Below are 72,089 nucleotides of genomic sequence, written 5' to 3'. Positions count from 1 at the left end.
TAGTGTGAAAAATCATTTTGCTGCCAAATACATAGATTGGTAATTATTTTACTTTTGTACTAAAAATGTATAAATAATTGCAGGGGCGGATCCACAATATTTTGGTGTTTGAGTTTTTTCAAAAAATTGATTTCCCCCACGTTTGGACAGCTGATTTCTAATTTTCAGGGTATTTTTGTTCCCAGGCTCTTTGCAACGCAACTTTTTGCAAAACGTCCTTAAATGACATAAGTATGAACATTCAAAGGTTTGGAGTATAGTACTTATCTGGAAGTTATTTAACTCAAACACCAATAAATCGTGGATTCGCCCCTGAATTAAACGTGTAGTTTTTGTTTCTTTTCCTAAGAGTGATTCCATGTCAAAACAACCAAGCCATGCAACCCTAAATTCTCAAATTTTTTTTCAATTTTCACCATAGTACTTTAGGAAAAATTATAATTCCTATCTAAATCTTTGTTGTTGTTAAGTTATGAAAGTTTTTTAATATGTTTTTTCATTTCCTTGTTTCTTTCTCTTTTCCAATTATCAAAGTTTAATTGCTGAATTCAGACATATTCATCTAATTTAAATGTTGCAACTAATTCTACATAAATAATGTAATTAATACTTGTGCATTTTTAAATTTGCAAGTATAACATTTTTTGATTCATTATCAAAATGATTTCATATGATATTGGTAAAGTTTTGAAGTCAGAATGCCATAAAACCTCATATTCTAGAAATAAAGAGATTTTTTTACTACATGACCTAGACACTGATTCTCGTCAAAACATTTTATGGAGATCTAAGTTGCATGCGAGATCTGAGTTGCATGCTTGTGAAGAACTATTCAGCATTTGTAATCACCATTTTCACTACTTTAGAAAAAGATTTGAAAAGAAAAATGGTAATTGTTGTAATGTTTATAAAGTGCAAAAAAAATAGATAAAATTTGATTTCAAATATATAAATACTATCTGTAAAAGTATACAACACGTATCTTAAATATCCTTTTTTTTTTAGGTAAATTTACAATATCTTTAATGATGGCCAGACACTTTCAGTCATTAGGGTTAAGAGTTTTACCTGGGTGGAAATTATGCACTTGCTGTAAGTCAAAAGCAATTTTATTAGTAGAACACCCTAGTGAAAATGAAGTGGATGAAGTATTGACAAAAGAAGATGAACCATTTACTCATATTAATTTATCTCTTTAAATTTTAGAATCTCCTATTAATTTACATTGTGTAGCTTTACATCAACGTATTGCCTCTGCAATGAAAAAATATAAAAAAATCAATAAAAAAGATTCTTGAAGATTTAGCAGCCCATTATGAAATAAGTAATTCACATTTTATAGATAATACTATTGCGTCTTATTCAAAAACAATGAAAAATAAAGCATCTGATCTGGATAAATTGACACTATTGATGAAAGAAAAGATAAATTCTTCTGACTACAAAAATAAATTAAAAGTTCTTACTTTAACTCGTGAATCTTAGTCTAGAGACTATGCTTCTAACTACTTTGAAGTTAGTGTAAATGCTATTCGAACAGCACGTCGTATGAAACAGGAGAGTAGCATACTTTCACTCCCATTGAACGAAATTGAAAAAAGTGTTCCACTTAATGTTGTCCCGATTGTTCGAAGTTTTTATGAAGATAATGAATACTCTCGAACAATGTCAAGTAAAAAAGATTATGTAAGTGTTGGGTGTTGGAAAAGGAAAAATAACAGAATAATGTACAAAAAAGATTGCTATTCTGTAACCTGAAAGAATTGTACAGTCAATTTAAAGTTGTATATTCAGGGATAAATCTTGGAGTTTCTAAGTTTTGCAGTCTGCGTCCTAAGTGGTGTGTAAAAGTTGGAGCCTCAGGTGCTCACTCAGTGTGTGTATGTGTTTATCATCAAAATGCAGTTCTTCTTTTATATGCAATGAAATGGGATATGACTTTTTATTCAATGAAATGGGATATAACTTATAAATATTTAATAGAAAAGGTTTGTTTTTAGTTACAAGTGTGTTTAGTGTATGTTTTAAGTTAGGAAATCTAAAAAAAGATATCAGTTTATACGGAAATTAAATTTGATATTACTATTACTTTTAATTATTATTATAATGATTTTAATTATTATTATAATTATTTAATGATTATAATAGAAAATTAAATAGTAAATTATAATAAATAAACTTGTTTTTCAGGTGGTTTGTGACATTTCAAAAAATGACTGTATGGTTCATAGATTTTTGAGTTGCCTAGATTTACCAAAATTTAAATTTAATAAATTTTGAGCTAATGCAAAAGTACGAATATTACGCATGTACATATGACTCGTTTTGGTGGATTGCAGTAGTCAAAGAAAAAGATGAAGAATATAATGACATAAAAATGAAGTTTAAGCATTATAAGGAGAAAGGTAAATTTAAAAATGGCGAAAAATGACCAAAACAATAATAGTAGCCAAAATTAAAACAACCATTACTCACGAACCGTTGGGAGTTAAGTTTAGTTGGGATTTTACTTTGTTTAAATACATTTTATTTTCAGTTTATGACTAATAAATTATTTAAAAGGACTTAAAAGTATGTAAAAGTTATTATAAGAAATTATAATAATTTCTTTTTTTCTTCAATACTTGTTTTGTTATGAAAAGCATAAAATAATGAAATTTTATGCTTTACCTAGTTGTTAAAAAATTATGTATTTAATCAAAAGTATATTTTTATGAGATTTTAGTCTTAACACAATATATAAAGTTTTTGTGCTAAATACAAGAATTATTTATTCACAGTGTTCTTTTAAAAACAAGACACTCATTTTGGACATCTGTGGTTTTTCCGTTGTAATATATCAACTCATAAACCACGTTAGCTTATAACCTTTTAAAGCATCTATTTTTTTAAAGGTAGATGGTAATTGTACACATTGTACACATTGTAATATACAATTGTACACATTGTAATATACAATCACAACGTACTTAGTGTGTGAAGGGATAATAAAGTCGTCCCTCCCCCCTCTTTCTTTTCATAAAAAAAAATTCAAATAAAAAATTGAAAAAATCTGATAGCTTTTTTCAACTTTATGCAAAATTGGATTGCAGCCTTATCTCTTTCCCAACCTCATCTATTTACCATAAATGATTCCATGATGTCTGTGTTTCATCACTTTATATTAAGTTTGTATAAACCATACAAAAACTAACTGTGAACAACACGTTAATAAAAATGTGTTTTTTTAGTTTTGAAGAAAAATAAAATAAATTTTTCAAAAAATAAGATAAAAAAATATCAAATGATGTCTTATTTTGTTTACTTAAAAAATGTTTAGCTTCAATAAGTCTTTAAATTTTTAACAAAAAAGAGGCAACGAGGCTATGTATGCTTCTTTCAGTTCTAAACATATGGGATGTAACACACATAAATTAAATGTTTCCAATTTCCCATATAATTAAATTTTAACTACTCTTTAATATTTTAATTTCTTTAAGTGAACATGTCTTAAATGAACAAACAACTAAGAAGTTTAGCTTTGAAACTCTTCAGATTTCAGAAATGTTTCTTGTATCATGTTTATATATAATATTGAATTGTTATGGTTTTTTGTGAGATCGTCTAGTGTTTCTGTCAGAAACTTTTGATTTGCAATGGCCATGTTTCTGTCACATTCTATAGAGGTGTCATGTCTATACAGAATTTGACAGTGTTCTAATTGGTAATGAAACAGTAATGCTGTCAAGTTTTTCAGTTTTATGAACTAAATATTTAAATCAATCTAAAACTTTTCATTTTATATTTTGCCTAACACATAAGTTGCAAATCGATTTAATGACATTTACATTTGAGATAATTGATAATTTAAAATCATGCGACATACATTGTCAGACCATCTGTGTCCAACAGTTTCATCATAGCAATAAAAATATAATTTTTGAGTTGAAAGTATATTAGTGTTTAAAAAATAAAAAAGAAGTTGTTTGGATTTGTATACATATTGGTTTCAAACGTTTAGGCATTTTTTTTTTGGGAAGTCCAAGCAAATTACTTCACAACTAAAAGCGTGATGAGTTGGAAGACTTGTAGCTCTTTCCCTCTAATAAAACATTTAAGCTTTTGATGGAGCTATACACCTTATGACCCTGGTTTACTATCTTACAGACAACTCATAAGTCTTATAGGTTTGTAATATTCTTATACTATCTTATAGGATACCTTACAGGATTCGTAAGATTTTATTTGTCTTGCAAATCCTATAGGATCATAAGAACTCCCGTGATTAGCTTTCATAAATGTAATACACGGCTGTTTTACGTAATGTAAAATTGGGGATTACGTCATGAGTTTGGCAAAGAAAAATTCCGCAAAAAAAGTTTAAAAGTTCACAAACTTAAAAATAATAGCATTTTTATTCTTTAAAAGGTTTTGTTTTCAAATAAAAAATGTAAAAAAAGATCAATCTTGTTAAATAAATATTTACAATAAGCAGAAAAAAATACTGTTAAAACATTTTTAATGACTTGGGATTACTTTTATATTTTTTACGTATTTTACGGAAAACCTGACTTGGGCCAACTAATATTTGTACGTACTGGTTAATCTTAGTGATGAACCAGGTAATCCAGCAGTGTAGGCTGATGCAGGGAATCACTTTCGTTGTTGTTGCTTTACGTAGCTGGTCGGGGTTCTGTTTGCAGGATGGGGACTGATGGAATAATTTTAAACATGATAATTTGTTATCTCTGGTTGATCAACTCAACTTCTACTTTATTAGTTTAAAGAAAAACTTATTTAATAACGCAGCTGATTGTCTTTAGCATTTAGCGCTCTCTGTCATTAGGATTAATTTTTAAGTATTTGCATTAAGAATACCTTTTGCGCATTACAATCTACCAACTTTCTTGAGAATATATCAGTGTGTATCTATTTAAATGGGACAAAGTTAGGGTATTTGGCTCAGCAATAATATGTCCTCTCAAATGTTGCAATATAAGAAGGCTTTGACGGCGTAGAGGTGGGCTTATTTGCTTGTTTTGAGGAAGGTACCCCGACAGAGGTTACTAAGAATCAGCGTTAAAACATTCGAAACGTCATATACCAGGTTATTGAATCCTTATAAGAGTCAATACTGTATCCATTTCCTTACGAGAAATTGGTGTTTTACTACATAATTTTTAATTTTATTTAACGCTGATGTTTTTTTATACTCTTTCTTTAAGTAATTATGCGCGCACTCTCCCTATTATAATATATGTTTCTTTTTGTAATACTTCTGCTTCATTGCTATGCTTTATGTCTAACAAATTAAATTATTTTGTTATGTTGCGTTAATTGGTTCATCACATTGTGATTACCACAACGATGGGAACAACTAATAATTATTTTGGTTTTTGTAAAAAATTTTTTGAACATTTGTGCTATGAGTTTTTATAGTTTTAATTGGATGCTTCTTATTTTTTGTCTGAGGCTGACAGGTTCGTGTTGACAGGTTTGTGTTGCATCGGGTACACAGATTTATTTTGTTTATCGCTATTTGAGAATATGAACTAAATGTAAAACAAATACTTTCACTAAAACGGTGCATATTTTTATAAAACAAATTACTCAACTTAACAATAAAAAAAACGGAATAATAATGAACGGTATAAAACAAATAGTTCCATGTTAACGGGATTAATTCTGGTTTAATGTAAAACATGCTACGCATCCTAAGATTAATGCTAATTTTGCCCTAGTTTCATAAGTAATATCATATATTCTTACACTTCTTACCGGCTTTGTTGTCTTTTTAATACATAAGTTTTTACATACATTTTTCTGCTTTTTTTTTTCAGTTACAGCTATCAATAACCAAACAAAGGTGTTGCAGGAATCTAATAGTATGTAATTTTTATGATTTTATCGCATAATTGCTGATCATGATGGTAGTTTATAGTTATGTTATTTATAGGTATGTTTTTTTTTTTAAATTTATATTGTATAAGTGAGCTCATTAGAATCGGAAAAGATACCAATCGTCTTTTGCGGTCGATTGAACAGCTTCAGCGGGAGACTGTCAATCTGCTCAATAACGAAGGCTCACCCAATAAAGTGACTGAGAGTGATGTAAGTAGGTCAACAATTAAAAAAAACATAATTTCAGACAAACATGATTTTGACAATCATGTTTGTCTGAAATTATATTTTGTTCTCTTTTTTGCGACTTCGCCAAAATTGTTTTCTAATTATTTTTAAATATTTATAAGCTACAATTGTTGCAGATGGGTAAAGCTACAGTTGATGCAGATGGGTTAAGCAGACGCTTTATATAGGTCGAATGCAAATTCATTTGCAATTGATTATGTCAAATGCAAATTTAATCTAGACTTGATGACAAGCCATATCTTTGAGCCCCATGGAAAGGCTAAGCGGTAAGTTTTTTTAATTAAGACATGCTTTTTGAAGTTTATTTGTTAATTGGGGAAAATATGGGAACTCTAGCTTGCGTATACTATAAAGGGTAATCATAAGCTACGAGTACCCTATGAAGGATACTCGTAGAGTAGGGTACAAACAGGCTATAGTTTGTACGAGTACCCTTCATAGATTTATTTATTGCTGTTGTTTTGTTTTTATTTATGGCATTTTGATGTCTAAATAAATGCTTAACTATTAATAAAACAACTTCTTATCATGAGATGATTCAGTTTCACTATAATAATTTAGTGCTTTTATAGCTCATATAGACACTAAATTAGCATAGTGGAGTTAGCATAGAATTAGCATAGTGGAGATTAGCATAGAATTAGCATAGTGGAGATTAGCATAGAATTAGCATAGTGGAGATTAGCATAGAATTAGCATAGTGGAGCTAAACTATAGACCTATTTACACAATCTATAAAGTACAGAGACAATCGACATTCTAATATATATCTTTGTTTTTATTATAGAACCACAGTTCCTGATGAAGCAATGCAAAATCTCAAGGACAATCAAGTTTTCACCAATTACTCGTGGGCGTGTCTCAGACGAACTCTAAATCAGAGAGGGCGAGATTTGGAGAAAAAACGAAAGTCATCAGTCGTGCAATTTTGTATTTCAAAAGACTAAAATAAATATCTGCTATACTATTTATTTTGTTTTTAATATGTGAAAATTTTTTTCTGTACAGGACGAAATTTTGATTTACTAAAAAAAATGTTAATTGAAACTTTAACTATAAGTTATTATCAGTAATTCAAAAGACGAATAAAAGACGAAAAAAAGATAAATAGACATATTTTCCTTCCATTCAAAATAAAGATATATATATTCAAGATAAAGAGTTCTGGGTCTTATGAGCTTGGTTATTAGATTTTTGTTGTTAATTATAATAATACTAAATACTTTGCTTCCTATACGGACAGGGTCGCCGAGAGGTGGGGGAAGGGGGGCGAAAGGTACAGTTTTGTCCCGAGCGGCAGATATTTAAGGGGCGCCAAGTAAAAAGAAGGTACCTAAAAAAAAAGGTTCTTCATCAATATTATAGAAAAATTTTAATAAATAAGGGTGCCAATCAGGGTTGCTGTCCCAGGCGGCGTGACAGCTCTCGGCGGCCCTGTATACGAATCAAAAATTTGCTTACAGCATCCGAAAAGATTCCTATGTTATTCCTGCAAGATCTTTTAAAAATTTCTTGTAGATCTTACCTTATAATATAAGAATTACTTAAAATCCTACAAGATCTTTCAATAAGATTCTTGTAGGTTCAGCAGGAACTTATGCAACTCATCCTAAAGGATTCTTGTAGGACCTGTAAAATCAGTAATCTAGTGGTATTAAAACAAAAATTGGAGCTCCTGATGGAGCTGGAGCAATACATCAAAAACATTCTTTTTTTGCAATATATTATTAGCAGTATCAAAATCAGAACATTATTTTTTTATTAATTATTTTAAAATGTTTTTCCTTGAACGTAATGTTGTTTACTTCATCCGACGTATTTTATCTTATCAATGGTTTAAATATAAATAACTTGGACAACCATGTTTTCTACCGGGTAAACATTAGGCAACAGCTGTTGTTTCAAAGTTGCCCTTTTTTTTTAAAATGGCTATAGAACATTAAAACATAGTTTTTTTGTTATGAATTTTTAAATTAAAATAGCTTAGTACTAAAATATCATAAAAGTATATAAAACTTGAAATTTTCAAAAACTGGACATGTGGTTTTAAGCGTGTGTTCATATATTCTTCAACGAAAAATCTTACGTAAACAGTTTGGACATAAAATTTTAATTTACATTTAAAACGACACCAGGATGGCCGAGTGGTTAAGGCGTTGGACTTAAGATCCAATGGACGAATGTCCGCGTGGGTTCGAACCCCACTTCTGGTATTCAAATAAACAATCTTAGTTTTTTTTGAAGTTGAAGTCTTATCTTCTTGGATGCAGTTTTGCAAACAGTTTAACGGCCACTTCTAAATCAAACTTATAACCATTGTAGATACGCATTAAAGCTAACTCTGAAAATCGTTACTGCCCTTTGTGTACGGGAGAGTCACACTTCCCGTTTTTTCACATTTTGCACTAACTGGAATAACATAAAATAAAGAAAGAACAATGTTAATATTCGGAAATTTATCTGCCTTATATTTAGTAGAAGCATTTTAGGATTGATTTATTTACACATAATTTTTTCTTAACGATCTAAATTTAATGTTTTGGCGAGAATTGATGCATGCTTATATATTCGTTCGGCAAATATATTTATTGGGATTTTGGCTGAAAATAATTTTACAAAGTTTTGTTTCTCCTGTGTTCACAAATGATGAATTTTTGTGGCCTGATTATTTATAAATTATTGTTGGAGCTAGTTCTAAAAAAAAAGTTCCCGCACCACAGACACCCGACGACATGGTGTACGTCAAATTTTACCAAAAATATTCTTTTTCCTAAAGTTTATCATGTTGTAATTCAAAAGAAGTGAAACTTTATAAAAATTTTATAAACAACAATCTTTTTTTAATGTAACCTTTATAAAAAATGTATTGATGAAAAAAGTCATGAAATGTGTCTTTATTTAAAAATTGATTTTTAATAGAAAACTTTAAATTATTTAAGTTTTCTCTACGCTTATTTTTAGAAATTACGCTTCTTTTGAGACCCAACTTGATTTACTTTTGGAGAGAATTATTTTAGTAATATATAGCACCCACCATGTTGTCAGGTTTCTTGGTGCGAGAACTTTTTATGAATTAAACAAAATAAATGTAGTTTTTTTAATCAGTATTAAAATGTTCATTTATTTCTATTACAAGCCAAAAAATTATTTTTTGTCATAAACCTAATATGTATGTCTATTCTCAAGATTTCTATTTCTGAATTGACAGTTCTTTTAGTACGCCATCAAAAATATTTTTTGAAAGTTGAAAGGAAATGTGAGTTTTTGATATTTAGCTCATCTGAAAGAAAATTTATTGGAGATTATTTATATAAAAAGTTTTTTCTCAACCATTTTGTTTAATTTTTTGATAAATTAACTAACTTAAAAAAAATTTATATAGGAATGACATCAATATTAATTCTTCTTTGGCTCTTTTGCGTTTTTCTCCGTTTTCGAATTTTGTGAAACATTGTCTAATTGTAAACATGATATCTTGGGAATCAGATGTGCAAATCACTTTAAACGTTCTGGAAATCTTTATTATTCTATTTTCTTGGGGGTGAAATTTTAAAATTTTCAAAATCTGCTCCATTCTTTTTTTTTTTAATTTTATGTCTGAAAAAGTTTTTTTTTTTATTACTTGATATAAAAAGTTTGATTTAATTTTTAATGTAGGTACATAACTTTGAAGCTTCATTATTCAGTATCCTGAAGACCAATAATAAAAGTTTTGATATGGATACATTCCTTGTTACATCTAAAACAATAATTACCCTGGGAGTTTTTATTTTTTTTATAAGTTGATCTTATTGTAAAAAAAGCACAAGTATGCCATCATAGGCAACCACTGCTCCTATGATGGCATAGGGGAGGATGGGGCTAGTTAGGATCGAGGATAACTTAATGATTTCATTTAACCTTAGAGTCTTCCCTCAGAAAAGCTAGAAATTACTCGAAACCATCCTAATTTACCATTTCATGCTACACACCAGCATTGTAAAATTTTGCGCATGCGCATAGGATATATTACGTTTTACGTATTTTTTGGACAAAAAAATAATTTTGGAGCATCGCTATCTTTTAACTTTACTTAAAAATAAGTTTTTCTTATAAAAAAAAAAGTTTTCCGAACTCGTCAATATTTCAACATTCCCAACTCGTCAGTATGCCATCATGGGTAAAAGTCATTATTTTCATTAAAACAAGCTGTGTCTGCTTTGTTCAAAAGATAAAATTAAAGTAACTATTCCACTAAATGCACAAAACTTGAATATAAAATGCATGAAAATTTTATTTCTGCACAGTTAATAGTAAAATCACAATCTTAAATATATGAAGGAAATAAAACTACAACAGCACATCCCAAAATCGATTTTTGTTGATTATAAAAACAATACTTGTGCACAAGGGACGTTTTTTCACTAAAACTAATGTAAAGTCAGTATAGTCATGAAGGTCTAATCATTTTTTTACCAAAACCAATATTAATGGAAATATGACCGGTATGCCATCATAGGCGCTATGTCATCATAGGCGCCTTTCCCCTACTTTAAAAATCTTAAAATCCAAATGTCATTACCTTACCTTGCTTGTCCAGAACATATGCAAAAAATGTCATGGATTTTGTGTTAATATATTTTAAGTTATCGTGTTTTGAATTGATTAATTCAAAATCCATTAAAATGAATGTTTTTCGATAAATTCGAGGTATAGTTTTCGAGGCAAAATAAAGTAAAGTATAAAACAACATTCTAAATTGCGGACTTTCACAGAGTGCGGTATCAGTGTCTGACTTTTTCATTGGGGATAAATGAACAAAAAGAAAACTTTGTTTAGGTTGCTTTTAAAGCTTTTTTTGTTGTTTTGAATTTTGCAAATGACTTCGCTTGTCTAATATTGGATAATTCTTATTGAATAAATAATATTAAAAAGGAATCAACATCATGAAGTGGTTTTGTTTTTCATCTTTATGTTACAATAATGTTAAAACAAAAAAAGAAGATAGAACTAAAATAAAGTATTATTCTCTACCAAAAAATGTCTTCAAACACAATATCAAAAGATCTTAAAAACTAAAGGTATGAATTGGAAGAAAGGACACATTTGTTGTGAACACTGGAGTTCAGTTTCAACAAATTTTAATATTGCTTCAACCAGAATTCATGTTGAACAATTTATAGGGCGTGTTAGAGATTGATCAATTCTTAATACAGTTTGACCTATGCAAAGACTAGACTTACTTTCATCAACTTGGAAAACTTTGTGTCATATTGTTAATTTAACTGTGGATCCTATTCTGTGGACCAAATAATTCTGTGGACCAAATAATTCTGTGGACCAAATAATCCTGGGGACCAAATTCTAAAAAATAGTATTTAAAAGTATTAATGTAAAAAATGTTTCTTTGAAAGTAGTTTAGTAGTTTTTTGTTATTGTTATTTATTACAAGATACTAAAATTGACCATAGGATGTTTACGTATTAATTTATTAACAAGGGTACGTAATGGTTTGATACTTTTGAAGCTCGGAATTCGACTAAGGTTTTCTTTTTCTAGAGTTGCAAATAACTTGTATTCTTTATGTGGCCAATCTGATATTGGTGTGTTTGAAAAGATACTGTTCATTTAACATTTTACTACATCCCACAAAATGTTGTTTTTCTGGATGAGGAAGTACTTAGCAGATTTTGATTCAGGATGATAGGACATAAGAAAACAGTAGTTTGATTGTGTACATACCATTTGAAGTTGTGTTTAAATAAAATAGGCAGGCAATTTAAATAAGTTTGACAATTGGTTTTTTGAATTTTCACCTCTGATTTTTATTTCAAGTAATAAGTTTGGAGCTACCAAAGCATTAGGACTTGAACCATATATTTCATCTTCTGTTAAAGTAAAGAAACCACATGGTGTAGCTTTAGATAAAACTGGTTCCGAAAAAATTACAGTGCTTCTTTTTATACTAGTAACCACGACGGAAATTTCTAAGTAGTTATTAAATGAATCACTTTCACTAAGTCCTTATTTTACAATTTTCCAATAGGATTCAAACTTTTTTTTACCATATACACCTAACAACGCAGGAAGTCAACTTCCATTTATTTTGTTTTTTATTATGTTTACCCATGCACCGGTGTTTTGCGCCGGTGTTTTGCTAAATATTTTAATAATTTGCATATTCACTAGGATCATTAGGGTATATGTTCTGAATGTTAACATTTATTTCTGTTACATTTTCTTGTATGTGTTGCTGAATACAATTGCTAATATGTTACGAAGCTAGAAAATTGTTTTCTTTGCTTATTAAAATATTTTTATTATTTATAATTATTTTAGAAGTATTATTTTCTTTAATAGATTTTGTATTAGTAGAATTTCCAAAAGTACATGCTATATTATTTTTCGGAATAGTAGAAATTGTTCTCTCTGTTACATAATAATTATTTTATTTATTGTGGCTTACTTTATAGTGTCTGGAAAAGTAAGGTTAGCATTACAGGTTTGATTTTCTTTGACATAATCATGATCCATCAAGTAACAAGCAGCCGTTTTCGTGAAGTGATAGTTAAGTTGGTCAAAAAGTGATGCAGACTTTACACTTGACTTTGTAAAAAAAAAAAATTTGTAACAACGCGATTCAAAAGGAGTTTGTGTATCTTTTATTTTAGATTTTGTATTAAGTTTGATTTTTAGAATATCTCTTTTGAATTTTGAATTGTCTGCAACAATAATTTTTTCCTCATTTACGTATTTTTTTTTTTTTTTGAAGCAAACCGTGCTGAGGTAAGTTTAATTTGACGAAGTGGAGCCATAGGTATTGAACCTTTTTTACTCTGACAATGCCATTTTTGAAGTTGTTTGGTACAAGTAAAATATAATATTTTTTCTTTTGTTTCATAAAAGTGCTTTAAAAATAATAACAATGCAAGAACATGGCAACATAGCTCACTGACACCAACTGGACATTCACAAAAAGATTTCTGTGGAAAGTTGTCTTTAAATAAAATTACATCAGGACTTGTTCTCCGTAAGATTTTTTTATAAGTCCTCTAACAAACAACGTATCAGGTAAACTAAAATCTGTTAAAGTTTTAACAGTCATAATTTTTTCTGCTTGTTAAAATAATACATCCTTTAAGTTGCTGTCCCAAACTGCCTTCTCTTTTATTTGAAGCATAATTTTTAAACATAGATGAAGTTATAAAAGGATACAACAAATCTTCACTAGTCTAAGTAGCAGTTAAAAGCGGGATATTTGTTGGATCCAAGAAAGTTTTAAATACAAGAATTCTTTCAGCCTTTCTTTTTAGTTTTTCAGTTAGGGATGGATACAGTTTAAATTTATTTATTCTGATATGTAACTCATCTAAAATCCCACTAGTTGATAAGCCATGGTCTGTTAGCCATTTTATAGAATCTTTTTTTTAAGTAAAGCATCATCCATTGTATTTTATTTTCAGAAAACAGATATTAAATTTTTTTAATGTTCTAATTACGGATTCACTTATCTCCTAAGAAGATTTCACAGAAATCTCATACGCCAAAACCACCCCTTATGAAAGTCCCTAATTAATGTAATTTTTATTGATATAAATTTTTTTTTTTTTTTTTTAGTTTGAACATGTATGTATGTATGTATGTATGTATGTATGTATGTATGTATGTATGTATGTATGTATGTATGTATGTATGTATGTATGTATGTATGTATGTATGTATGTATGTATGTATGTATGTATGTATGTATGTATGTATGTATGTATGTATGTATGTATGTATGTATGTATGTATGTATGTATGTATGTATGTATGTATGTATGTATGTATGTATGTATGTATGTATGTATGTATGTATGTATGTATGTATGTATGTATGTATGTATGTATGTATGTATGTATGTATGTATGTATGTATGTATGTATGTATGTATGTATGCATGTATGTTTGTTTGTAAGTTTGTATATATTTAGTTTTTTTATGCATTAGGCCGGTAAACGGTGCTATTAAATAAAAAGTAAAAAAAAAAGATGATAACCGTCGTTTAGTACATAAAAACTGTTTTTAAAAGCATTAGTACATAAAAAATACTTAAGAATTTTAGTTAGGCTATACGCATTTTTTTTTACTTTTACAACTATAACTTAAAAGTATTCAATGGGAAAATTTTGAGTTATTGTTATAAAAATAAATATATTTAATTATGGAAAAATATTAATGTTGGTATAAATGGTAAGGTATATGTTTTTTATTAATAATGTAGGTTTTCAATATAAAAGTTTCAATTATCTTAACATAAAACAATATGGAATTTTCATTAATGAAAAAAAACTATTTTATAAAGTAGTTATTTTCTTTTATGACTATAAATAATATAAAAAAGTTATTTTCTTTTTTGACACATAAATAATGAAAATAGTGTTACATATTTTCATAAACCTTAAATAAAACAAGCTTATTAGACTGTTGCCGTTATCCAATCATTCCTTTATGCAATTTATTTCTGGTGTACAGCTGACCGTATAAATAAAGACGCAATTTTAAATACTTTTCTATAACTTTTTTTTTAAAAGCTGTCAAGAATGCATGTCTTCAGTCAAGATCTCATTCTAATTCGTGTATATTTAACTTAGGAAACACTGCATCATTTGCAAGTTGTTGATTTCATCAACATTTTAAGATTGTTTCTTGAAGATATTTCCAGATTGTATGAATCTGTCCCACTCATCAAAACTTTAAAAACGTGCTCTCATTTAAAAAAAAAACGTTTTAAAAAAACGTTTTTCAACAATCTTAAAAACACTATAGGACGGAAATATTAAACCACCATGATTTTTAAAAGTTATAAAACTTTTGCAAGTTGAATTGCAAAATATAGAGTCTTGATGATCTATGGACAAAGCCTGTTGAGAAATCAAAGTATTTGCACATGCCAGACATGTAATTTCACTATAAAGTTTTTTAACAACAAACCCTACTATATACCCAAGTATAGCCTGTTTATAAACAGAAGATAAGACTGACGAGAGGCAACCAGCATGATCTCTAATATAGTTTGAATCCTCTCTATATATTTTATTTTGGTCAATAAGTGAAGATCTCCTTTTACTCCACTTTAATAAAAAGATTGACCCAGAAGATCTTTGGTCGAAAGTAAGACAGTTGCTAAATTTTGATCCTATGATAGAGTTTCTTATCAATATTCTTTTTAAAGCAGATTTCAATTGATGTGCATATGGATTATTATTGAAACCATTTTTTCTACAAATACAAGCAAATAACAACTTAATGTGATCTTGTGAGATTTTATATGTCAAAATAAACTTAAAAGGATTCTCATGTCTAAAAAAATTATAAAAGATAAAAAATTAAGTGATAAATTTCTAACACTCGTAGGTGCTACAATAAAACCTAGCAAAAAAGTCTTTCTCCTGTTTTTAATTAAAGGAGTTCCAGATATATTTGATAAATTAATTAAGTAGTTTACAGATTTCTCTATGGTCTCAACCCAATTAGGGGCTTCATTTAGAAACAGAGGTTTCTTCGATCCTTTTTCAAAAAAGTTTTTAGAGTTAAGCAAATCAAAAAATTTATCAAAAGTTTTAATGAAATTGTTTTGAGTGCTTTGAGTGCTTTGAGCATCTAGAAAAATTAGGTGACCGGAAACCATCAAAAATTCAATAGCATCAGCTACTGAAGCACTTAGTGTCTGAGTTGCGTTTTTAATATTCGTTTTGTGGCTATGAAAGTCAATATGATAATTGCCTTTTATTCCAAATATCAATCCTTCTTCTTCTTGTAGTTTGTGTAATGCTTTAACGTGGTCCTACTTTATATATCAATTTTGTTTATCAACAAAGATGTCAACGCTACACAGAGAGTTTCGAGCTAATTTTAGCATATGACAAGGATCTGGGATGTAATATATTGGATGATTTTATGTAGGATGGATAAAACTACCATATATCTCTTTGATTTTACTACCAAATAAACCATAAACCAATACTACCAAATATACTCTTCTTGGCACTAAAATTTGAAATAAGTCCATCACATGTTACACTCCAAACATTCAGATTATGAGAGGCTAATAACTTTATAGCATTTGTAATAAGACAATTTATATCTGTTGGTGAAATTTTGTCACATAGTATGTAGTCTATAGGATATTTCCGATGACTTTTTATAACTACTACCATAAAAACAAGTGCTTCTGTTGCTACCTTATCTGGGTCATATGCTAGAATATCATTTCCAAAATTCGCAAAGCCTTTATATGATCCAGTAATATTATCATATCGCAGTGCAGCCCTAATATGCATAGAATCGAAGATTAATGCACAATCTTTGTATGATGAATCTTCTAAGGTTTTGTTTTGTAAAAATTTACAAACATCTTCAAAAAACCCAGGTGAACAATTTACAGAGGAAGTCCAATTTGAAAGAGAGCTAACTGCAGGTAATGAGAAAGTAGATTAAACAAAATTATAAGCCTTTGGTTAATAATAATGCAGCGTTAAAGCCAATTTTTTAATTTCTTCAGAGTATCTATAACCCTTTTATTCCTTGCATCTATTCTTTAACTCTGATTTCAAAAATTTCAAGGTTAATCCTGAAAAATTGTGTTCTAGTATTTTAGCAACGTCGTTGGAAATGTTTTTTTTTTAGATTTTTAAAATAACTCCGTTTAGTGAATCAATGTTTTCTTTTTTTCGTCCAAGCTTTTGTTTCAAAGTTTAAATCTTTTTTTAAGAAAAATTATTCGCCGAGAATTTTGTTTAGGTAATTTGTTTAGGAATATTTGGTTTACTGCATTAATAGTTGTAATCTCTGTTAACTCTTTATTTAAGATAGAACACATTGTTTTTTTAGTGTTTGTTAAATCATCATTGCATAGTTGATTCTATTTTTTAGGTCTCTTACTTTTCATCAACTCAACAAATTCAAAAATTGAAGGCACAACACCTTTTTTCAACACCTGTTTCTGTTCTTTTGGTAATCAAAATCTTCCAACTTAAAATGTTTACTGCAAATGCGACTATTCTTACTAGGTGTAAATTGTACACGTTTAGTGGCCATTATTCATTTTTCACAAAGATCTTGATCATTTTAAGGGAATCTGTGAAAAAAAAATTAAAATTGCTCTTTTCAAATCTATTTTTACAGCAATAGGCTGAGTATGAAATAACCATATTTATTGTTTGTTGTTCTAAATATTAAAAGACAACATTTTTAGAAATAAATATCAATATTATAACAATTTAGTTATAAATTTTAGAAATTTTCTTAAATTTAAACTGAAAGTAACAATGATATATATTTATGTATGTACGTATGTACTTACATACATATGTATGTATGCATGTATGTATGTATGTATGTATGTATGTATGTATGTATGTATGTATGTATGTATGTATGTATGTATGTATGTATGTATGTATGTATGTATGTATGTATGTATGTATGTATGTATGTATGTATGTATGTATGTATGTATGTATGTATGTATGTATGTATGTATGTATGTATGTATGTATGTATGTATGTATGTATGTATGTATGTATGTATGTATGTATGTATGTATGTATGTATGTATGTATGTATGTATGTATGTATGTATGTATGTATGTATGTATGTATGTATGTATGTATGTATGTATGTATGTATGTATGTATGTATGTATGTATGTATGTATGTATGTATGTATGTATGTATGTATGTATGTATGTATGTATGTATGTATGTATGTATGTATGTATGTATGTATGTATGTATGTATGTATGTATGTATGTATGTATGTACTTTCATATAATTTTTTATTTGTGTTTTTTTTATGAAAAGAAAGAGGGGTAGGTGAGGTAGATTGGGGAAGGGGGGACGGCTTTATTATCCCTTCCACACTAAGTACGTTGTGGTTGTATATTACAATGTGTTACCATCTACCTTTAAAATAATAAGTGCTCCAAAAGGTTATAAGCTAATGAGGTGTATGAGTTGATATATTTACAATGGAAAAACAGATGTCCAAAATGAGTGTCTTGTTTTTAAAAGAAAACTGTGAATAAATAATTCTTGTATTTAACACAAAAACTTTATATATTTTGTTAAGACTAAAATGTCATAAAAATATACTTTTGATTAAATACATTATTAATACATTATAATAACATTATTAACAAACAGATATCTGATGTCACTAACACTAAATTTCAATTTTTCTCAAAATGAGAAAAGTGTGACATCTGTGGTTTTACCCGTGTGGTCTACATATATCATTGATAGAAACATTTAGTTTTGACTTTATTTAACGATACCATTTTTGTGTAATATGAGCATGCTCAAATTACCCAATGTTTTTCATTGAAATTACTTAGTTTAAAATTGTAAAATTGTAGTGGCTTTAATTTCTCTTTGAATAAAAACAAAATATATAAAATTTATTTAATATTTTTACAATACTAGATATCTTTCTGTAATTTAAGTTCACAAAATTTGTAGTTTTATCGTTTGAAGGGTTGAATTAATGAATTTGAAAAAATGATTATATAGGGGAACATGGGGCAAGATGACGAACGTTTCGAAAAACGCCTGTATCTTAGTCAATATCTGTCCCAAAAATTAAAACTTGATTTAAAAGTGATAAAAAATCATTCCGCGTCACTGATGTATCAAAAAACCACTCTAAAAGTAGAAATTAGCTAAGGAAAAACTCATTAAACGATGTTAACTCAAATCGTCATCTTGCCCCGTATGCGGGGCAAGATGACGATTTGAGTTAACAAGGTTTAAAACTTTAAGAAAAGAAAACTCTATGAAGCTATAAAGGCCTCAAAAATCATCATCACAAATTCTTTTTTATTAAAAAAGTAATACAAATAAAGGTGTAACTTTTAAAACTAATAAATTATACATTTATATCGGTCAATGCAAAAAATAACAGTAACAACCTAGTAATCAGTTTGTAGCAAACTCCAACGCAACAAAATAAAACTATTGTCAAACAAATATTGTATTTCGTAATAAAATAATTACTGAACAATACAAGAATAGCAAACAGTACAAGTAAACTTCCGTTTAATATAGATTACGGACAAGCCATCTTGCCCCGGTCATCTTGCCCCAGGTTAATACAATCTTTAAAATGAATCAGAATCAGTACATAATCAAATTATCATAGCCAAATACTTCTTGCATAGCTTACAGTTTCATCAAATTAAATAAAAATTTCTCGCTTACCTTTAGCTGGTGATGTAGCGATGTAATAAATCAAGTAAAACGAGGATAAAAAGTGTTTTTCTCAATGTCGGAAAAACTTTTTAATACTTAACTTTCGTCACAAAAATAATATTTAAAAAGAAACCATTGATAAATCAAGTAAAACTAATCTACTTCCTTTTCAGCTAAAGTCAACTGTTATATTTAGTTTTGCTTAAGAGATAACTGTAGGTTGTCATCTTGCCCCATTCGTCATCTTACCCCATGTTCCCCTACATATTTTTTATTGCTTTAAACAAAATATTGTTTCTATAAAAAGTGGTAAAAAATTTGATCTTTTAATAAAAAGTTTTGTTAATAACGAATCATTATATTAAATAAATTAGTTCTAATTGTCAGGATGATATTTTTTATATTATTGTTTTTTTTTTTAAGCTAATTTAAAGTACTCATATTACCAAGTCGACTGGGTAATATGACCGCTTTTGCTGTGATCCCTAAAAATAGTTTATTCGCGAAAATTTTAGATCCAACATAAATATTTTTGAAATCAATTTTTGCTTTAGGTGCTCATAATACCATAATCTACTCTAACTATAATCTCCCGAAAAACCCGCATAGTTCGCTGTAGTGTTACAAGTTTGATAATGTAATCATAAATAATTGTTGAATTCAGACTTTATTGATGCTACTTTTTATATAAAAAAGCAATTAGAATTATTTCAAATTTGGGTCTATTTGACTATCACGTATGGTTGTTGTTGCTGATGCATTTTTGCGACACTTGAAAACAAAAGCTTTAAAAATTTCAAAACTAATTTGTTTTCACCGAAGTCATACAAAAGGTATGTATATGACAGTCATATGAGATTTGGTTCATTAAAAAAACACAACCAATTCTTGGGATTGTTAAATCAACAAGATCCCATAATTCAATCCATATCGAATAGAGAAAACAAGAGGATCCATCTAAAAACTGCAATTACGATTATACAAATAAAACCAAATTCAAACAATAATCCTGCAATAACTTATGGAGACTTTATAGGTTATAAATTAAGAGCCACAAAATATTTGTTCTCCAAAATATTGAATAGAGAAAACAAGAGGATCCATCTAAAATCTGAAATTATGATTATACAAATAAAACCAAATTCAAATAATAATCCTGCAATAACTTATGGAGTCTCTAAAGGTTATATATTATGATTATACAAATAAAACCAAATTCAAACAATAATCCTGCAATAACTTATGGAGTCTTTATAGGTTATATATTAGGAACCACAAAATATTTGTTCTCCAAAAAAAAGATGAAATCTAAATTATAATAAGTATGTTTGTCAAAAGTGGCCTTAAAAAAGTTAAAGCTTGTAACAAAAAATCTCAAAATTAAAAACAATCCTGTTGATGTAGTCGCAGATAGAACAGAAAATGGTTGTACAACACTAAAATGCCCATGGATTCCAAACCTAGGATCAAAGTAAAGAAAAGAACTCAAAAAAAATACAATGTTAAAGTTATATTTAGAACACCGCTAACTTTAAAAACAATTTATGTAATAATAAATCCAAGTTAATACCAAAGAGCGATTCGGGTGTATATAAGCTAATGTATTCATGCGGTGGGGTTTATATCGGAGAAACAAAAAAGAAAGTTGAATGCATCCCAAAACAGTCACACCTAATTCATACTACCAAGTAAGAAAAATATGAGAATCCCTTGAGATCAAATATGCACAAACGAATCATGAGACAAAGTGCTTTCTAACGCAATTTGAACAAGGACAACGGTGTTAGAACCGCATCAAATAGACCTCTTTTTTTAAAAAAAAAATCATTCATACATCAAAATAGTTTTTGCCTTACGTCAGTTCATCTTTACAATGCCTTCCTTAAGGGTTTTTAGATACGCTTTATAGTGATACTTTGATTGCATTTTATCTTCCGTCTGACGACGGTCTGAGCTAATCACACTGAAATACTGATATTTTTAATTAATATCAGTATTTCAGTGTGATTAGTTAATAGCCCCCCACTCCCCCATTTCCTAAACAGTTTTAAAAAAACTTTTATGATAGCAACAACAAAATTATAATTTTCCAGTCTGCAATGACTCAATCACAATTAAATAACACCATGGAAAAGTTTACCCATGAAACTGTTTAAGATACCATTGCATACTAGTTATTTTTTAAATGAATGTGGGCTGGCAAAAGATGACTGATCGCGTTAAAAAGATGATTAATCATGTTGCGTGTGATAAATAATTGAATAAATAGATCATTTTTATCTATTTTGCTGTATCATACGAAATTTAGGATTTTTTTATTCTTAACATATGTTTTTAGCTCCCCCAACTTTCGTGACCTTCCTACGCCACTGCACATGTACTTACATGTATTTTCAACGAATATACAGTAACTTATTGGTTTAAATTTAATTGCTATTAATTATTATTTATTAAAATAAATTTTTTTGAAGCTACTCTTATAAAAGCATTTTCAACTGAAAAATAGAATTGCATCATATTTACATTTCTATATATATAATTGTATATATCAGGGCCGAGGACACGAGTTTCGAAGTGGGGGTGAGGGGTTAGAGCACAATCGTCAATTCTTAAAAAAAGTCTTCCATATCAAGAATTTTCTTAAAAAAAAAAAGGTCCTTAAGAAAAAGTTGGGATGCCTCCCGGCCCTTGATGGTAATAAATAGATGTGGTAATAAAATTTAGTTAAGACTAACTAATAAATTCAAAATCAAAATCAAAATGAATTTTTCGAATCTGTTATTTTGAATAAGTTTTTTTCAGATACCTCAAGGCACTTTTGAATAAAAAAACCCATCAATATGTATTAGTTCATCATAATTGTAGAAGAAAATTTGTTGACTACTGGCAAAGTAATATATCTATCCCACCTCCTAAAAGGTTACGATCACCAAATGATGCATGTTTCAATTGGAAATATTACTGTTTTCTTTGTAACAAGAAAGCTGAAAAGAAATACTCTACTGTTGCTAAAGTCAGTACATTACCGTTAAAAGATAATTTAATCGTCGATATCTTCAACGGAATGATATATGGGAAGAAAAAATTAAAGGAAGATTAGAAGTCTGCAACGATCTTGCTGCCTAACCCCAAATGACCCCAACTAAACTACCTCACGAAACTTGGATTAATTGTGCAAATCAACTTAGATATATTTAGAAACAAGATGGGAATCTTGGAGGACATAACTATTACAAGAGCTCTTCCTGTCGGGAAAATAAAGGACGATAAATCTCCAAGAACAATAATTGTTAAACTATTAGACTTTCAAAATTAAAATAAAGTTTTAGCAATAGCGAAAAAAGTCAAGGGTACAAAGGATCATCATCAACGAAGATTATGCGAATGAAAGGCTGGAAATAAGGAAAAAGCTATGGGAAGATGTTAAAAGAATTCGCAAGGAAGGTAAATACGCTATTATTAAATATGATAAAATATTCGGTAAAGTATTTCGTAAATAAAGAAATCAGCGAGCCATAAAGCCGCAATCTTTGTAATTAGAATGTTATTAAACTGACGTAATGGCTTTCGAATCAATTGACTTAAAAACTCATTACTCTGATAATTTTAAAACCACAAATAATATATTACCTCATAACTTTTATCAAGCAACCAGACAATCTCTAATGGCCTTATTATAAAAGGACAAAAATAGACTTCGACAAAGCACTAATTGCAACAATTTTAATTACAACTATCAAAAATGAATTGTCTATAAAAAATGTTTGTCTTTCTAGACAATCATTTTAAAAACGGACACTAAATGAACAATCTCGATTTTTTAATGAGGTATAGAAGATCTATTTAATATATAATTTGGACTTATAACGAGTAATTAAATTTTCACTGCAGCATCGTTTCAAAAACTGAAAACGAGCACAAAATTAAAAATACAATTTTTCTAACAAAAGTTCATTTTTTAATTTTTTGTCCAGCGTGTGCTGTTGATTAAAAAGTTAATGTCTATTTAAAAACCTCAAAATGGACTATTTTGTGCTCAATTGAAGTTCATTAATTACTCAGTTCAGTTGTTTTTCAATTCTCAGTCAATGTGCGTGAAAATTTATTTTTAAAATGCCCTCTCCAGTTTAGGATTACTTCAAAAAAGTTGAAGGTAAGTTTATCATTTACAAAATTTTCCTTAGTCACTAAAATCTTTATCACCTTCAATAAAATTATTTTAAAAATATGTGATCAAGGAGTTGTCCTTTATAAAATGTGGATTAGTAAGTAGAAGATTCCAATATGGTGTTAAAATTTATTTAGGTTTGTGAATAAAACAAAAGTGATAAAGAAAAATGTTTTTTACTTTCATTTTATTGATGAATCTGACTATGATTGGATCTAAATTTTGGAAAATCAACTATTTGTGTAAACATTATTGCCATATTCCGTTTTTTTTATTTTTAAATTTGTCACCATAAAAGTCATTTTTACCATGAAATAAAATTCAAATATAATGTATCGTATATTTTCTTTTTTGTTTCTAAGGGATTTTTTGGGTAATTTAGATTTTATTGGCAAAAATCAATATTTCTGGTTTTATGAAATCAAGTAAAATTAGACAAAATCATAGACACCAAATAGACAAAAAATTATGCTTTGTAGACTTATGAAGTGAAAATTATTTTTTAACTGAGCAATCTTAGGACACCATCAAAAATTTGATAGACACAACAAGGACAAAAAATTAAACATTTGTTGTGTCCATTACAACATACAGAATTGTCTATGTCTGTGTTGTAAGTCTATCCATAGACTAGTCTGGTTACTACTTTTATCACGCGGACAAACTAATATTTAACGAAAAATGTTGTAATACAGAATGTTTTGATATTGATAATTTTAAAACCCGATTTAAATCAAGTAATGAAGATTTTTCGGTCATACACATAAACATAAGAAGTATTAACACAAATATTGACAAATTAAAAAATTTTCTCTTAGAATGTAATTGTTTATTCAGCATGATTTTTTTTACGGAAACTTGGTGTACTGACGAATTTTCACAAACAAATTCAAATTTTAATATTTATAACTACAAAATGATTTCTTTTGAAAGAAAAATACTTAGGAGAGGAGAGGAGTTATAGTGAATATTCGAAATGATTTAAAAAAAATAAATTAGAAACGACCTTTCATTTTCTGATGCAGACTGTGAGGCTCTTACAATTAAAATAATTATTCACAAAAAGAAAAAGATTCTAGTAACTACTTGTTTCAGACCACCTGATGGCAATTTTATTAAATTTTCTAACTATTTGAATCAAGTTTTTATTAAAACCAACAGTAAAAATTATTTTGAATAGGAGGCTTGAACATAGACTGATTAAAATACAATGAACACGCCAACACTAAAACCTTCTTTGATTATTTATTTCAGCACGGTATACTCTTATTAATAAATAAACCCGCACGAGTCACTTCAACTTCAAATACTAAATAATATACTGAAAAACTCTTTTCTAGATGCATCTCATAAAACAGAATTTTTAAAGCAGACATATCAAATCACTTCCTGATTTTTTTTCACTTGCACAATACTCAACCTCACTAAACAATGCAGAAATTAAAACATAGAAAAGAAAAATTAACGAACTTTCTCTACGCGAATTTAAAGAATCCTTATCGAAAACAAATTGGTCTACTGTTTATGTTCAATGCAACCAAGGGCTTACAAGAACTGTCTATAACATATTTATAAACATTTTCCTTGAACAATACAATAAGCACTTACAGGAAAAGAAATAAAAATTAAATACTTGTATTGTCCATAAATTACACTAGAAATAAAAAAAATCCTCTAAGAAAAAACAAAAGTTATACAACAAGTATTTAAAATATAAACAATACAAAAATCTTTTTGGAAAAATTAAAAAAAAATTTAAAAAGTTGTATTTTTCCAAACAATTACAAAAACATAGTGGTAGTATTTAAAGAAACATGAGGTATTGTAAACAAAATTATTGGTAAAACTAAATTAATATCAGAAACTTTACCCTCCAGAATTGAGAAGAATTGATTTTTTTTTTCTTTTTTAATTTTTATTTTACTTTGCCGTTTAATTAAATTTACAATAAGAAAGTTTTTGCTTTCAATAGATTCAATATGATATTTCCACAATATATTTTTTATCTATAATCACTCCTAGGAAGTTAACCGTTGACTCTTTTTTAATTACTGTTTTATTCATGAAGAAATTAGGAACTTTAAATAAATCTCTCCAACAAGGTTTGTGGAATAAAAGAAATTTAGTTTTCCCAACATTTACTGAAAGTTTAGTATTTGTAATTCAGTCATTTATTTGAGTATACAGATAAAAAAGATTTGAGTCTACAGATAAAGAAACTTTGTAAATATTGGCCCAAACCTAGCATCACAAATAAACCATTCGAATCATTTAATAACTATTTTACAAGCTTACTTCCTGAAAATGATCTAAAGTTAGAGGAATTCAAAGATGCAAAAACATCATTAAAAAAAAAAGCTCCTGGCATCGATGATATTTCCAGCGATGTAGTAATAGATATCTTTATAAAAAATCCTCTTAATCCTTTTTACTATTTTTAACTCATCAATTCGAACAAGAGTTCGAAAGTTCATCAATTCGAACAGGAGTTATCCTAGAAAAAATAAAAATAGCGAAAATTTTAGCAATATTTAAAACTCTCATCTTGTTTCTAAATATATCTCAATTTTCCCAGTATTTTCCAAGCTTCTGGAACGAATAGTTTCCAAACATCTGGAACAGAAAAAAAAAATTTTAAGTGAATATCAGAACGGTTTTCTAACGAATCATTCAACGGAACATGCAATCATAGAACTCATAAACAGCATCAGCAAATCTTTTGATAAAAGAAAGTTTGTATTGGGAGTCTTTATTGATCTTACAAATGCTTTCGATACGGTCAACCATAAAATTCTTATTGAAAAAATAAAAAAATGTGGTATAAAAAACAAAGCTATTAAAAATAAAATGTGGTGTTCCACAGGGAGCAATTCTTGCCCCCTTGTTATTCCTTAAATAAATTAATGACCTTCCTAAAGTCTCTTCAAATCTTGATTGCATAATGTTTGCAGATGATACAAATCTGTTTCATTCATCTTATTCTATCGGTGACCTTTTTGAGTCAATCTTAAGTTTCAACAACTTAAAATATGGTTCAGTACTAACAGGCTATCAATAAAGGTACAAAAAACTAAATATATTTTACTTCACTCAAAACAATAAAAAAAGGTACTTCTATCAATTCATCTAAGTATCAATTTCATCAATATTAAAAGAACCCAAACAATTAAATTTCTCGAAGTGGTTATAGACAAAAATGTTTCATGGACAGCGCACATAAAGGCCATCATCACTCAAATATCTAAAAATCTTTGTTTATTTTTCTAGCTAGACCATTTTTATCACAAAAAACCTTTAAAATTCTTTTCTTTTCATTTATACATAGTCATCTTACATACGCTAACATTGTTTGGGGAAGCACACACAAAACAAAATTAATGTCTCTTAATCGACGGCAGAAACATGCTTCTAGAATAGTATATCATAAAAAAAAACTAACACATGCTAAACCTCTATCTAATGAAATGAAAGCGCTAAACATTTATCAAATTAATATCTATGCTAAAATCAGGGCCGGATTTAGGGGAGGGTTGAGTTGGCTGCAGCCCAGGGGCCCCCACAAATTCGAGGCCCCACAGTTTTATGATATTTAAATTAGCATACAGAAAAAATATTTTATTTATATTTACACATATTTAATTAAATAATATTGAACTTTTTTTGGACATTAAAAATTTTTTATTTTACGAACTAATAATAGATGTATTTACGTTTATTGACAATAAATGGTCTCTAAAAATCAAGATAAGATAGTTCATGCCGTCCGCGATCGGTGTGCACCGTCGATTGTAATAATATTAGTAAATGTGATTCTAAATATACACATGTGGATTTTCGGAAATATAAAATACACATTACAGACTATCTGTCTGTAGATAAATTATCGTTATTTGTTCGTTGCACTTATTGCATGTTAGACGTCAGTTAACAACAGTTGCATACACAATAGACAATAGTTACAGACTTTATTTGTTTCTTAAATTATAAGTTAACGAGTGAATAGTGTTAAAATTTAAAAATGGAAGAAGATCGTTATAAATTAAAGCGAGTTTATATGAGTGGTGCAGATAAACGAAAATTGGCAAAAGAAAAAGATAAAAAAAATACGGAAATAATTTCAAAAACTAGGCGAATGACAGAGTTTTTCATAACACAGGCCAACACAACTTCTTCTTCTTCTGAGGTTCAAAGTTTTACAATTACTATACAAAGAATAAATATTACTTTTAATAATATATAATTTTTATTTTCTATGTTTAATAGCATATAATAATAAAATATATGCAGGTTAGGTAGTTTAAATAATAGATATTACAATTAATATTTTTTTTATGTATACATACTATATTATACTTATCTCAAAATCTATCTCATTATCTTCAAATTTACCTTTCCTAATTAAAATTGTTTAAAACCGAAAAAAATTATACGTATATTGGCCACTTATATTAATAAAAAAAAAAAAAAAAAAAAAAATTGAAAATCAAACGCATTAATATTATATATACAAATTTAAAAAAGTCTTATCAGTTTAATTTCCGTTAGGTACATATTTTAAATATTTTTATTTATTTCAGTCATATCAAATTGCTCTACCGCCTCAACTAGTAACTATCGCCGAAAACCCTTCACCTCAAAATATTGTTGAAGAAACAAATGAAAGCTTTAATTTAGATAAAGGATTATGGCCTGAAAATATGACAGGATTAATAGATTATTGGGCAAAAGTAGGAAGTTCAAATTTACAAAATTGTAATGAAGAATTATTTATACATAAATGAAAAAAACAGTTTGATGTGAAGTCTACTCGTAAATGTAATATATCATTGTTTGAGCGAAAAACTGCTAACGGAGAAATAATTAAGCGTTCATGGTTATGTTTTTCACCAATCAATGGTAGCATTTTTTGTTTTGTTTGTAAATTAATGTCCAAAATACACAGTCAATTTACTCATGATGGTTTCTGTGACTGGAAGCATGTAAATAATCGATTAATAAGTCATGAAACTTCCAAAGATCATCTAAATTCTGTGATAAATTTAGCTGTTCGTTCAAAAGATTTAGGCCGTATTAACAATGATTTTATAAAACAAAGTGAAGATGTAAAGAGTTACTGGCGTAATATAATCAAGAGACTCGTAAGTGTTATAACATTTATATTTGAACGAGGTTTAGAATTACGTGGTAAAAATGAAACTGTCGGTTCGTCTAAAAATGGTAACTATCTTGGAATTCTAGAGCTATTAGCTGAGCATGATAATTTTCTTAAACAGCATATTGAAAATCATACAAATCGTGGAAGTGGGCACACTAACTATTTATCCTCTACTATCTGTGAAGAATTAATAGAAATAATGGGAAATAATGTTTTGAATGAAATAATTTCTCGTATAAAATTATCTAAATATTTTTCAATTTCATTAGATTCGACACCTGATGAAGGTCATATAGATCAATTAACATTAGTTTTTAGATATATTGAAAAAGATACACCAGTGGAAAGATTTTTGATATTTATGACAAACCAAGGCCATAAAGCTCAAGATATGTATGATGGTTTAATAAAATTTTTAAATAAATATGACTTAAACATAAAAAATTGTAGAGGTTAATCGTATGATAATGCTTCTGCAACGAGTGTGAAATATAATGGTCTCCAATCAAAAGTTCTGAAAAATAATAAAGTAGCTTCCTGGATTCCATGTGCTACACATTCCTTAAATTTGGTAGGAAAAGCACCAGCCGAGTGCTGTACTGCTGCTGTTGAATTTTTTGACTTTTTAGAGCAGTTATATGTATTTTTTACGGCATCAACAAAACGTTATGAACTACTGGTTACAGCTCTAAGTTTAGAAAATACCAAAACCCGTATCCATGTACCACAACGAGTTAATACTGCACGCTGGCCATGAGGATCTGATGCAACAAAAGCTTTTATACTAGGCTATAAACAATTTAAAAGTACTCTAATTCAAATAGCTGATGACTTTGAACAAACAACAAAAACGCGTTGCGATGCAAATTGTTTATACAAAAAATTGTGCACACATGAAGCTGGAATTTACACGGTTTTTTGGAATAATATCCTTGAAAGAGTAGATAAAACTAATAAATTACTGCAAGATGCGACATTAGACCTTAATACTGCAATATCTGCTATTAAGTCTTTAAAGAATTTTGTTCAAGCTAAACGTGATAACTTTGATCAATATGAAAAACAAGGAGCAGAAATTTCGGAAACAACAGATTATTTGAAACACCGTAAACGGCAAAGAAATATCCGTTTAAATCCAATAGATTTTTATAAAACACCCGAGGTAGATTTAACTTCTTCTCAAAAATTCAAAATTCAAAATTTTTTACCAGTAATTGATACCTTTATTTCTAACTTGGATAAACGATTGTCTGCTTATAAATTGGTATACCAACGATTTGGCTTTCTTCGAAAAATAGAACAACTAAGTAACCAAGAAATTGAAAATGAAACAATTAAACTTGTTAAAATTTACCAGGATGATATTGATGAACACTTAGGAAACAAACTTATTCAATTTAAAGAATTTTATAAACATTTTAAAGATGAAAGCAGTGAGTTTCACAATATTAGTCAAGAACATTTAATGTATAAAAAATTAATTAATAAGGAAGTAAAAGGTTGTTTTCCTAATGATGAAATAGTTCTTCGTATTTATCTTGTTATTACGATTACAAACAGCAGTAGTGAAAGATCATTCTCTAATTTAAAGCACATAAAAAATAGATTGCGTACTTCTATGTACAGAGACAGGCTCAATCATCTAGCGATAATGAGCTCTGAGTCTGATATTTTAAGAAAACTTGATTTTCAAAACGTTATTGATAAGTTTGTACAAATAAAATTAAGAAAAGTTCCCGGCATTTAATTTTAATTACTTGACATTATTATTTTTATTTATTATTTTTCATTTAATTACTTACACTGAATATTATGATAATATTACTTAATATACTAGTTACAGTAACAAGTATATTAAGTAATATTATCATAATATCGAGTATAAATAGTAACTAGTTATACTCGATTTGATTATTTTTATAATTATTTATTATTAAATAGTAGTTAATTGTTACTTGTGTTACTACTACTAAACATAATAATAAATATTATTCAATAAGTAAAAAAATATATTTCCTTATTTATTTATAAGGGGCCCCCACAGTATATTCCGCCCAGGGGCCACCACATACCTAAATCCGCCCCTATGCTAAAATACTATTTATGCTAAAGTACAAAATCGGATTTACAATAGGTTTAACACAAGAGCAATAGGTAACTTTTTTATAACTTGAAAAAAAAAAAAAACTTTCAATTCTCTATCTCTAATTGCGGCCCCTATTTATATAACAAATTAATTCCCAAAATACACATTAAGTACTCTTCCTGACAATATATTTTCTTTAAAATCAAAACTTAAAAGTCTTGTTCTTAATATAGATAATTATATAGAGTTGTTTTAGTTCACATGATAAATCAAACTTTGAACTAAAACAATCTACAACGAAAGAAAAGTCGGATTTAGTCGGAAAATACACACACAAAAATCATAATACAACTATAAAAAACTAAATTTTGTCACAATAATATTTAAAATATTTGTGCATAAGAATCAAAATGTTTATGCGTATCTTGCGTATTATCCCAAGGTTCTCAATGATAAAACTTATTCAGTCTTCTACGAGTTCCTATAACAATATAATCTTAACAAGTCTCTCATAACATATTCAACTAATGCTTCCTAAATTTGAAATTATTTCATTTTTTTTTAATTGATCTTCTTTTTTTAACTGAGTGTTATTTTTTCTGTTTTATTGTTAGAAATATTTTAGCATTATTTGGTTAAACATAATCTTTTGTAACGGAAGTATATTTCGCATATATTATGATGTGAAAAAATTCTAACTAATATTTAGTTGCGAAAATATATTTATATATATAAAAAAAAGAGACAATTTAAGCTGCAGCAAAGATTATAAAAAGCGATATAAGAAATTATCTTGCTCAAAAAATGAGTACCCTTCACTAAAAAAAATGGGTAATTTTGGGTATGGAAAAGAATGGGTGCCAGACAGCCTTCTATTTTTAAATCATATCTTCAGATTTAAACTGCACTGCACTCAGGGATAAAATAATAAAAATTGATCACAAAAATCAAAAATCACAATTTTTTAATTTTCAATGTAGATATGATTTCTTATTAACTAGGCATTATAGAAATTTGTAGCTAAACAAACTTTGAAAATATCTCTCACGGTATTATGATATTATAGGTTATCGAAATTGATTTATTAATTTAAAAAAAAAAATGAAAACTTCTGATATTTCTTGCAAAAAATTTGCGCAAACAAGTAGAAACTTATCCCACAACACATATTTAATAGTTACAAATTTGATTCTTAGCAATTGATCAGTAAATATAGATTTGATCAGTTGATTGCAACTGATCAGATCTATATTTCTCCACGTATAAAACATTTTAAGAAATATTTAGAGTTACGGAATTAGGGGGGTTATTACCATATTTTTGGCTTTACAAGACCCGCATTCTTTATAGTATCAAAAAGTATCAATTGTTTTGGTACCAAATGAAAAGTGAATACTCCGGGTTTCAAAAAGGTTAAGGTTATATACCTCTCAAAATCCCCGTTTGAGAGTTATAGAATTTCAAACAGAATGATGGAACTTCACAAAAACGTTTAATACATACATGTGATCAGCTTTATAATTTGCATTAAATATTATTTCCGAAAGCTTACATGCACAAAATATTTATCTATGTATAACTCGTTTTTAAGTAAAATTAAGTCATTATGCATTTAGGGAAGAATTCTTGGTAAGGTTTGCGTATGTAGTCACGCAAATAGTAAAGGTCAATTAGTATGAGTAAGCAGTAAATTATCTTGTGACATTTATTATCACTTAAATTCATCTAAACCGATTTTATTAAAGGATCATATAATTAATTTTTATTGCGCATTTCATAAAATTCATTAATGATGACCAAAAGTAGTGAAAATACAGCAGCAATCAGTTTGTTGAAATTTGAGTTTGGAAAATTCTTATTTAAAGAAAATTTTGTAATTAGTTTTTCAAAATGCATTACAAAGATTGAATTATTTTACAATAAAAAAAATAACTGAAAGTGGAATTACAGCATTAAAAGAAGATTTGAATAATTTTAAGAGTAATTTCTCACGACATTGGAGATTAAAGAATTATGATTCTACAAATCTAATGCGCCATCATCCCACTTACTTTGAACAGTTTGTGATCTCTCCTGAGTACTTTGTTTAACCATGCCAAACATTACCATTAAGGAAAAGAGGACGACCATCAAAATCATTAGAAGAATTGTGTGAAAGGAGGCAAAATCAAGCGGCAACTCAAATAGCCGAAGATTCTGAAGACTGCATTTATATATTACTAAAAGCTGTTCAAACAGCATCACATAGAAAAGGATGTAAGTTCCTGAACAATTGATTAAGATAGTCATTGATAATATTGATAATGTAGAGGAGCATCTTAGTAAAATCAGTACACAAATACAAATTAAGATGACGCCAGATGTGGCATTAAATCTTCTTATTGATAATTCATTATCGAAAAATACATACCAAAATTTACGAGTTGAAATGAAAAATAGAAATGCCATCACCCTTCCAACATATTTTGAAGTCTTTCAAGCAAAGAAGAAATGTTTTCTAGGTGAAATCCAATTATCTGATGTGAAAGCGTCAATTTTAATAAAATCACTATCTTGTCACACAATTTCGAGGATTGTACTATTAGAAGAAGATCAAATTGTGAATTATATGAAGAAGGTAGACAAAAGTGTTATTGATGCCGAAACGATCTTCGCATACGCTGAAACGATCTTCGCATACGATTGAACAACTGGTTAAATTGAATATCACCAGGCGTCATCATCTGGTTCAGTAATAGATGACCACTCATTATTTACAGTTACCATGACACCATTACAGCTAAGAAGTAAGTTAGATGGAGAAATTTTATGGAAAAATCCTACTCAATCTTTTCGATTTGTGCGCCCCCTGTCTCTAGAATTTACTAAAGAAACAGTGGAACATGTTAAGGTAACCTGCCAACAAATTGAAGAGGACATCAAAAACTTGTCTATATCAAACAAATACTGGAGAAGAGTTAAAAGTTAATATTTTTTTTGTTCATTTAACAATATTCTCTGGTAAAAGTGTCGTTGGTGCATAATATATGAAGAACACGGAGACTAAAGAGGATCGTAAGATCCTGTCACCGAGAACCGTTTAACAATACAAAAAAGTTAATACCGTTTAAGAAAACCTTCATACAAACAAAATAAGGTTCCTTAATTATAAAAAACCGTTTAACAAAACAATAAAAAATAAAATCAAATATTTTAAATTAGTAAAAACACCGTTTTTCTGAAAACCTTCATACAAATAAAATACCGATTAGCAAAACAATGAAAGATAAAAACAGAAATCTTAAATTACATTTAGATAACACTTATAAAAGAGAAACGAGTTCAGAAGAACTCGAAAATATTTTCTATTTGAGAAAATAACTTTTTTTAGTTTGTTTTTGAAAGTAGATAAATTCCAACTTTGAGAAAAATCAAATTTTTTTAAAACTATTTGGTTCCACAAATAAACTCCGCGATAAGATATAAGAGACCTTCCAAAATTTGTATGCGAATAATGTTGATAAATAAAATTGTCATTTCTTAGATCATATTTGTTTTTGGGATTTATTGCATATAAATTTTGAAAAGGTATTGGAGCTAAGTTTATCTTACATTTAAATATAAAGCAAAGAGTGTTAAAAACATTTAGTTGGTATATATTAAGAATACTCATTTTGAATAAAAGTGGTTTTGCATGAGTAAAACGATCTTTAAAATTTATTAGTCGTGCTAAATGCTTCTGTTGCCGATAAAGAGGATCTAATTGACTTTTCTTAGCACTGCCCCATGCAATATTTGAATAATTTAGATGGCATTGAATAAGTGAGTAATAAAGTTGAATTAATGCGAGTCTATTTACAAAACTTATCGCTTTATATAATACTCCAATATTTTTTGAAACTTTGTTGCGTAAGGTTTCAATATGATTTTTCCACGTAAGGTTTTCATCAATAAAAACACCAAGAAAAAGTATAACTTTTGATTGTTTTATTTGAATATTATCTATATATATTTGAGGCATATCATTTGGCAAAAGTTTTTTGGATTTTGGATGAAATAGAGACCATTTAGTTTTTTCTATGTTAATTGACAACTTATTAGACTTTGTCTTTAAATGTCATTAAATAGTGTTATGATATTATTGCTAGACAGAAAAAAGTTTTTGTCATCAGCAAACATTACTATTTTTAAATTTGAGGCATTATAAAGATCGTTGATATAAATGAGAAAAAGAAAAATGGTCCTAGTATAGTCCCTTGGGGGACACCACATGTTATATCTAGTAAATTTGTTGTAGAGGATACATCAATTTGCACATACTGCTTACGATTGCTTAAATATCTCTTAAGTAATTTTAGAAAATTACCACAGATTCCATAATTTTCTAGTTTTTTAATAAGAATCTCATGATTTATCGTATCGAAGGCTTTTGATAGATCTATAAACACTGCAAGAGTAAATTGTAATTTTTCAAACAAATCTGCAATCTTTCTAGTCAGTGTGTGTTCAGTGGAATTATGTTTTTTAAACCCATATTGGGTTGTATTTAGTATTTTATTTTTAGAAAGATGATCTTAAATTTAATTGTAAAGGATCCTTTCAAAAATCTTTGAAAAACCAGAAAGTACAGAAATAGGACGATAATTAGTTATATTTGATAATTCCCCCCCCCCCTTCTTTAAATATTGATTTAACTTTGGCTATCTTTAGTTGATCAGGAAATATACCTTGTTTAATTGAACAACTAAAGACCTGAAAGAGTATAGTTTTTATGATCTCTTAAGAACTAATTATAACGTTACCATTTATTTGATCTGGGCCTATCGATTTATTGATTTTTAGGATTTTGTAAGCACATTCAAACTCTTTAATCGAAAGTTCAAAGTTATTAAGTATAGAAATTATCGGAAGATTAAAATCATTTGTGTTAGTTATAATTGGAATATTTTTTTCTAAATTTGGACCAATAGTTACAAAAAAATTATTTATTTGATTTGCTATATCTTTAAGATTATATAAAAAAATATCATTGTTTTTAATAAATTTTGGTAAGTTGCATGTCTTAATTTTTTGATTGCCAGTAATTTCATTTAAAATTTGCCATGTGCGTTTAGCATTATTCTTAAACTTCTCTAATAAGTTTGAATAGTATTTTTTTTTTAAGTTTTTTTTTTGACTTTCAAAAAGCTTTACATAATTTTTATAAATTTCATTTTTATCTGTTTTTGACTTTAAATACTTTATATACAATTTTTGTTTAACTTTGGAAGATTTCCTGAGTTCTTTAGTAATCCATGGTGACTTTAGGCTTTTTTTTGTTTAAGTTAACTTTGTATTGTGGAAAGTTTGCATCATAAACTTCATAGAATGTTCTAAAGAATGAGTTATAAACCACATTTGCTTCCGACGAAAAGTTTACATGTTTCCAATGTAGTAATGATAGTTGTTCATTAAATGATGCAATATTTGCTTCACTGAAACAGCGTTTTAGGATAACTTGTTTTTTTATTTGTAATTGTTCAATATCAGTATTTATCGAAAAAAGATAAGAAAATGATCTGAAACATCATTTTTAAATAACCTATTTTTAAGGGATTCATTAAAAGTGTCTGTTGTCATAATATTATCTATTAAAGATACTGACTTTAAAGTTACTCTTGTTGGTTTATTAATATGCGGAATTGCACCATTTTCAAATCAATATAACATCGTTGTTCTTTCCGACTTTAATTGATAGGAAAATTTTAAATTTTTTACTTGACAATAAATCTTCCCAAAGCTGCCCCATTTGTAAATCAACACCTAAGCATTTTAACAACTAACTAAACTTTGATAATGATCAATTTAAGCCAAAAGGTGATTCGTCCTTGATTTATGGTTGCCAGCCTTTGCATGCTACCATCAACACTCTCAATTGCTTGCTTAATTTATCATACAGAAAAAATTTAGAATTATGGCAAGTTAAAGGTGAGGAAAATAAAAAAGCTTTAGCTGAAGAGAAGGACAGAGTTCGACATAAAGTAGAGGGCTTCTTTAAGATCAAAATTGATAGACCATGTCAAGGCGGACAGGGAAATACAACAACTGGTAATTTACGTTGGAGACTTTTCTGTAAACCTTATGATCTTGCTAAAATTTTAGAATTGGATGATGAACTTGTATCAAATTTAAGCACCATTCTTGCTGCCCTTAATAGTCACGAACATTTGGACTTTGAAAAATTTGGGTCCATCTGCCATGATACATATTCCTTATTTATTAGTAAGTATAAATGGTTCAACATGCCTGCCTCTCTTCATAAAATTCTTTGTCATTCAAAAAACATTATTATGACACTACCATTATCACCTGGATTTTTTGGTGAAGAGGGAGCTGAATCTTGTAATAAGTAAATAGGCAGAATCGAAGATATCATTCTCAAAAGTGTTCTCGTAAAAGTAATTTGCTCAATGTATTTAATCGAGCATTAGATTCATTGGACCCTATTGTGTCTTCAGCAAAACTGGATGTGAGAATGAAAAGGAATAAACATCAGGTATCAGAAGCTGTCAAAAATTTCCTATTATTTAAAAATTATGAACAAGAAGCTGATTGGGACAGTACAACTGAGGAATCGAATTTCATGGATTTAAATGAAGGTTCTTTTATTGACTATTTTGAAGACATAGACTTAGATATTTAGCAGTAAATTTTGCATATTTATTAATTATTAAATAACTGCAATATCTACCTACTTATAATATCTTATAATATAATTCTTAATGCTATAATAAAAAATCCAAACTATTTTTATTTACTTTTTATTGAGAACATATCAAAAAATTGAAAATTGGATGGAGTTATGCAGAAAGGAACCAACCCAGAAAATCCTTTGTCAGGACTAAGTCCAATCTTCAAATCTCAAATTTTATAAATATTCTGATGAAAACCAATATGGGGTTTATGTAATGACATCTACAGGCATAAACAAACAAAATAATTTAAAATATTTTTGTTCAAAATTTGTATACTTTTGTCCCGTAGTGCACTGGTATTTTTATTAATTATTTTATTAAGACATTTGAAACAAACAAAATAGCGTAAGAGCGTTACGCTGGAAAATATGCCGTTATTAGTTAATAATTAATTTTTTTTTTAATAACCATAAATAAAAACGGAGCAAAACTCTATATTTCAATTTTCTAATGATAGTATTAATAATAATGACACTGAAACAGATTGTTTTGACAAATTGAATTTTTGAAAGTAAATACTACTCAGTTTGCCAATCTGCACAATATCTTAAAAATAATAAAAACGCATTTTTAATTTAAAATATTAACATACGAAAAATAAAAAACTTAAAAATTTTTTTTTTGATAAAATAAAACATGATTTTAGCATTATTTGTGTAAATAAACGGGGTGTAAATTTGTGTAACATAAACGGGGTGTAAACAAAGTTAACATTTTGATTTAATTAACTACATGTCAGTTAATCAACCACGTGGCGGAGGCGTAAGGAATTTTGTCCACAATTCAATTAATTTTTTCCCTCGTATTGAACTATGCGTTAATGAAACAGATTGTGAGTCATTATGCATTGAGCTTTTTAATAAAACCACATAAAACATAATCGTTATTGCTATTTATAGAATTTATATTCAAACTTCTTAAAAATAATGTTATTCCAACAATAAATAAGTTAACCAGAATAACTAAGAATTCTTCTTCTTTACTAGATCACTAACAATTTTTATCACAACTATACCCAGCCGGCACGGGGACGTACAAAAAACGTACAATGAACGTTCAGACGGAACGTCTTAGACGCGTTCAAAACACAGCAATGTATAGACGCTCAAGGACGTCTTATTCGGACGTTCAAAAGACGTCCTATAGAGACCTAAGTAAGACGTTCCTTTTAAATTCAATTTTCTGGAATTAAGCGCGCGTTCTATAGTAGTTCTATTTAAATTCCATGTGCGTACGAAATTTCGTACGCATATGAAATTTAATCAGAACTACTATAGTTTACTATATGGGCGTGAGTCACTATAGTAGTTCTACTATACACTATAGTGTATAGTAGAACTACTATAGTGACCCACGACCCTTTAATTATCTGGAATTTAATCAGAACTACTATACAAAGTAAATCAGTATAAAAAGTAAAGTATAGTATACTTTACCACGACCCTTTAATTATCTGTTTATCTAATTATCTGGAATTTAATCAGAACTACTATATATAGTAGTTCCGATTATATATAATCAGAACTACTATATATAGTAGTTCTGATTAAATTCTAGATAATTAGATAAACAGATAATTAAAGGGTCTTGGGTCAGGATGATAAAGTTGAAAACATAATAGAAACGGGAACAGTTTCGCCTAAATAAACCAATAGAATACACAATTTAAAGTATACATTATCTACAAAATATTTCAGATTACAGATATAAAAAATTGACTTCAAAACTGTCATTTTCGCTGCTTCCTTTCTCACGACCACCGCCGCCTTTTCTGTCCGGCGCTCTTTTTAGGACATTACCAATGCACTTTTCTATTTCATTTCCAGCATACTTGAGCATGGCCTCTGTGAAAAGGAAAAAAAAATAACATAAGAAAGTTTAGAATAATAGTTCATGTTGCTTTCACACACTTAATTAAATATTAACAACAACAACAAAAACTTTTTATGATATATTTATTATATAAAGTATAGTTTCAACACTGAAACTAATAAATCAAATAAGTCTAATAAAACTAAAAACCCAAGGCAAATTATATATATATATATATATATATATATATATATATATATATATATATATATATATATATATATATATATATATATATATATATATATATATATATACATTTCAACAATAATTATATAACTGATATTGCAGACATTAGTCAGCAATATGACGTCACGCTGATTTAGGGACAGGCGAGGGCTTCAGTACATACATCGACTGATTTAGGGAGAACTCGCAAGGGAGTTGATAACACATCGAAGGGTTTGGGTTGGGGCAGGGATCAATTTATTTTTATTATTCTTCCTTTTCCCTCTTCTTTTTCTACTAAATGTTACTAAAAGAAGGTAAGCAATTTTATCACGTTTTGCTTACCTATACATGCACATGTAGATATATATATGTATTATATATGAATATATATATAATAAAGAAATATGCTGATATGAGTAAATAAGAAACAAAAAAACTATAAAATTTACAACTAGAGATAAATTTATTCAACATAAATGAACTTTTCAGTTTCCGCTTCGTGCAAAACAGGAAATATGGCGAGCCCCCTGCATTCTCGAAGACAAACACACTTTTTTTTCAAGTCACTTTTGGAAATGAGTTTTTTTTCAACTTTTCCGTAAATTTCTTCCACTAACAATGCCATATTAAACCTTAATGATGGAACTGGTTTGACATATAAATTAAAAAGATACCTTCGATTGATAACATCACAATGAAAAGTTTCATTATTTTCATTTTCTGTCACAAAAGCAACTGAATAGTCAGTAAGAAGGAAGCATCTGTCTTTTTTATTGTTCGATATTTTTGTAAATAAAGACTTATGTGGAACATGTTTAAAAAAATTTTGAAATTCTACTTGTCTTTTACACACTTGTACAATAGGGTTACTTGAGTTGTTAACTGACTGCTTTAGTCTTTGAAGAAAATTTTTAAATGGCAAACAAGAAATACTGTTAACTTAACAGTATTTTTTGTTTTCCATTTAAAAATTTAACTTAAGTGAGCAGCAACGATTAATACAATCATCAGCTAAATGAAGTAGGTTATGTACATTATATACAGTAAAAATTTCTCGGTAAATATACTTACATGAATAAACAAAATGTGCCATCATACTGTGAGCGTAAACTAAGTGATAGTTGCGAAACTGGTCATTAGATGTCAACATAATACTAACAGAAGTGCTTAACAGAAGAAAATGCTCATATATCTGTTCAGATACAACACGCTTTAATACAACAGGACCTAAATATATCAAAAACTGCCGAAACTCTGTAGCTTTCCAACGATCTAGAAATTGAAGACTTCTTGGTTGATGAGCAAATTCACTCGGCATACTTCCATTTAAACAAGTTAATTTTCTGGAAATTTCAGCTATTTGGGATGCAGATATTTTTCCAGCAGGCCCTTTCAGTAAATATTTTAAGATATGCTTTGTAACACATAAACAAACCAAATACATATAATCTAAAACAAAAGAATTAATACAGGGAATCCCAATATTCACAAGTGGAGAAACAGCTTTTTGATGATCAAGATAGCCATAGTTTTGGAAAGTCAACTCGAAATTCAAATTGAAATCAATTTCATCATTGAAAAACAACTCTTCCGTTATGCGAGCTATGCACACAACACCTTTCACAAGAGTTGTAGCCAGTGTGGCTTACAACACTCTTTAAATAGGCTCTAGCTGGAACATCACAAATAAAAACTTTAATTGTTAAACTAATATGAACTCCATCAAAATCAATTCCACCTTCTTTAATTTCCATCCATTCCTTCACAAAATCTGATAGGAAATCTACCAAAGGGTCAGGTTTACAATTTCAACAAAAAATTCCAATAATAAAAACGTCTGAACCCTCAAACATACCAAGAATAGGCCATAGCTAAACAGTAGATAACCGGAAAAGAGGAAGGCCATCAATATTTACAAGTAAATTGATCAAAAAATCATTTTTAACAGCTAAATATGTTAATATTCTTGTAACTTCACTCTTAATTCTAAAGTATGCATATTCGCCACCACATTTATTTTGAGTTACTATTTTTCTTGGAGAGTTTAATTGTGTTCGGGCATCTTTCGGAAGATTTAATCCTGTTTTTCTAAGAATACATAATAACTGGTTAATCGATTCACAACTCGATTTATTTTCAGTTGCACACGCATCTAACCTCAGATTTAAATGTGTTAGTGACTTATGTTTTTCATATTCCTCTGATAACACTTTATCTGAATCATCTGCATCTTCAATTAGGTTTTCTGAATCTGAAATTGAATCCATATCAGTTTGAAATTCTGAAGCTATATGAACATTTGTATTCAATGAATCTTGGAAGTACTCTGTAGCACACATTTTTCTTTGAACCGTCTCTTCCTCTGTTATTTCCATCACCTTTTATTTATCTGATACCACCTACTTGATCTTGAATTCACTTTATAATAGGGTTTGTGATTTTAAATGTTTAAAATATAGTTATATACTTTGTTAGTATATAACAAAGCTTTGTTGTATATATATATATATATATATATATATATATATATATATATATATATATATATATATATATATATATATATATATATATATATATATATATATATATATATATATATATATATAGGTATATATATATATAGGTATATATATATATATATAGGTATATAATTTGCCTATTATTACCTATATATATATATATATACCTATATATATATATATAATTACCTATATATATATATATATATAGGTATATAATTTGCAATTGAAAACATTTTTTTAAAAGTATTTAAGTTGATTTTTCTGAAATTGAGTTTTCGTGGGTTTAAATTAAGTCAGGGAAAACAGGTAGAGAATCAGGGGAAAAATGAATATAAAAGATTTTTGCTCAAAATGAGTATAATACTCAGAAAAATATCTCGTCATATACTACTATATATAAAATACTATATAGTAACTATATATATATAGATATTTATTTTAATCATATCATTCATTTATATATTTAATATAGCTATAATAAATAAATAAATATGTATATGTATATATATATATATATATATATATATATATATATATATATATATATATATATATATATACATATATATATATATAAATATATATATATATATATATATATATATATATATATATATATTTATATACATAAATATATATATATATATATATACATATATATATATATGTATATATATATATATATATATATATATATATATATATATATATATATATATATATATATATATATATATATATATATATATATATATATATATATATATACATATATACTTTTCACTGGGTCACCATCATCAGCTTGTAAAACAATATGTATACTATATATTAACTATATGATATTTTACAAGATTATGATGATGGTGACCAAATATTTAGTGTTTTTAAATATAAAATTAAAAAAAAATTATTGACAATATCTTCGTAAAAGTCTGTTAAACCTATAGGTTTAACTTATTAATTATCATTACAATGATAATTAAAACTTACTATTAAATTGACTTTAAGCAACTCCTTGTGAAACCTTTGGATATTAACATTTCCATGGTATTAGTTTTAATTTGAGATAAAAAAAATGTCGTGTGGTTTAACAACTAAACTGCGCATAGTTAACCATAAAAATTTAAAAAATAATAAGTTAAACCGGGAATTGTAATTTTGTTTAGTTGCTTGTTTGTCCAGTATTTTTATTATAATTCATCACGCTTTCTGAATGTAATTAAGACGTCTTTCAAACGTCCTACGCAAGTCTGAAATATTTTAATGGGTTCCGAAATAGTTCCAGGACGTCCAAGACGCAAACTGAACGTACATTGTACGTTTTCTGTACGTGCCTGTGCCGGCTGGGTATTTTCACAGTTATAATCAAAACAGACTTATCAAAACTTTTCAGATCATTTTCCTACTTTTTTAATAACTAGCAACATGACAATTAATGTTTCTTCTAAATTTACAGGCGGTAGATCAATAAATGCTTCTTACAAAAGTTTCAACACCTTTTAAAATATTACATTGATTGGGATCTTATAATGCAATCGGTAGAGGTAAATAATGCCTACGAACTATTTCTTAAGTTTTTTTTGTGTGCAATATGAAAAAGCATTTCCTGAAAAAAAAATTGTTATAAATACAAAGCTCCTTGGGTGTCTGAAGGTTTATTAAAATCTTCAAAGAAAAAAACATTTGTACGAAAAGTTCTTAAAAAAAAAAACAACGTATAAAAACGAAACAAACTACAAAAACTAAACAACAACCAAAAAAAAATTACTACTCAAAGTTGATAAAAAAAAATTACAGAAATGCCGAAAAGACGCAGAGCCTAATAAAAGAAATAATTGGCAGAAAAAATAATGGAATTCAGCCAAAAAAACTCTAAGTAGATGGTAAAATCATGTTAGTCAATAGTAGCTGAAAATCTAAACAGCTTCTTTCTTAATATTGGTCCAAACTTAGCTAAAAAAATTCCATCAAGTTCATCATCGTATGACTCTTATTTAAAAACATATGGTAAGGTCATGGACGAATCTAAACTAGATATTAATGAATTACGATCTGCTCTAGATAATCTTAAAAACAACACAAGTGTAGGTTTTGATAATATTAACATGAATGTTGTTAAATCAGTTTTTCATTTTATAGAAACCTCTTTAGATCACATTTTTAATCTTTCTCTTCAATCTGGTACAGTTCCAGAAAAATTAAAAATTGATCGAGTCTTACCTATTTTTAAGTTTGGCGATGATTCAGATTCTTTAAATTAGAGACCAATATTAGTTTTGCCATGCTTTTCTCAGTTATTCGAACGTATAATGTAGTAATAACGTGTAGGAGGCTAAACAGCTTCGTAACAGTAAATAATATGTTGTACAACAAGCAAATTGGCTTTAAAAAATATTATTCAACTGATCACGCTTTGACCGAGTTAGTAACTCATCAAACCAATGCCTTCAATGATGACCGTTTTACATTAGGAGTCTTTATTGATCTGTACATGGATATAGTAACAACAGGTGTTACAAATAGTAAATTGTTTGATACCCTTTATACTGATTTCAATAAAACTTTTGACAAAGTTTCACATAGAAAATTAGCACTAAAACTTGAAGCATATGACATTACATCTACGCCATTGAAGTGGGTAATTTCTTTTTTAACTGCTAGGAAACAAAGAGTTGTACTTGGAGAAAGTGTATTATTATGGGTGGACATAGTATGTGGTGTATTAAAAGGTTCTGTGCTTGGCCAATTTTATTTTTAATATATATCAATGATCTTCCAAGTCAACTTACAAACCAATTGTTGTTGTATGCAGATGATTTTAAAGTAATAACTGAAATTAATAATGAAACGGACGCACGTAATTTACAAAATGACAATTCAATTTTGAAAAATGTAAAATCATGCATATTGGTAACAAAATTAAAAATTATAAATATTTCATGGCTAACAATAATAAAAAGCAAGAATTAATTACAACTAAACTGGAATAAGTTCTAGGCGTATTAATTTCAAATGACTTAAGTTGGGAAACACAAATCAAAAATGCATGATCTATTGCAAACTATAAATATGGTATAATATGCAAACCATTTAAGTATAAAAATATTGAACTAATAAAATTGCTGTATTGTAGTTATTTACGGTCCCATTTAGAATTTGCAATACCGGTATGGAGTCCTTATCTTGAAAAAGATATAATAATATTGGAAAAAATTTAAAAAACGAGTATCAAAATTAGTACCTGAGCTACGTCATCTATCATGCAATGAAAGACAAGAAAAAATGAAATTGACATCTTTAAAACAACGTAGAATACGAGAAGATCTTATGCAGTTGTGCAAATGGTATTATGATATAGAGAAAATCACTTAGAAAGTTGTTTTCTCAATATCATAATACCATTTGTACATTTGCATGAGATCAGGTCCGTCTTCAAACATTCAAGGTAACAAACATCATTTATTCACCGATAAGAAATACTTAAATCGAGATCGTAAGGGTTTTTTCTACAAATCGCACAGTCAAATTCTGAAACAAATTACCAATTGAAACAGAGGAAGTTAAAAATCTCAACTTATTTAAAGCTAAACTAGACTTAATTGACTATCTTTAACAATTTAACTAACAGCCGTAGTAAACTAGCAGCCGTGGCGCAACTTATAGCAGACGTAGCGCAGTGGTAGCGCACTTGCCTCAGAAATGTCAAAACCATTGTTAAAACCCCACCCCTGGGCAAGTTTTACAACATCGGTTGGGAAAAAGGCGTGCACTTTCTATTAAATGCTCTTCCACGGCGCTCTGTGATAAGAACGTAAGGACTTCCTTGAGACACCGAAAAAAAAAAAACTACTAGCATTAAATGTGTTCCAATATATTCCTTGTCATAAAGTTCATGTATAAAATAAAGCATGGACTTCGCTATGGCTTACTTCATTATAATAAAGATAGAAGCATCGTCTCCAACAATTTTCTTTATTATAGAGAAGTAAGCCATATCCCACAGAGTTCTCAGAAAAATAATTTTGTAATTCAAAATTTTGTAACTCAAAAATATAATATAAAGTTATGTTTGTATTCTATTTAGTACAGGAGACCAGTTTTGTGGAAAAACTTTCAGCATATCGTTAATATTAAAAAAAAAACATTTCCGCCATTCAAATCTAAATTACGACGTTCTTAAGACGAATTTTAATATCGTAGATTTTCTCTGTCACTTTTAGAAGTTGCTAAACTAAATTAACACCATAAATTTAAATATCTAGATCATTTAACAAAAAGAGCAAAGTCAATATTAAGAACTTCAATGTCTTTATCAGACTTTCATTAAAAATATTTACTTTTGAAGTTACCAACAATTTTTTTAAATATATTTTATGATATTGCAACAGAAAGTTGATCATTTTATTTTATTACGTTTTTTGTTTCTTAACACCTTAAAATTGTCTTTTTTAAAATGCTGTTGCTAATATATTAAGAATATTTATAAGCGTTACTATTGGGGCTCGGTGAGAAGGGCTAATTTATGCCTTCTTCTTGCTCAAGCCAATTGTACTTTTATATATTGTTTTACATCGTAAACATTTTTAACGGCAAAATAAACTAACTAAAAAAAAAAAAAAAAAGGTTGGCATTAACATAATTTCTTTTAATGGATCAAGTTATAATGGTTTGTGAAAGGAAAGGAAAAACGGAGTTCATTTATCGTCTATAACTTTTGATTATTCATTATGTTTTAAGGTAACTGGTATCATCATAAATCAAGATTTAAATATAGTTTGCAGACTCAATGGATTTCATTTGCTAATAGATTTTCTTATTAATGAAACTTTTCTGAATTTGAAAACATTCACCTTCATGCTATGAGTAATTCTTTTGATAACAACGAGCTTATTTAGTTCCTTTGAAGTGAAAACTAAAAACATCTGGAAAATGCAATCAATGAATGTATAGAAATAAAAAAGAAAAATCACGAACATTTAAGTTATAGAATCAGTATGTTGAACATATTAGTTTAGTTAAATAATGTATTCTAACAGAAAAAACTTCTAACTAGTTAATGCCTATTCACTCTTTACAAAAAATACTGAATCTTTTTGCAGCAACTAAACATGCAAATTATGCAAAGGTACTAGAATTTACATTCAAGAAAAGTTGTCACTTTCAAAAACACACTCATGGTTATTAGCCAATCCCATAATTTATTTTTGACAACCAATTTTTACGCGGAGTGGCTAATGAGTTGGATAGAGATCATATTTATACAACAAAATTTTTTTTTTCAGTCATGCGACAAACTTTATGATTTTTACCTCATTTTGGTATCAAATGATGTTTTTTTTCAAAATACTGTTTCTGGAGCCTTGGATCAAACAAATCCAAATCCAAAATGTTTTTCTTAAAAACTTAACTAACTAGTTGTAAACTAAACTAGATCAAAACGTATCAACGCAATTCAAAAATATATATACACATTTTTTCTTTAGTTATCTTGGGGCTCCAAAAAGACCTAATGGTCGCATCACAAAGCATCGCAGTAGCATTTAACTTGGAAGTTTTTGTTGCTTCATATTGAAAAATTGCCTTGAGTAGGTGTCTAACCACAGATCTGTATGTATATTTGTATGTATGTATGTATGTATGTATGTATGTATGTATGTATGTATGTATGTATGTATGTATGTATGTATGTATGTATGTATGTATGTATGTATGTATGTATGTATGTATGTATGTATGTATGTATGTATGTATGTATGTATGTATGTATGTATGTATGTATGTATGTATGTATGTATGTATGTATGTATGTATGTATGTATGTATGTATGTATGTATGTATGTATGTATGTATGTATGTATGTATGTATGTATGTATGTATGTATGTATGTATGTATGTATGTATGTATGTATGTATGTATGTGTGTATGTATGTATATATGTATGTATGTATGTATGTATGTATGTATGTATGTATGTATGTATGTATGTATGTATGTATGTATGTATGTATGTATGTATGTATGTATGTATGTATGTATGTATGTATGTATGTATGTATGTATGTATGTATGTATGTATGTATGTATGTATGTATGTATGTATGTATGTATGTATGTATGTATGTATGTATGTATGTATGTATGTATGTATGTATGTATGTATGCATGCATGTATGTATGTATGTATGTATGTATGAATGTATGTATGTATGTATGTATGTATGTATGTATGTATGTATGTATGTATGTATGTATGTATGTATGTATGTATGTATGTATGTATGTATGTATGTATGTATGTATGTATGTATGTATGTATGTATGTATGTATGTATGTATGTATGTATGTATGTATGTATGTATGTATGTATGTATGTATGTATGTATGTATGTATGTATGTATGTATGTATGTATGTATGTATGTATGTATGTATGTATGTATGTATGTATGTATGTATGTATGTATGTATGTATGTATGTATGTATGTATGTATGTATGTATGTATGTATGTATGTATGTATGTATGTATGTATGTATGTATGTATGTATGTATGTATGTATGTATGTATGTATGTATGTATGTATGTATGTATGTATGTATGTATGTATGTATGTATGTATGTATGTATGTATGTATGTATGTATGTATGTATGTATGTATGAATGTATGTATGTATGTATGTATGTATGTATGTATGTATGTATGTATGTATGTATGTATGTATGTATGTATGTATGTATGTATGTATGTATGTATGTATGTATGTATGTATGTATGTATGTATGTATGTATGTATGTATGTATGCAACACAGATTGGTTCAGAATTGGTCAATATTTAGTCGAAATCGGTTAAAAAATGGATAAAATGTTTAGCGACCTATTATTGACTAAAAATCGACGCTTGATTCAAAATGCATATTTCAAACATTTTTTAATATACGTTTACTAAACGTTGATCTAACCGACTTACATTTGTCAATATTGTAAACCTTTAATCGAACTTAATTAAACATAAACATTTATAGATTTAAAATCTACGCTTTAAATCTTTTAATATATACGTTTATCAAACTTCGATCAAACGCGTACAACATTGACTAAAATAAGTCGTTATTCTAAAGGTTTGATCAACGTTTAATTTTAAACGTTGATCAAACGTTAAAAGTTAATAAACATTGATTATATTATAATATAGTAATACAGTCATTGGTCAGAGGACTTACATAACAACTTACGAGTTACGCGGTTTAAATTGGCATAACTAAAACGAAATAAAAAACTTATTTTTTATTGGCTAAATAATTAAATTAGACTTAAATGTGTTTTCTAGATTTGCTTTCTTTCAACAACTGAAAGCAAAACGACTGATAAATAAATAATAAACGACTGTCGGGTGCGCCATTTTAATTCATGGAAGTTAAAAAGCTCTTAACGCGACAATCTACCAAAATGCCAACAAATCAATGGACTACGATGTTTTAGAAATTATTGATGGCGACAATGACACAGTTAAAAAATATGAGTTGCTGGTCTCTCGTTAAAAAAGTCCTGCTGCAAGAACTTTTTTCGTAAGTTTTATAAACATTCTAAACTCATTTTGTAAACGCCAGTATGATTGCCTAACAGTAGGTATTCATCTTTGCAATAATCAAGAGGTTTAATAACCAAATATTTTCAGCATTTTAACTTAATTTAGTTACATTTGCGAAAGAAAATTAGTGGAACAGAGCTGGTAAAAATCAAAGCATATGTTATGTCGCAACGTTACCAGTTTTTTATCTCAAAAATACTAATGTCAAAAACGTTGGTACAGGAAATTTTGAAAAACTTCTATTCAGAAAATCATCTATATGTAAAGTTGTTCTGTGTAATTCCAATTTTGAATTGGAATGCACTTTTAAAGTGCTAACTTTTTTACCCTAGTTTTTTGCGGTTACAAATCAGGTAACAAAATCAGACGATCAGGATACGAATGTAGAAGACGATGTTGCACAAGAACAGGTGCATGATAAACAAGCGGTAGACGTTATTCTAGGAAGATTTTTGATAATGCATAAACCAGATCCAAACAGTGATCCAAAATATTTGATTATGAGTTTATTAATTTTATTAGTAATCTTTAACTTAATCTTTATGTAAACTTTTATTTTCTGCTGATGAGATTAAATTTAAAAAATATTTGATAGAAATTGTTACTATTAAGCTTCCACTGCAAAATGCTTGATCAATTAATTTTTTTTAATTATTGAAGCATGAACATATAAAGTATAGTGCACAAACATTTTTTCTTTAAATCCCCCATATGAAAACATTTTATATAAGTTTATAACTTTTTATGTAGTTTTATAATATAAAAGTATATTATAAGTAGTATAGAATAAAAGTTTATAAAGATATTAAAATAGTTATAAAAAATATAAAAAATAAAACCAGGTAACTCTATTTGGGGGTATCCTGTGTTTCCCAGGATTAACCCATAATATTCTAAGAAATTGTAAAATATTCGGTTTAAAAAGACTAAACTTAGATTTATAGTATACTTATATGAGTTGATATGTACGAGTTCGTTAAAAAAAAAATATTGCCTTTATAGAAAAACATACACGGCTTTAACGATGTTTCGATATATTATAAATTAATAAATTATTATAATAATAAGTTATTAAATTATTAAGATGAAAAATGTCAAATTTATGGTATGTGTATATATAACCCACTATTTAAGTTAAACTTTTATATAATTTATGATTAGGAGTTTATTATTATTGTATATTTTATATTATTGTATGTTTCTGATGTTAAATTTGCGCTATGTCTCACTATCTCAAAACCCACAGTTGTTTTGAAACGACAATTTTATGCATAGACTTATTTGCCAATTTTACTCAGAACTATTTGTCTATTTTGTTATGTATTTAAGTGTTGCAATTAAAAATCACTTAAAAAAATTATTGAAAACAATCTAAGATAAAATTATCTTTTAATAAAGTTTATGTATCTATCTTTGTTGTAAATATATTATGGATTAAAACCTAATTTTCAGAAAGTGACCCTTGGTACAATTCAAAAAAAGCTTATTGTAACTAGGGCCACTAATTTTTAAATCCTTTTAATAAAAGTCCATCAAGTGCTTTTATAGTTTAAGTCAATATACGTATACTAATGCAATGTAATTAGTGTAGAGATGTAATCATATCAGTTTCACTATTTTAGAACAAGTCTAGGGCCTTAAATTTGTGCATTGAAAAAATTTCACCGTAGGCACACGAATTTACCCTAGACCTTATTGGACCTCTTGGCTTAACAAAACTTGGAAAAAAATTATATTATTACAATTATTGATCATTAAAGTAAATATATTGAGAGGTTAGCAATTTATGTTACGACTTTATAGGTTTAGTACTCTAACTATTTCAATAAAGTCTGCTTATTTCCCTCAAAACAATCAACAAGTAAAATTTTTAGAGTTTAAACTGATGGTAAAGTTTTGAAAAAGCTGTTTGGTAATGATAGTATAATTGTAAAAAGAGGCTGTCGAAAATGAAAGTTTTCTAAAGTTCTCTTTAAAGTTTGTCAATACAATCTTAGATATTTTAAGGCTTAGATATTTTAAGAACAAGGCTTAGATATTTTAAGAAACCCATCAAGCTGGCTTAATGACAGCTTGATTGATATAGCACAAATTTTGCCTTTATATCAGTTTTCTAGAATACCTGGGTTTCAAAGTTTAAAATATCAGGGTTTTGCGCATTTTTAGTTGTTTTGGTTCAGGTGGTTTTTCAGAAATTAACAGTTCTACGCAAATAATTAATGTTAGAAAATCATATTGGATGCTTCTAAGTATTGTGTCCTGATGTTGTTTCACCTTTGAAGTGTGTTCAATTTTATGATTCACTCTTAATAGTTTAAGTAAAGATGATGCACTATTGTTAGAGCATAGAGTTGTACAGGGAAATGATTGTTATCTTTTCGTAAGAGGAAATGCCGAAGCTTTGTGTAGCGGTATTAATCCAAGTTTTATTGTATGGAAAGATAATGATATGAGGCAGAGGTGGATTTAAATCCCGTCAAGTGCTGCAAGTGACGAGGTAAAAAATAAATGTAAATATTGGTAATATGACGTCTAACACCTGCTTCATACTAAATGCCAATCTTTATATTTTTGTTATATTTACAGATCTTTTTATTTATTATTTGTATACTTATATTTATTATTTTTATATTTATTGATCTTCATTAGTAATTATTTTGTTAAAAAAATGGTTACTAGATCTTTTAAGTTGTTCTGTTGATAGCACAATAAGAAAAAATATAAATATGCAGAAGTTTGTGTTCCGTCTTACTTAAAAGACAATAAAAAGTACTGTATTGCTGTGAAGTAAGTCACTTGACCTTTTTTATAAAAGTAATTATCTTATTATATTTTAATAAAATAAGTTAATCTGTGTTAATTGTGTAAGAAACTTATCTAGATATAAAAAACTGTAGGGGTCAGGGATGTGAATCATAGAACTTGCATCCATCACACTGGGATGAAGCCAGTCCTGTCTCTGGGTATATAAATAATCTTTCTGCTGAGGTTCTATTTATAAAATTAAATGCTCTTTATACGCATTGACAATTACTGAACTTTTCTGTTTATCAGTTAGTCTCAGAGGTTTTTGATAAAGTTTGTGAGCTTTCTTATTATTTTAATTATTCAGAAAATAGACAAAAGTTTTTAGAAGCATATCAAAGCTAGAACTTCAAACACATCAAAAAAATATTAAGGTTTGTAGAACTAGAACGTATAGATAGTTAAAACACTTTTTCAAGAAAAGTGTAAACGTTAATTTTCTATTTTCCATGTTTTATGTATCATAAAGCATGGAAAATATATAAATAATGTTTAATAAAGAGATTTAATATCAAAGACACACAAAACAAATTTTCTATTTTTTTAAAATTCATTAGCACTTTTAAATTCATCTTTAATTTAGTTAAGACAACAGGTGTCATTGATTTTTCTTTACCTGTTACTTGGTTATTGCAATCAAAAACTATTGAGACGGTTTGTACCTTATTAAAGTCCTTAAGAATAAATTTGTTTCCATCAGAAATGATGTAGATAGTTTCAAAATAGCTGCTACGAAGCATCATGTTTGCTTTCAAGTAAAACTGACATTTTTGTTTCGAAACCAAGAACCTGTTCTATTTTAAAATATTTTTTCTAATGTTCTACCAGAGTCTGTTTCAGAATACTTTAAAAGCGCTTTTACTATCTTTACAAGATTTAAACCAGAAACTGTAGCTACATATAAAGGGCTAGCAATTATTCTATTTATTATGATTCCTTCTCTTAAAAGACCCAAAATCTAATTGTGTTGGTTTTTGCCAAATATCAGGGTTGAATGGGAAACTAGTTCTTTGGGAAAAATATTGGCAAAGTTTCTCTGGAAACATTTCTGACAATATATCCTTAACTTATAAATCAATATCATTTCCTGGGGGCTTTCTGTTATTTCATGTGAGTGTAAGAGGAGTTTTTCTGTTATGCGTTGGTTCAAAAAGTATCCAAGTACAACAATGTCAGAAGATCGACTTGTCGGTTTGGCATTAATGTATATCCATCAAGAAATTGTTCCTTGTATTGATAATATTATCATTTTCTCTAAAACATGTTCCTAGACATGCTGATAACAATGGAGTGATTGCCCCTCCATCGTTAGATGCTTTTTTTTATATTGAGCACATTGTTTAAAAACGTAAGTAAACTTGGGAAGCACACACCCTTCCCCCATTTTCTTTAAAAATGGTTACTTGGATGGATCTTGTAATGAGGTAAATGTTTTTATCCCAATTTCTCTCTATGTTTATAATTTTTTTTTTAATATTTACATATTTTTATTATTAAGTTGGAGGAGGAAGGGGGAGGGGGAGAGGACTCCTTCTCTTTAGTCACTGTATTCACCACTAGTATATGTTGTAACCTAGTTGAATATGATTTTCATTTGTAATACTAGAATACTTTTTTGAATAAAATTACAAATATTTATAGGAATAAAACATTTTTGATAATAGGGTGTGTTAAACCACCATCTCTTTATCTACTTTAACATAAAAATACACCTATCATATTTGGTGGTGGTCTAAAAAAAAATTACATCAAGTTTTTGTATATAAAAATTACCAATTTTACAAATAAACACTCTTCTACGGAAGAAATATGCATTTTGGGGTGGTAAAGATGATGGTTTGGCACCCTCTCTAGCACCCTAGATACGTCTGATGGGTAGACACGAATAAATATTTGTAGCTTACTGTTACATCTATCTTTTGATACCAAGTTTTAGGCTTTTAAATAAGAAATGACAAAGTTATAACAATTTTGGTGAAGAAAAACTTACTTTTGACCACAGTTTTTTCAACCATTCTATATATTAAAAATTTGCTACTAAAAACAACATAAATTTTTGTAGAATTGTCATATTTTGATAAGTATTTCATCTTTAAAATACTGTATTAAAGAGCTTTCCAATTATAAATAACATTTTAGTGTTTATTCAACTTAAAACTTTAATGTCACGTACCTAAACAAAGATCTTCTTTTTTAAATAAATTCCGAAAGGGAAGCTTTTATTCATATGCAAAAAGAAAATGAAGACTATATTATTAAAGTAGGAGTTTAAACACGTTTTTTTAATGTTTTATTTTGTTTATAAAAAAATAATTCTTGACAATTAATCTTTAGTCAAATATTTTTTTTTAGTTATATTTAGTTTATATATGTTTTGACTTTACAGGTCAATGGTCTTTATATCTTTAATAACTGTCTTTACAACCCTGCTGCTTTATTGATATATTCATCAGATAAAACACATGAAATCCTTCGACTATTAACTTCTCTTGAGTTGTTTGAGAAAGCAACTTTTTATTCAAGATACCCATAATCTTAAACCAAGTGAAGTCAAAAAGTTTTTCTTCACTCTAGTGTTTTCATGGCATGTATTTTATTTGAGTCTTCTGATTCTTTTACAGAATTAAATGATATAAATACTTCTGAACTTGTAAAAAAAGAAGCTTATAACAATTGCAGAAACAATAAATTTGCTTTTTTTCTTTCTTTAATTACATTATCTACAGTGCTAAATAAACAAATTTGGTCTATTTATCCTGAATTTGGACTTGAAAAATATAAAAAGTTATTTAAAGTTAGTATATACCCACGTGGTGATCATAAAATAAATAAATTCTTGGTATTTTATGGTGTAACACAGATTATTGCTCTATTTCCAAGGATAAAGATATGTGGTCACCAAATCATTTATTCCTATGGTAAAAAGAGAAGTTTTACGCCTAAAAAAAGTTGTCGAAAGTGATTTAAAAAGAGGATCGTGTTCAGTTTTGCCAAATGTTCTATCGCATTCTTCTGTTACCACTAAGGTTCTTAATCTATCTTGTCAAACTCCTAAATATCTATTTTCAGAAAAAAATCATTAGTTCAATCTTACATATAGTTTTGCATAGATAATGAAACTAAAATTATGAATGTAAATATTAATATTACTCCTAATCCAATCTTACTTAATTGTATTCCTTGTACATTACATCAGTCTACAAGTCTTCCTTTTAATGATGTTTCTACGCAGTAGACATCTATCTGCTGGCAAAGATGATTCAATGTTATTAGATCAAGTTAAAAAATACTTGTTCCTAACTTGTCTTTTGTTTCTTCTGTTTCTGGTAAAAAAAAGAAATGATCATTTGTACATAAATGGCTGCTTGAATATTCCTGGTTAGCTTACTTACAGAAGTAATCGAAATAAATTAATTCCAATTATAAATACAATTACTTTTCTTGGCCGCAACGATATTGCTTTTCAAGGTCATCGTGACAGTAAGTATTATCTAGAGATCAGAGAAACATGTAAAGACAGCATTGGTATAGGTAAATTTGTAAATCTTTTAAACCTTTTTAAACTTTCGTATTGAAGCAGGTGATAAATTTCTTGAGCACCATATTTATTCTGCTCCTAAAAATGCAACCTATATATCTAAAACCGCACAAAACGAACTTATTGAATGCTGTGGAAAAACATTCGAAGTTCTAATTAAGAAAATTAAAAAGTCAGGTTATTTTTCTATCTTGTGTAATGAAGGCTCTGATTGTTCCAATCCTGAACAGCTATCTCTAGATATAAGATACATTGACTGTGATAATGTTATTTGTAAAGACTTTCTACAATATATTGAATGTAAATCTGGTACAACTGGTCTTAGTATTGTGCAAAAAATAATTTCTGCAATTAATGATCTTGGTCTTGATATCCAAAAATGTAGAGGTCAAGGATATGATGGTGCTGGGGCAATGACAGGTAAACTAAAAGAAATGTCATCTAGAATTAAATTCAAAGGCAATTTTTGTTCTCTGTTCATGCCATAAACTTAATTTAGTTGTTAGTAAATCATGCAATGTTCAGAATGTTAGAAATATTCTTGATCAAATCAAATATATATTACATTTTTTTAACTTATCTTCTAAACGTGACAGCTGTCTCAATATATCAAACGCTTTAGTTTGGAAGACAACATTGATGACATAGAAATAGTCCAAATTTATAGAGGTAATTATCCCTCTGTCACAGTTTCAGATTATTTCAAATACTCCATCACATCTCCTCCTCTAGATCATTTAATTAATTAGAAGATAGATTTGATGAAGGTGAGATGGTTGTTTACAAAGGTTTATCTGGTATTCCTGTATCCCGTTGTAAAAAAAGTAAAGAAAAATGCTTTTGGAAGTTAGATCTTATGGAGCTTTACAATTAAGTACAATTTTACCTAATATTAATTTGTTAATCTCTGTTTATTGACTATATTCGTGTATTTTTTATTTATTTTATATTTAAGTTTAATTTTATTTAGTGAAAATTAGAAAAACCAACATAAAAAATAAAATAAAAACTATTAAAAAAAATTTAGCATAACTGTCTATCAAAAAAAGGAAAGAATCCAAAAATGGGTAGCCAACCTTAGGCAACAATATTAATACTTTATATTAACTGCCTATCAATAAAATGTTAGAATCCAAAAATGGAGGGAAACCTAAGGCATTAATACGAATACTTTACACTAACTGTCTATCAAGAAAAGGAAAGAATTCAGAAATGGAGGGCTAACCATAGGCCAAATGACAGTTTACGAATGGATTTCAAATTCCTATAGCTTACCTCCTCGTTGGTGCACTTCGTTAAATAAGTTAGACAAGTAAAAAATGTCTAATTCATGAACAGAATAGCCAAGGCAACATTTTTTTTAGTTTCGTTTTATATGGGTAATTGAGAACAATGCCAAGTAAGGAATAATAAAGTACTGATGCCGCTTTGATGACAAATTGTCAAAATACAGTCGGCGATATTTTTTGCACCACCCCTTCCCCGCTGGCCCGGGGAAGGATTCACAAAAAATTATCGCCGACTATATAACTCGAAAAAGAACAGGCAATACCCACAAAAAATCCTGTATCCGCCCCTGAAAACTTATTTATAAATTTCATTACTTTTATAACTATATCTTATTTTTAAATTTAAGGACTTATATAGCTTCTATTACTCATATAAAATTAAAAAGTTATAACATAATTTTAGTTTATATAAGTTTTAAAACTTTAATAAATTGAAATTGCGTTAACTAAATCAAAGAAACAATTAGACAAAATCTAATAAATTTAATAAACGTTTAGTTAGACTAAATCTAAACGCTTTATACACATTAATTAGACTAGATTTATACGTAAATTAGACAATATCTAAACGCTTTATATGCGTAAAATAATCCTATCCTAGTAGACGTCTAAAATACGTTTGAATAAAGACGTTTAATGGACGTTTGTCTAAAAACTCTAAACGTTAATCTGGATTTCATTCTAAACGGACAATTGACCGAATCTGGACGTTTTATCGAAATGTTATTTTGACGTTTAATAGACGTTTGTGTGTTTACTAGGTGATGAGTTGTTAGCAACTTTGAATGATTTTAAAAGTTTTAAAATTCATTGTTTCAAAAAAGTCTGAGAGAGTCTCATCTGCAAGCATTTTTTAAAACTATAACCAAGAATAATAAAAAATTAACCAGTAGTCTGGTGAAATCAAACACCTCATATGGATTTACTATGATTTGAATTTCACCTCTGCAGTAGGCTTATTTTTAATATACATCTGTCAATTGTCTCGTTGATTTTAAAAATGTGAGCTAAAAATAATTCAATTTAAATAAAATAAGGTTTAAAATGACACTACTAAAAACTTATTACATTTAGTTTTGACAACATAAAATCAAAGTACTTTTCTATTAATTTCATTATATTTCTACAAATTTTAAGAAAAGTCTGTCAGTGGAAAAAAATACTGGCTTCGAGTTATTTTCTTTGTATTATACATCTGACTTAATCATTTTGCAAACCATCGTTTTTTAAACAATTTGTTACTTTTATGACATAAATTATTCCTTAATAATAAGACTAAAATATCAAAATTTTTGAATTTAAGTTTTACTTTAAAAATTGCAAAATAAGAAAACTCACGATGCCCAGGAGAGAGAAATTTAATCAGCCATTTTATTGATCTCTTTGTGTAATTTATTACTCAGAACAAAAAACTGTCTGAAGTTAGAGAAATGCAACTTGAATTTCATGAAATTCAAGGCGTGTGAAACAGCATTGAATTTGATATTTGTTAATTTTTACCTAATAGTCTGATAAAAAATTAAAAAATACGAAAAGTCAAATTTGTTAATTTTTACCTAATGGTCTGATTTTTTTCCGCAAGTTCACAATAATATCTGCACTTCTCAAAAAGTCTCTATATAAATAATTCTAAAATCAGAAACTTATATATTTATATATTATATACTTATATATTATATATTTTGTTTTTGCAAAAAGGTATTGTAAAGTAAATAGTTTCATGTTTATATAATTTTTAACCTTTTACGGTTTTATGATATAAATAGTTTGTTCTCCTGCTTAACAGTTTTATTTATGGTTTCGGCTATATTAAGCTCTCCAACATGATGGCAGCAGGTTAACAAGAATAATGGTCGCCCATGAAACTTAGATAATCTTGCACAAACCCTCTTTAAAAAATAGCCAGGGCTTGAAGTGGGTGAACTGTATCAGATCAAAAGAATATAACAAATTTTTAATTGCTGTGTATCGGGCATCAACGCTATTGTGTTTAAAAATCACGTTTTTTTAATTTCATAACGAAGTTGTGCGTTTTTAAAATACCACCAAATAGATAAAAAATCTTCTATTCTTGGTAATGACGTTATTATATAGTTAATGATTTGTAAATTTCTATTCGCGCTTATTGCCTTTAAAAACTCAAAATATGAAAAAAATTAACTTTTAAAGTGTGGCGCAAGTATTATTAGAAATCCAAAACAAAAAACAAAATAGTTTCATTAAGAAAGTAATGCCTTGGGAATCTTTTATGACACTTCGTGTATTAAAATTTGTTCATGAGGGTCAAAGTGGTATGGGCTTATGGTTGTACTAAAATTTCATAGATGTCTTTATATTGTAAGAAGATCCGATAGATTCTGGGCTGGATTATGAACAGATCTGACTATAGAGCAGACTTTGATGCGAAGTATAAATAGTAACGGTGGCTAACAAGAGGCAGAGGGTTAAAGGTTAGCGTTAGAAATCTTTGGGTATGTTAGCGTGTATTAAGTTTACTCTTCAGTGCTGCAGTGCATGACACAATGACTAAAATGTCTTGAACATTTATTCAATAAAGTGAAGCACATATTGAAATAGGGTTTACAAAAAGATTTTAAGACTTCAAAAACTTTGACGGCTTTGTAAGCTGTCTGGATGCTAGAAATCCATTTTCATTTGAAGACACACATTTACATTCTTTATTAAGAGGAGTTATCTCAGTTATTGATAAAGATGAGAAAAGTTGTGAAGAAGCTAAGAATATAGGTCTTAGAATTAACAAAGGTCTTGATAACTTGCTGTTGCCAAATGCAAAAATAAGAAGACTCAATCAAATAAAAGCACTCAATTTATTAACGAACACTGTTAAAACGAGCAATAAAAAATCCGTTTGTTTGAACTCAACTATTTTATCTATAAGATAATCAGCTATAGCGAAGAGAGAATAAAGTGTTGATTAATACTTTATGTATGAGTTGACAACTTCTCCACTGTCTTTATTAATGCAAAATCTAATGCGAAAAGTTGATATATTATCTTTAAGGAAAACATTGCTAAAAGAAATTAACATATTATCAAATCTGGATTTGACAAGTTGTATATTTAATGTTGATGGAAGTGCACTGTTACGCCGCATACATTGGATAAAAGGGATACAATTTGGTGATTCAGCAAAAACATATCTAACATATAACAGGAAAAACTACGGAACTGCTATTATAATATTAATGGCTACAAACAGATAGAAACTAAATCAAATAAGCATACAAGAAGATTTATACAAACTTCATCTAGCAAAATAAGCATAAAAAAACATTGTTGTTTTATATTCACAATAATACTTTTTTTCAAACACGCACAATAAAAATGGCACTGATATCATTTTGGGCACTGTTTTACAGAAAGGGCATATTTGATGCTGACACTAAAATTGTAGAACTACTGTTAGAGCTATCAAAACATTCAAAAATAGTCGCAGTTGCTGGTGACACTTGGAAAATAGAGGTATTTGAAATAATATTTTTATAAGAACACGTTAAAAATTGCGGGAGTTTTCAAAGATTGCCAGTTTAATATTGGAAGCATGAAAGAATATTTACTCTTTATTCATGCTTGGTTTGGATGTGACACAACATCCACAATATTTAAAAAAGGAAATGTATGCTTTTTTTAGTTTAGTTTAGTGAAAAAAATCAGGTTATTGCGAAGTCTATAAGTGACTATCGGACAAATCAATCTAAGGTTCGTGAAAATTTAATAGAAATATTTAAAGAGTGGTATGGTGGAAGCAGCAATAAAACCTTAACAAAGCTTAGGTTAGTTAATTATTATATTCACCAGAGACTCAATTAGATTTTTTTAATTTATTAAACTTTTATGAAATTAAGCTAACATTTTTTGAATTTTCTATAGAAATTTATGAAGCATAAGTTATGAATATACCTCTATATAGATACACAAAATATCTACAAAATATCGTGAATTTATTATTGACGATAAGTCTCACTTTACTTTGTCAAATCACTGACTGGTAATAATACATACTACTCAAATAATCAAAATTTGACATTGTTATATGACGTTGCAATTGTATGACGTTAAATAAAAAATTTGATGGCTCTCCCCACAAGAAGTCACATCAATTTACATTGTTTCTTCTGACAAAGCAATAAACTAAAATCTACTTAAAAACTAAAATCTACTTAAAAAATTGTTTAAAAAAGCTTGCAACTTTTTATTAATAAATTTTATTGGGAAACCAAGTACTTCTTTAAGCTCGATTTGGCAACATTCACTATACTAATTTTAAAATTTTTCTCCTTCCTTACCGTGACGCGAAAGTATGTCCAGAGTTCGTTACGAACCTGGATCTCCTGCTTCTAAACCAAGCGTTCTAACCACTGCGCCACGGCCGCTTAATTCGTTAACAAATTGGCTGAAAATCCAAAAGATACCATTTTTTCAAAAAAAGACAATCAAGCAAAATTGCGAGAAGATTTTGGGGAATTGCTTAAGCGGGATGTGTTCAAGATTGGATGGTTGCAAATGATATATCAAGCCTCAAGCCTCGGATTTATTATTTTGCCAGTAACTTGACCTAAATGTTGTACGAAAACTGATACATTACCAGATTTGATTAAATTCAAAAATATGGTGTTATTCTGCATATTTTACTTATCAAAAATCCTTTTTTATAAAGTGTTTAAGTTTTTATTGAAATTTAAAGTCAGTCTCATCTTTTATTGTACAGGTGTTATTTTCCGTATTTTTCTAATATGACCCGGATAAATGCTGAAATAAATAGTTGGTTGGCAGATATTAACATATAACTGCTCACTTTAGAGTTAAATATATATAATTTTTGTTTTTAAATTTTGCCACACTATTAAATAAAATAAAGATGACGTAAGGCTTTTTATCTAAATTATGTGACTCTTCAACTTATCCGAATTATATATACTTTTATTTTAATGCCATGAAATAATGAAGTTAAATAGAATTATATTAAAACAAAGTACGCACCAGATTAGAGTTCTGGCTCAGAACCAAGAGTTTTGTGGTTTTACACCGGCTCTAGCCCAATGAGCGACATTGGTAAAGAAGGAGGCGTGAACTTCCAAGTAAAATGCTTCTTTGAAATGATCTATGATAAGAACGATAAGTTTTCAAGGAGCACCCTATAAAAATGAAAAAAGAAATAAAAATAAAACGTAATTATTTATACAGTATTGCTTAAACACTGAGTTCTGTGTTCTGCAAAAAAGCGTAAATAAATTTTGCACGCAAAAATTTCAAAATTGTATTTAAAAACTGTAAATTTGAAGTAATGCTTAATCATAAAATATCATTAGTGTGAAAAGTGTATTAGAAATGAAAACTAATCTTACTACGTTAAACCCTGAAATTATGAAGAATATTTTGGTTAAGAGTTGGTTATCTAAAGGATATTTTGGTCACTGTATTGATATAAAAACTATTTTTGTCGTCAAATGCTTTTAAATACCCAAAGGTAAACCATGGTTCAACGGAGTTAAACAGTTCATCTTTACAACCTCAATAAGATAATGAAGGTCTTGAAATACTGTACATTTGATTTTGGAATATAAAGTTTCTATTTAAAGTTAAATACCTGAGTTATTTTGAAATATTAGCAATAAAATTCAATTCATTTCTTCTGTTTGAAAAAGCATCAAGAAGAAAGAAGTGTTATTAAAACTAAGTATTTTTTGGCTGCTCTATATAAAAAAAAGATTCTTTTGCAAATCGTTTTACAGAGCTCAGAAAGGAAAAACTTGCTTTGTAATTTTTGACTCACCCATACTAGCGAAATAAGTCTCTAAAACCTTTTTGTTCATTTTTATTCAACTTTTTGGTTTTATTATTTATTTACAATATGAAAAAAAAAGGCATATTAAACATTAAAATATGATCGAATATTATAAAATATTAGGTTGTTGACAATAATTTTTAGTTTTTTACACTAACATCCTTGCGGCTCTCGGTAAGTTTTTTAAAAATTATTTAAGGAAAAAGTGTCTCTAATTAAAATAAATTGCCAACACCTGACGTAACTAACAAAACAGAACAAACTTTCAAAGCCTCAAGTTAAAAAAGGCAATAAATAGACGATGAAACTACAGCTTTGATATTATATCCGCAGCGATAAATTGCGATGCATTGATGTCTCACAGGAAGTTGAAATCAATGGACGTAAAAAGCATCCTTTCATGAAATGGAGAGATGCACAAGAAGCCAGAATTGCAAAAACACAATGAATCAAAGTGTTTACCTGCAAATATTTATTTAAATACATTAAATACAAAAATAAAATCTGCTAAACGTAACCCTAAAAATACATTTTAAAAATGTTTTTATACTAACGAAACTTCTCTTAATCTGGATAAAATGAACGAATTATCTGCTCTTTGTGACATAAACATGTGTGATTTAATCTTTATTTCTGAGACATGATTTACTGAAATATCTGCTTCTCAATTGAACAACTACTCAATAGTAAAGAAAAATCGAATTAGTCACGGTGGAGGTGTTGCTATCTACATCAAGCGTGATCTAGTCGTGAATGAGGTATCTGATCGTCATCTAAGAGAGATCTTAAACAACAGCAACTCCGAACAAATGTGGTGTGAAATTAAAATCGGTAACGAAATTGTTCTTATTGGTTTTGTCTATAGACCACCTTTATCAAATATAAATGATATAAATAAAACAATTATATTGGCTTAGCAAGCTGTTGATAGAAAAGCGTATAGTTGTATGTTACTAGCAGGTGATTTCAACTTTCCGGATATCAAATGGCACGATGATGACAAGATCGAATTACTAAGTGGTCAAAATAGTGCGGCAAGTGTTTTTCTTGATACTTTGGCTAATCATAACCTAGAACAATTAGTTGATTTCTCAACATTCGAAGCGTCTAATGGTAAAGCAAAAAACATTTTGGATTTAAATATTACAGACTTATCAACAAGAGTAATCAACTTATCTAGCTCTCTGCCGTAAGGTAATTCGTCACAAGGTCATCGCATATTAAGTTGGGATTATGTCGTCCTTTCTAAAAATGAGACTACTTTCTCAAACAAAAAAAATGAATTTAGTAAAGGTGACTATATAAATTTCGGTAAAAAGATTATGGAAACTAACTGGAAGCAATTATTTGAAAATAAAAACACTAATGAGTGCTATGAACTTTTCTGCAATAAATATAATAAACTCAGCAAGCAATTTATTTCGTTAAAAAAAGTCCATACCACCCGTAATGCGCCGTGGATGAATAAGGAGGTACTGGCTATGATAAAGCAAAAAAACAACTGGGCAATTACTTATTTGCGACTAACTGGCGATCAGCGACACTTATTCGTGAATATAGGAAACTAAGAAGCCAAGTGCAGAAAGCATGTAAACGTCGTGTTCGAGTATTTGAAGCACAACTAGCATCAGATAAAAGTAATCCTAAAAGGGTGTAGGCTTATGCTAAGGCGCAACAGGCTATTCATGTACCTATTAGTGCTATATCTGATGCAAAAGGTGAAACGTTAACAGAGGGAATACATATCGCAAACAAATTTAACGAGCACTTCAAATCAGTTGTTGTTGATTATAATAAAAGTAGTCAGTTACCTATTTTTGAGAGAAGGCATTATCAAGAAGACTTAGGCGATATAACTATTAATTTTGAAGCGACGCTAGCTTGTTTGAAAGGTTTGAACCCGAATAAATCTATTGGTGCTGATAACATTAGTCCAAAGGTACTTAAAGAATGCGCAGCTCAAATGACTTACCCTCTTACTTTACTTTTGTTTAAAAAAGGAAGTCGTCTTGATGCCGCTAATTACAGACCAGTGTCTATCGCATAAGCTCCATGTAAAGAAATGGAAAAGATTATCAGGGAACAGATAACTAAATATCTTGAAAAAAAGAGCTGCAACTCACATAATCAACATGGATTTATGTCCAAAAAAGGATGCACATCTAACTTATTGGAGAGTGTCGACTACATCAAGAAAGCGTTAAGTAAAAGAAATTTTGTCGATATTGCATTTTTGGACTTCACGAAACCGTTTGATAAAGTTTCTCACCGTAGAATACTTCATAAATTGAAAGCATATGGGATTAATGGCAATTGATTAGTAGAAAACAGCGAACTGTTTTAGGTGAACACTCTAACGACTGGACCGATGTTCTAAGCGGAGTTCCTCAAGGGTCTGTACTTGGTCCAACATTATTTATCATTTATGTAAACGACTTAACGGATAAATTAAAACCAGTTCATAAAATCTATGCCGACGATACTAAACAAGAAATAAGACCTGAGTTTTACGATGCTGATCGCCTGATCCTACAGAATGATTTAAACATTGTCACAGAATGGTCAAAGGAATGGCTGATGGAATTAAATGTTCCAAAATGTAAAGTTATACACCTTGGTTATAGAAATAGTAATTATGAATATGTAATGAATGATGGAAATACATCACTTACTCTTGAGGCAACGGATATTGAGAGGGACCTGGGTATCTTCATATATAATGATCTAAAATGGAATCAACACATACAGGTTGCAACACGTAAAGCGAATATGATACTTGGCCTATTAAAAAAAACATTCATATCAAGAGATATGAAAGTTTGGAGTAAGTTATACACTACGTATGTTAGGCCGCACCTGGAATTCGCTATTCCGGTATGGTGTCCTTACTTAAAAGGTGACATCAAAGAAATCGAAAAAATTCAGCACAAAACAACAAAAGTACCTCATGATTTAATAGGATTACCTTACGCTGAAAGGTGTTGTCGGCTCAATTTTATTACTTTGGAAACTCGCAGGAGACGTGGCGACTTAATCCAACAGTTTAAGCAAAAAAACAGTTTTGAGAGTATCAATTGGCATAATCCACTAATTCGCAGATCATCTTCCAACGTCCTAATGCGTGAATTCACATATAATAATGCTCGTCACAATTATTTTACAAATCGTATTGTCAATGATTGGAATAACTTGCCGTTAGCAATGCTGACTCAGCATGCAAAAAGGTTCCGTCAGTTAACGCATTTAAGAATAGAATTGACAAGTATTTTTTTTCTCCAGCTGCAAACAGTACATCTTTTACTGAAGATGAGCTGCACGTTTATTAATTAATTCGTGCTTTAGCAGCTACAAGTATTGGCTTTTTAGATGCTATTTGTCATAGATGTAAACTTTAATTAAATGAAAACAATCTTTTTTCCCCTTTCCCAATTTTTTATCAACTTACTTCCTATGAATAACAATTGCTTTTTTTTTTTTTTACTTAAAGTTTATATTTCAAAAACCATAAATTTTTGTATAATTTGTTGGTTTTGTTTGTTTGGTTTTTAATTATTTGTCATTTTATCTACGAGGACTTATTTAAATATATTACTATTACTATTACTATAGGTGCCAAAATAATCAATTAAGTCAAGTTTTAATAAATCCACTGCGTTAAGAAATGTGCATATAATACTCAAAAAATGCAAGAGGAAATGTTAATAAAGATCTCTAATGATGCTAAGATCACTACTTTCTACCATTTTCTGTAACTTTTTTGAAAACAAATAAAGAATGAGTGAGAGGTGCGTATCAAGTCTACATGATCTGTATTACTGGTTCGGACTTTCTAGTCTAAATAATAATACTCCACTTGACGTTTAGTTTCTAGGCTTTTCTAAACGAGTTTCTTATTATTATTAGTAATTTAAGTCGCTTAATTAAGGTTGTTATAACGATTGCAATAGGCTAAAATAGAATACTCTAGCATTTAAATGGTTATATGCAAAAAGTCTTATTTAAAACTCTAAGCTACGGTTTAACTGACGTCCAATTTAACTGTTTTAACCCTTCGAGCGTTTGATAAAATCCATATGATGTTCAGAAAAATTCAACTAAAAAATAACGGGGAAAGAAAAATTGGAAAAAAACATAAGGAAAAACAAACTAAACAACTTTTTTTGAAATTTAGTTTTTTGAAGGTTATATAGAATTAAAGGCAGTTTAATGAAGTTAATGGACAACCGTTATTTGTGGTAATTAGAAAAACAGGCTGGGCACAGTCCAACACCACATCACTAAAACTACAAACTTGTGCGGACACAAGTTTGGTGTCCAGCTGCATATTTTATTATTTTTCCTGCACAAATTTTTACAAGATTCTGACCATATAATGGATTGTTGTTTGCAGTATGTTGGGGAATTTGGTATGGGACAATTAAAATTCTAGCTACTTCAGTCTCTCTAAATGTTCGTCTTTTTGAAATTACTTTCACTGGAACATAAACTCCTGCTTAACTTTCCACTCTTGCCATAATAAAATTTATCATTGACATTAGCTGTCCATTTGTATTGAGTTTATACAATATATAGTTATTTAATATTACCCTACCAAATAGTTATTTAATATTGCCCTACCAAATAGTTATTTAATATTGCCCTTCCAAATAGAAAAAAACTAACTTTTATTGTTCACTTTATTGTTTTACGCTCTGATAAGTACACATAGAGCTATACATCACCCTAATCCACACCACCCATATCTGTTACACAATTCAGTTAAACCTGCTTTGGCAACTGTAGATATTTAGCAATAGATTTTTTTTTACCATTTTGGTATGCCACAGGGTTTTCTATGTTGGCAAGTCTCCTTGTTTTTTAATTTTATTTTAATGCAGATTTCTGATAGGCCTTTCCTGTTGACTCTCACTGTCCCTGTTGCAGTAGTCTGATAAGCATACAGATCTAAAAGCAGTTGAGGAGAAGTATAATAATTGCTAATATCAATACGATGACCTTGATGGAGGAAATTAGCTTGGCGAGAAAGGAATACTAAACTAAAAATCACACCATATGCAATTGCTACTGTTCATCTGGGTGTTTTACTTTATTTATAAATTTTAAATTGCCTTAAACAACTAATGGTGCTGTCTGAAACTCACCATAATTTAATCCCAAAGCAAGAATGACGTATGTTTGGCATATATTGACGCAGATGTGGTGTCTTTTCTTTGAAGCTAACCATACTCTCATCTATAGAAATGTCTCTGTGTGGATAATGATAACAAAGAAATTTGTTGTTAAAATGTTCAACTAAAAACTGAACTTTATAAATATTATTTAGTGATTGTTTATCTGGCACTTGGATGTCTGTAAAATGAAGAAATTTAAGCAAAAGTTGGAACTGGTTACGATTGAAGTGGGTAACAAACCAAGGAGTAGATGCACAAGGATGAATTATATTCCAATACAGTTTAAGGTTAGCTTTTTTGATAAGATGATGTTGATTACAACTTCAAGGAATGCTCTTATCTCTAAAAGATTGATTTTCCCTCTTTTATCCGTTTATGCCTTTTTGATGTTGGTTGATAAATGTTCTTGATTATTTTGAATCTGCGATTCAGTTTAATTATTAGTAAAAGTAACTATGTTTTTCAAAATTTCAGGTGTAAAAAAAATCATTATAATTAGATTCTGGTGAAATTAAGTGCTTTAGTCATGATTCACCAGTAAACTGAACAACATTAGAGTCGTGGTCGTCTCATAAATTAAAAATCCAATCATCTAAAACATTACCATCACCACCATCAACATATTCATCGCCATCAAAACCGAAGTCTCCATAAAAATTAAAATAAGAAACTCTTACCACTTGATATATTTATATTTGTTTAAAATAATATTTTTGCAATACTTTTTTTTAAAGTTTTTGTGCCTTCATCAAATAAATTGTCATTGCTATTACTTAAAAGTTCTTTACTGGTACAAATTTCACCATCTATACAGCTTTCTTTACTATCGCTCATTTTCAATACAAAGTATATATAAATATTAAATTAAAAAATAGAAAATATGAGGGCACATGGTGAGAAAGGAGGATTTTAACAATGGTTATTAAAACTTGATGTTGGAATAATCTGAAAACGACGAAGATCCTATTAGAGGATGTATGGAAATGCTGCATCAATGCGTTATAAGAAAAAAAAAGCTCAATTGTTGATACGATCTTTGAAGATACTAAACGAGTTTATTATGCTAAATACGTTAATTTAACTCCAACTAATGTGGGTTCAACTTCAACCAATAAAGAAGTAATTAAAAGTTTACCAGGAAAAATAAAAACTAATTTAAGTGCTGATTAAATTAGGACTGATGACGTTTAAGAAAGAACTTTCCTGCTTGAGTTTTTGAACAGCCTGAAGCAGAATCATTGTCAACGCCATATTTTTAATCGTCATGTTACCCATTTTTGGGAGCTTTATCCAAGCACTTTCATGACCAGAGAATAAATTATTTAAAGTTCTTAAGAACCATTGGAATGATCTAGATACTGAAAATCAAGATATAAAAAGATTGTCAATTTCTGCTGATTCCTTGATTAATAAACAAAGGGTTAGTACTATTCAATTTTTTAGATATACAATTTGTACTAAGGTTTTTAAGAAGGTGAGTAATAAAAGCTTTATAAATTAGTTAAATTAAATCTAATTATTCATTACTGTTTCCAAAAAATAGTATAATAAAGTAGTACTTTACTTACAATTTTCCATTTTATAATCTTGTTGTAAGTTATTTAAGTTATTATAACTTATCAAAAAAGTTTGTTTAGGATGAAAAGTTTCGTAAAGATTGTCAGGATTTGGCTGAACTTATATTGTTACTTGACTAAACTTACGTTGTTAATTGGCTAAACTTACATTGGTAATGTCACTAACCGATAGATTTAATCTTCACAATCCTGGAGCTGTTCATCATGCTAGATTCATGGGTAAAAGTTTAATTTACCTAAAACTGTTTCTATTTATGGGAAAAATCCCTAAAATCAATTAAGAGAGCAGGGATTAAATAACTGAAAAGTGAAAAAAGTTTCTGACAAAGTTCCTTTCCGTTTTTTACACTGAATGGTTTCTTAGAGCGGAGCTAAGTTCCGCTCCGCAACTCCAACGCAGGTACACGGTCTGAGTAATTGCTTAAAAATAAATATATAATTTTGAATAAATACTTAAAATTGGTATATTATTTATTTTTAAATTAAGCATTGATAAATCTAAGCCTTAACTATAAGGACGTGAAAACAAACTGGCAGATAAATAGGTTTGAGGAATCAAATAAAGCCCGGGCTCAAGCTGTTTCTAAATCCATAGGCCGACATACCTAGTACTTTGATCCATATTTAGTCATTATAGCAATTGCGGATCAAAAATGTAAAAAGCGTGGCTACATGGCTAAGAGATTATTTGATCTAAAACAAGCCTTTATACAGGATTATTCCTTAAAATGACAGGTGTTGGATAAAGACACTCTGATGAGCTCAAAATTTTCACAGGATGAGACTCCTAGTTTAGTTCCAATAGTTACAGAAAAGTTCTGGATTATATTTGACATGCTTGGTCATGGAAAGTCTTAGGTTTATTGAATGAAGCTTACTCCAGAGCATTGGATTTTAAATGATTTCTATCAATAATTTTGTTTTTTATTGATACTGTTTTTTATAATTGTATTCAAACAAATATTTAAAAAATATATATATTTATGAAAAGAGCCCCTTAAACTTATTTATTAAAATATTTATGAAATATTTATGAAATATTTATGAAAAGAGCCCCTTAAACTTAAGTTATAGAACTCATTACCATGTTACTAGTTTATTTTTTAAATTGGTTGAGATTTAAAGATTCCAGGAAAGTTTTTTCCAATGTTCAAAAAAAAATTTTGTAGATCTTTTAAGTACTAACTTGGGGTCAGAGTAGATCATAAGCTAGGGCACTTTTTAAATTTTTAACCTATTTTTGAATAACCCTTTATATATATATATATATATATATATATATATATATATATATATATATATATATATATATATATATATATATATATATATATATATATATATATATATATATATATGTATATATATATATAAATATATGTATATATATAAATATAGATATAGATTTAGTGATACATATATACTAGTTTACTTTTCGTATCAATTAATTAAGTAATTTTAAGTTATTTTTTTGTTATACAAAACCTTGCTAAAGTTATCTTTCAATGTGCAAGTACATTTTTTAAAATATGTTTAAAATTATAAAGAATATTTCATTATTTAAAATTATAAAGAATATTTCATTATTTAAATCTTTTTACGGTAGGGATGTATAAAATAAGCAGTGGTGTCATAAATAAAAACAAGAAAACTTGGCAAACCAATTCAGTTCATTATGAGAAAGCAAAGCCAAAAAGAACAGAAATCAATAAAATTGAAGAAACACTTGACAATCTAATTAGAATTCCAAATGCACTAGTTGTTTTAGGGAGGTTCAATTACTTGGGCTTCCTAGAGAAATCTGGTTTTGAAAGATACAAAGTTATCACTTGTAAACTAATTTCATTATGGGCCAAACTGAATTTTCCAGCTATAGCAGAAAAATCTGTTTCAAGAAAAGTTGAAAATTTGGTGAATAAATACCACAGAGATCAGAAGGCACAGATAATCAGTATCAGCAATTATAATAAACTATTATTTGATATTACAAACAAAAAAGGTGTAAGGCTGAGTATTGTAGAAAAATTTTTTACAAAGTGCAAGTTGAAAGTAGTGGAAAAGTAGGATATGTTACTTCAAAAATTGTTCCAACTTATCCATCTAAATGTATCAAAAATAAAGTAACTGTTGTCAGCAAAACCATGCATCAAATAGAAATCACTGACTAATAACGGTGAAAGCGAGACTGACGATGATTTTTCCCCATCTACTAGCAATTTAGGTAGACCTAAAAGAAAAAGAAAAGCTTCAACTGCTTCAGCTGTTTCTTTAGTGAT

The 72,089-nt window shown here is 28.4% G+C and overlaps 1 protein-coding gene, 2 long non-coding RNA genes and 1 other non-coding gene across 4 annotated transcripts; 3 read left to right on the top strand and 1 right to left on the bottom strand.

Moving 5' to 3' along the window:
• Positions 1 to 8,259: 8,259 nt before the first annotated feature.
• On the top strand, positions 8,260 to 8,342 carry trnal-uaa (transfer RNA leucine (anticodon UAA)). Its single transcript has one exon. It is a non-coding gene; the product is annotated as a tRNA-Leu (tRNA).
• Positions 8,343 to 39,079: 30,737 nt separating this feature from the next.
• LOC136092212 (uncharacterized) lies at positions 39,080 to 43,334 on the bottom strand. The gene is made up of 2 exons (XR_010644272.1): positions 43,023 to 43,334; positions 39,080 to 39,308 (listed from the first exon to the last, which is right to left on the bottom strand). It is a non-coding gene; the product is annotated as an uncharacterized LOC136092212 (long non-coding RNA).
• A 1,057-nt stretch (positions 43,335 to 44,391) lies between these two features.
• LOC136091897 (uncharacterized) lies at positions 44,392 to 44,790 on the top strand. Its single transcript, XM_065819612.1, has one exon. It carries the CDS (start codon positions 44,392 to 44,394, stop codon positions 44,788 to 44,790), a length of 399 nt encoding a protein of 132 aa, XP_065675684.1.
• A 2,238-nt stretch (positions 44,791 to 47,028) lies between these two features.
• LOC136091657 (uncharacterized) lies at positions 47,029 to 50,225 on the top strand. The gene is made up of 2 exons (XR_010644163.1): positions 47,029 to 47,157; positions 47,516 to 50,225. It is a non-coding gene; the product is annotated as an uncharacterized LOC136091657 (long non-coding RNA).
• The last annotated feature ends 21,864 nt before the right edge of the window (positions 50,226 to 72,089 follow it).

Source organism: Hydra vulgaris, chromosome 15 (assembly GCF_038396675.1).
Source record: "Hydra vulgaris chromosome 15, alternate assembly HydraT2T_AEP".
NCBI lineage: Eukaryota > Metazoa > Cnidaria > Hydrozoa > Anthoathecata > Hydridae > Hydra > Hydra vulgaris.
This window is presented reverse-complemented; position numbering and strand designations above follow the sequence as displayed.

What these genes read in the sequence shown, in the direction of transcription:
- LOC136091897 (XM_065819612.1), top strand. Translation starts at nt 44,392, where the DNA reads ATGTTGTACAACAAGCAAATTGGCTTTAAAAAATATTATTCAACTGAT.